Source organism: Gigantopelta aegis, chromosome 11, assembly GCF_016097555.1.
Source record: "Gigantopelta aegis isolate Gae_Host chromosome 11, Gae_host_genome, whole genome shotgun sequence".
Lineage (NCBI taxonomy): Eukaryota > Metazoa > Mollusca > Gastropoda > Neomphalida > Peltospiridae > Gigantopelta > Gigantopelta aegis.
In genome coordinates, this window is record NC_054709.1 from 31,330,644 (window position 1) to 31,402,732 (window position 72,089).

The following is a 72,089-nucleotide window of genomic DNA, read 5'->3' on the forward strand; positions in this document are numbered from 1 at the left end:
ATGTTTTATTTCTGTCTTGATTGGGGCAGGGTGGAAGAAAGGAATGTATGTTTTATTTCTGTCTTGATTGGGGCAGGGTGGAAGAAAGGAATGTATGTTTTAGTTCTGTCTTGATTGGGGCAGGGTGGAAGAAAGGAATGTATGTTTTAGTTCTGTCTTGATTGGGGCAGGGTGGAAGAAAGGAATGTATGTTTTATTTCTGTCTTGATTGGGGCAGGGTGGAAGAAAGGAATGTATGTTTTATTTCTGTCTTGATTGGGACAGGGTGGAAGAAAGGAATGTATGTTTTAGTTCTGTCTTGATTGGGGCAGGGTGGAAGAAAGGAATGTATGTTTTATTTCTGTCTTGATTGGGGCAGGGTGGAAGAAAGGAATGTATGTTTTATTTCTGTCTTGATTGGGGCAGGGTGGAAGAAAGGAATGTATGTTTTAGTTCTGTCTTGATTGGGGCAGGGTGGAAGAAAGGAATGTATGTTTTATTTCTGTCTTGATTGGGGCAGGGTGGAAGAAAGGAATGTATGTTTTAGTTCTGTCTTGATTGGGGCAGGGTGGAAGAAAGGAATGTATGTTTTAGTTCTGTCTTGATTGGGGCAGGGTGGAAGAAAGGAATGTATGTTTTATTTCTGTCTTGATTGGGGCAGGGTGGAAGAAAGGAATGTATGTTTTATTTCTGTCTTGATTGGGGCAGGGTGGAAGAAAGGAATGTATGTTTATTTAACAACTCATTCAACACAGAGTCTCGCGATGTAGCCCAGTGGTAAAACACTTGCCTGTTGTGATCCATTGGGCTTTTTCTCGTTCCAGCCAAGGCACCACGCCTGGTATACAGTGGTGTAGCGTGGGTTGCCAGCGCCCGGAGCAAGCAGGTATTGCGCCCCCTAACCAGTCGACCGTTAGCACTCCATGAGACCCTTCCACCAGTCCAGAATTTTGTGCCCAGGGAGAGTGCCCTGGTGGCCCTTCCCATGCTATGTCACTGCCGGTATATTAAAGGCCGTGGTATGTGCTGTGTTGTTTGTAGGATGGTGCATGTAAAAGATCCCTTGCTACCAATGGAAAAATGTAGCAGGTTTTCTCAAAGGCCATGGTTTGTGCTATTCTGTCTATCAGATGGTGCATATGTTTTTAATGACATGTAATCTCAGTGAAAATATTAAACCACATCATCCTCAGATTCATTTTGACGGGGGTCCAGGGTGACGGTCACATGCACATTTTTCAAAAACAAAAGTCGTCTTCCTGTTTTCTTTTTCAACAATGTTTTCCTCGGGTTGCCCTTTTTATGAATTGGTCCATGTGTCCATCTTCCCTTATTCCCCTCCCCCCACCACCCAATAATATCTGGATCCAGCCTTGATTAATGTTGTTTTCTATTTGTTTTCAGCGGGAGTAGGTTGTATCTCAAGTGGTAGTGTGTCAGCCTGTAAAGCGGTCGGTCATCAGATCGATCCTTCTCAGTAGACCCATTTGCAGTTTGGGGCTATTTTCCGTTCCAACCAGTGGTCCACAACTGGTTCATCAAAGGTCGTGGTATGTGCTGTCCTGTCTGGGAAAGTGCATATAAAAGACCCCTTGCTGCTTATTGAAAAGAGTAGCCTATGTGGCGGCAGCGGGTTTCCTCTGGAGAAATATGTCAGAATGTTTGACGTCCAGTAGCCGATGACAAGATACAAATCAATGTGCTCTAGTGGTGTTGTTAAATAAAACAAATTTTTTGTTTGTTTTGTTTTCAGGAATCTCCCTCAACATCAAGATTGAAAACAAACTTCTTACTATTTCGGTATCGGTTCCACTGCAATACAAGAACAAGACCACCGGTCTCCTTGGTAACTTCAATGGTGACCCCAATGATGACTTCAAAAACCGAGACGGAACTCAACTGTCCAGCACTGCCACCGAGAAGGAGCTGTACGCCATGGGAAAGACATGTATGTTAAACTTCATAATAGTTTAATTTTCATTTCAAGTTATTTTCATGCTTATATCCAATTAAGGTTCAAGCACGCTGCCCTGGGCACACACCTCAGCTATCTGGGCTGTTTGTCCAGGACAGTGGGTTAGTTGTTAGTTGGTTAGTGGTTAGTGAGAGAGAAGAGGGTGTAGTGGTCATACACCTACCCAATGAGTCGTTAAAACTTGCTTTTGGTGGAAGCCGGTACCGGGCTGTGAACCCTGTACGTACCAGCCTGTAGTCCGATGGGTTAACCACGACACCACAGAGGCCGGTACCGGGCTGCGAACCCAGTACCTACCAGCCTGTAGTCCGATGGGTTAACCACGACACCACCGAGGCCGGTCTGAAAGTACTGCTACAGCAATACATGTTCTCTACCAGGCCCAACGAACGTTCATATGTCTAAGGGCTATAACTCTTGTCAAAACTGAGTAAATCGTCATGAAAGTTAAACTTGACCTATATCAGTATATGATAAAGTTATACACAAAAATCTCAGCTCTATATATTGAGGCATTGCCAATTTTCTTTTTTTTCTTTGTATGTCCTAAGTTCAAGGGTTATAACTGTGTGAAAAATGGGTAAATTGCCATGAAAATAAATTAAACTTGATCTGTAAGAGTACATGATAAAGTTATACACAAAATTTCAGCTCAATATCCCAAAGCATTGTAAAAAAAAAAAAAAAAAAACTGTATGTGGGACAAACAAACAGAAGGACGGAAATCAAACTAAGAAGACGAAGTTGTACTTTTATACCGGCCTCAGTGGTGTCATGGTTAAGCCATTGGACATAAGGCTGGTAGGTACAGGGTTCGCAGCCCGGTACCGGCTCCCATCCATAGCGAGATTTAATGACTCAGTGGGTAGGTGTAAGATTCATTTGGTCAACGTGTAAGTGTAACTTTGGACTACATTTTTAGTTCGAACGTTGCAGCGTATTCAACCCTCCCAAGTTCGACCCAACGATATTCTACTGTATATATTAAATGCTTAAATATTTCTGTTAAAAGCACCAACTGGAGCTCGTTACGGAAATTGCCAATGTTTAACGAGTTGAATGATAACTGGTATATGACAGCACCTGTTTGCAGAACAACAACCTTAAATAATACTTAAAAACATTTCTTTCAGGGCAAATTGATATGAATGCAACGTTATCCAAGATGTGGTACTACCCAGGTTACTCACCGCAAAGTTTCGTCAACGAAGAATTTTAGTCCCATCTTCCTTGACGACGTTGATGCTACCAAGAGAAACGAAGCTGTCACACTTTGTGGAGGAGCTGCGCAAAAAGCGTGTATTTATGATTATGTGTCGACAGGCGAGACGGCGATTGCCTTGCAAACGAAAGTCTCTCTAGCGGAGAGCATTGCCAACAAAGAGATTATTGGTAAAAAAAATATATTTAAAATTAAAATAATTTTTATTTTTTTTTTTATCCCACTTCCCCATGTCCTATTTCTCTTTTAAATTCCATCTTATTTCTTCCCAATCTGGCAGCTGCTTCTATCTTTCAATATCTTTCACTATGCATCTCCACGTATTAAGCGGCGTTCTCATTATGCGATTGGGCAGGGTGTAGCCTAGTGGTAAAGCACTCACTTGATGCACGGTCAGTCTAGAATCGATCTCTGACGGTGGGCTCATTGGGCTATTTCTCGTTCCAGCCAGTGCACCACTTCTGATATATCAAAATCCGTGGTATGTGCTATCGTGTTAAAGAAAACCAACTTTTGTTAAGTGGCACTTATAACCACCTACTATACACCCCCATTACCGGTGGTCGTTAGTTAGTGCCATGGGTCAGACCAGTTGTAAATTTGTTTCTCTTCTAACATGCAGTTTCGCAAGTCCTTTCCTTGACCTGTTTTAAGGGATGACATTGCATTTAACCATAATGACGATGTCATCTTCTGAGATATATTGAAGGCTAATATTCAGTTTTTAATTGACGTCATCCAATCAGAATAGAGTAAATGAAATTTGTAACTATTAAAAGATGTTTGTTGTTTTCAGCGAATGCTGTTCCCGTGGTGACTGGGCCTTCCACTGTGAACGCTGTGGTTGGTCAGCCGGTCACTCTGAGGTACAACGTCACGGACGATCAGACCGCTGTCCCCAGCTACATCGTGGTCAGGCAGCCACCATCCAACTTCGCATTCGACAACAACACCGGCATCGCTGTGTGGACGCCAGCAAACACAGATCCAGTCGCAATAAGGTTCACATCTTTTATAATAAATAATTCAGGGGCAGATCCAGGGCTTTGGTGGGTGGGTGTATATCTCCCCTCCCCTCCCCTCCCCTCCCCATGCATGTTATACACCAAACTCTAGACCAAATGCTATATAACATTATGTTAGACTCCCAACAGTTTAATCACGTACTGAGTGTCATTGAACAAACTTTCCTTTCCTGTACTCCACTAGCTTGACTGCGGTGGACCAGAAGGGGTTAAAAGCGGCTCTCGTGGATACAACCATCGTGCTGTGCACGGGCTGTTCGGATCAGGGACAGTGCGACTTCACTACGCATCAAACAGTCACCACATCCACGCAGAATCAGATGTTTCACATAGCAACGTGCACATGCGTCACTGGATGGACAGGTGAGTGTAGTGTCCGAAATATTTGCTTCAATTTCTTCGGGTCTCGTGGTATTTTCTGCTATTTGGGTCATATTTTCTGCTATATTTCTGGTGTTATTTTCTACAGGTCAGGGCCAACAAAGTGATTTCATGTGCTAAGAAGACCTAAGTACATAAACAGGGGTGGGAATTCTCCTCGGATCAACTGTTTTCCTCTCATGGAACATTGCGTTTCCTTGCATTTTAATCATCCTTTCCTCCATAATGTGTTGGATGGCACAGATTTTAACCTAAGATTTCGAGAATTTCCAGGACCTCTCTAGATTTCTCTCTTTTTTCCACAGTTCACCAATTCCCACCCCTGATATAACAACCCTATGCACTAAGGGCGATCTTCCACATCGGTGGGATCATTGGGCTATTTCTCGTTCCAGACAGTGCACCACGACTGGTATATCAAGCTGTGGTATGTACTACCCTGTCTGTGGGATGGTGCATGTAAAAGATCCCTTGCTGCTAATCGAAAAGAGTAGCCCATGAAGTGGCGACAGCGGGCTTCCTCCCTCAATATCTGTGTGGTCATTAACTATATGTCTGACACCATATAACAGTAAATAAAATGTGTTGAGTTCGTTGTTAAATAAAACATTTTCTTCCTTCCTTTTAGGGCGATCTTAGCACTACGATTGCTTCAGGGAACGAGACCCTGGTGTTATTTTTTTTACAATTCTTGTGTGATTTTTATAATTCTGATCGTGTAATTTTGGTGTAACTTCTTACATTTTTCTGTTATTTGTGGAGCGATTTCTAAGATTTTGGAAGGGTGAAAATTAAATGGGGTTGCAATCCCCTTCCCAAAAAAGGAGAAAGAAAAAATCATATAAACATTTCAAATCTTAAGCTTAACCAGTTGGTTATGAAGTATTTAAAAACTTGAAGAAAAGTCAGCTAACACACACAAATATAAATGGCTTGATTGGCTAACAGAACCTTGTGACAAAAGGTACGTTTCCTGTGAAGTGAAGTGTACACCCAAAAAACAAAAAGAAAAAAAGAAAAACAAGAGGGGCACAGAAAAATAAAAGGATTAGGTGCATCAAAGCATGAAAAGTGGGTTGGAAAACATGAAAGAAGGGCACTGCGCCCCCCTAAAACAGACCAGTGAGAACACTGATAATAATGACGTTGTGCCTAAGTTGATTGTTTTTCATCTTTCTGCAGGAGAAAACTGCGAAGTTGACTTCGCTGGGTGTGACTCAAAGCCATGTCCTGTGGGTCAAGATTGCACCGACCTGACCCCAGCTGATGAATTGGCACGCGGAGTGGGCTACAACTGTTCGGCATGTAATGCTGGATATACATTTAACGGCCGCAAATGTGAAGGTTTGTCGTGTTATTATTATGATGTAAATAAAGATATTGTTACCCATATGGTTAAAAATATTTTGGTACATATCAAAGTGATACGTCCCACTAGAATGCCAAGTGGGACGTAACACTTCAACGTCACACGGTAACATCACATGGTAACGTCACACAGTGACGTCACCAATTTGGCGCACTACAGCTCGTTTAATTTCCTATAATTACTACTTATGTACTTAGTACTGGTTGATGCAGGGTTCTGTTAACAGAGCTCTGGTCTGAGTAGCACCTTAAATTCATATAATTTTTAATTTGTGAAACCCCTCCCTTTCAAAACATTCATTTCAACTTATTTTCGTGCTTATATCCAATTAAGGTTCAAGCACGCTGTCCTGGGCACACACTATCAGCTATCTGAGCTGTCTGTCCAAGACAGTGAGCTAGTTGTTAGTTGGTTAGTGAGAGAGAAGACGGTGTAATGGTCTTAAAGCTATCTATTAAGTAGTTAAAACTCTCTCTGGGTGGGAGCCCATACCGGGCTGCGAACCCTGTACCTACCATCCTTATGTCCGATGGCTTAACCATGATGCCTCAGAGACTAGTCTTTTTAAAACATTTATCACCAGGATTTATTACTCTCCTGCTGTTTTCAAATGGATTGGCTTGCTAATTATATAAAATACTGTAAATGAGAAAATGTTAGCGAGAATAAAATTTTAGCAAATTTATCGAGGCCACATACATGACGCTAATATTTCAAGACGCTAATATTTCGTGACGCTAATATTTCAAGACGCTAATATTTCAAGACGCTAATATTTCAAGACGTTAATATTTCATGATGCTAATATTTCATGACGTTAATATTTCAAGACGCTAATATTTCAAGACGCTAATATTTCAAGACGCTAATATTTCATGATGCTAATATTTCATCACGTTAATATTTCAAGACGCTAATATTTCATGATGCTAATATTTCAAAACACTAATATTTCATGACGCTAAATTTAAACAGACATAAAACTGACTGTTCTGAAAACGTTTGTGCCATTGTTTTTCTTAGTTATTAACTAAACAATGGTTACGTGCTATTGATTAAAATGTAATAGTCTTATTCAACTTACCGAATCGATAACGAGGATATACGGCCTATCCATGCATGGGTGTAGATCATACATCCGGCAAGGGGAGATAATTCTGCAGTGGAGGTTATAACTCGGGGTCGTATAGCATTGTTGTTGTGCTAGTACTAGGTCAGTATGAATAATAATGAAAATTAGAAACAAATTTTCTAAGTTTAATAAACGACAATAATTAAGTAGGATGTACATTACTACAGTTTTCTACTTAATTAAGTTGTCTACATGTTGCAAAATATCAAAATTGATAAAAACTATTATTTCAGCTGATATTCTACAACTTGTTAAGCTTACTGTGATATGACGACCTAGTTAAAGTTTTATGACACTAATATGTAATGGCGACAGTGGATTTCCTCTAAAAAAAACCAGTGTCAGAATGACCATATGTTTAACGTCCAATAGCCGATGATAAGATAAAAAATCAGTGTGCTCTAGTGGTGTCGTTAAATAAAAACAAACTTTACTTTACAAAGTCACTTCTTTGGATTTTGCTAAATTTTAAGATTGGTAATATTTTCTAATTTACAGTACCATACATCACTTGTTTTTTAAGATTCGTAATATTTTCTAATTTACAGTACCATACATCACTTGTTTTTTAAGATTCATAATATTTTCTTATGTACAGTACCGTACATCACTTGTTTTTTAAGATTCGTAATATTTCCTAATTTACAGTACCGTACATCACTTGTTTTTTAAGATTGGTAATATTTTCTAATTTACAGTACCATACATCACTTGTTTTTTAAGATTCGTAATATTTCCTAATTTACAGTACCGTACATCACTTGTTTTTTAAGATTGGTAATATTTTCTAATTTACAGTACCGTACATCACTTGTTTTTTAAGATTGGTAATATTTCCTAATTTACAGTACCGTACCTCACTTGTTTTTTAAGATTGGTAATATTTCCTAATTTACAGTACCGTACATCACTTGTTTTTTAAGATAGGTAATATTTCCTAATTTACAGTACCGTACATCACTTGTTTTTTTTCAGATGTTAACGAGTGTCAAACATCAACTAATTGCCCCACAAACTCGACATGTGAAAACACGATTGGCTCGTACAAATGTGTGTGCAATTCAGGATTTCGATACGACAGATCTGGAATATGCATTGGTTAGTATTTAGTTCATACAACAATCCTAGAACAAAGCCAATAATCATGGTCCAGCATTGTGACGTATAACGTTTAGCTTCCATGTAATATTGTTTGATTATATATATATAAGCAACCGGCTGGATGATACAATTTTTTTATCATCCATTAAAGACTTTTGTTGGAGATATTGCTGGAACTATAAATATCGCTTCTTTTGTTACGTCACTGTGTATGTTTGAGCACTAAATCTATCATTAGTGACGTCATGCCACTGTCGTTCTGCTAGTTAACAAGTCTACCACTGCCAAATATAATGACATTCAACACACATTACTGACATTGTTTACAATTGTCGCTAATGAAAAGAATGATAATGGATGATAAAAAAAAATACCCCCCTCGTGTCTTGTGATATCATAATTTATCAGCACTCATTGATAAAAGTATAAAAATCCTCAGCAAGCCTCGGTTTTCATACTTTTTTTTATCAACTTGTGCTGATAAATTATGACATCTCAAGACACTCAAGGAGTATCCTCTCTATATATTTATTCATGTAAATCACACCATATTTTACATGCACAGTCTAAGCTAGGACTGGAGAAAGCAACGTCGCTTCCCGAAAGTACATCATTACACTTGTTATTACACGTGTGCTTCATAGGTTTTTATTAATCCGGTTATGTTGAACCATGTGGATAATAACACTTGTTATTACACATGTGCTTCATATGGGTTTTATTAACCCGGTTATGTTGAACCCTGTGGATAATAACACTTGTTATTACACGTGTGCCTCATATGGTTTTTATTAACCCGGTTATGTTGAACCATGTGATAATAACACTTGTTATTACACGTGTGCTTCATAGGTTTTTATTAATCCGGTTATGTTGAACCATGTGGATAATAACACTTGGTATTACACGTGTGCCTCATATGGGTTTTATTAACCCGGTTATGTTGAACCATGTGGATAATAACACTTGTTATTACACATGTGCTTCATATGGGTTTTATTAACCCGGTTATGTTGAACCCTGTGGATAATAACACTTGTTATTACACGTGTGCCTCATATGGTTTTTATTAACCCGGTTATGTTGAACCATGTGATAATAACACTTGTTATTACACGTGTGCTTCATAGGTTTTTATTAATCCGGTTATGTTGAACCATGTGGATAATAACACTTGTTATTACACATGTGCTTCATATGGGTTTTATTAACCCGGTTATGTTGAACCCTGTGGATAATAACACTTGTTATTACACGTGTGCCTCATATGGTTTTTATTAACCCGGTTATGTTGAACCATGTGATAATAACACTTGTTATTACACGTGTGCTTCATAGGTTTTTATTAATCCGGTTATGTTGAACCATGTGGATAATAACACTTGGTATTACACGTGTGCCTCATATGGGTTTTATTAACCCGGTTATGTTGAACCATGTGGATAATAACACTTGTTATTACACATGTGCTTCATATGGGTTTTATTAACCCGGTTATGTTGAACCATGTGATAATAACACTTGGTATTACACGGGTGCCTCATATGGTTTTTATTAACCCAGTTATGTTGAACCATGTGGATAATAACACTTGGTATTACACGGGTGCCTCATATGGTTTTTATTAACCCGGTTATGTTGAACCATGTGGATAATAACACTTGTTATTACACATGTGCCTCATATGGGTTTTATTAACCCGGTTATGTTGAACCATGTGGATAATAACACTTGTTATTACACATGTGCTTCATATGGGTTTTATTAACCCGGTTATGTTGAACCATGTGATAATAACACTTGGTATTACACGGGTGCCTCATATGGTTTTTATTAACCCGGTTATGTTGAACCATGTGGATGATAACACTTGGTATTACACGGGTGCCTCATATGGTTTTTATTAACCCGGTTATGTTGAACCATGTGGATAATAACACTTGTTATTACACATGTGCTTCATATGGGTTTTATTAACCCGGTTATGTTGAACCATGTGGATAATAACACTTGGTATTACACGTGTGCCTCATATGGGTTTTATTAACCTGGTTATGTTGAACCATGTGGATAATAACACTTGGTATTACACGTGTGCCTCATATGGGTTTTATTAACCGGGTTATGTTGAACCATGTGGATAATAACACTTGTTATTACACATGTGCTTCATATGGGTTTTATTAACCCGGTTATGTTGAACCATGTGGATAATAACACTTGGTATTACACGATGGATGTATTTTCTGATTTCAGATATTGATGAGTGTATAGAACAGAGCTATGACTGCTCACAGCAGTGTCTCAATCATGTCGGAGGCTATTCCTGCCAGTGTTACGACGGCTACTCCCTTTTGACGGATGGTTCTAGCTGTAATGAAACTACAGGTAAGATTATTGAAAACCAGGCAAGAGTTCAAAAGATGGGTTTTTTTAATTGTAATGAAACAATAGGTAGGAATATTAAAATATAACTGTAAGGTAACAACAGATAGAAATGTTTAAATCCAGGAAGGATTTCCAAATATGGCTTTAACTGTAAGGTAACTACAAATAGAAATGTTTAAATCCAGGAAGGATTTCCAAATATGGCTTTAACTCTGTAGGGTAAGGTAACAAGTGATAGAAATGTTGAAACCATGGCCGGATTTCTGAATAATGTGTATGCAATTTGAAGAAGGTGGACGACTTTTAGAAATGAAAATTAATCTTTTGTAGATAATATATTCAATTGATATGTTATTCTTTCATTTGTTCATTTAATTTTTATTTCTATTTCAGAGTCTGCTTCATGCGCCAGTATGAACTGTACACAAGTTTGTAGCAATGCGTCGGGAACTCCTGAATGTTTCTGTCGAGCTGGCTTTAGTCTAAACACTGATAACAAGACTTGCACTAGTAAGTATCACTGTCAAAATTACTCACTTAACAGTTATTTACTTACAGCTGTAGTACCGGCCTCGGTGGCATCGTGGTTAGGCCATCGGTCTACAGGCTGGTAGGTAATGGATTCAGATCCCAGTCGAGGCATGGGATTTTTAATCCAGATACCGACTCCAAACCCTGAGTGAATGTTCTGCAAGGCTCAATGGGTAGGTGTAAACCACTTGAACCGACCAGTGATCCATAACTGGTTCAACAAAGGCCATGGTTTGTGCTATCCTGCCTGTGGAAAGTGCAAATAAAAGATCCCTTGCTGCTAATCGGAAAGAGTAGCCCATGTTGTGGCAACAGCGGGTTTCCTCTCAAAATCTGTGGTCCTTAACCATATGTCTGACGCCATATAACCGTAAATAAAATGTGTTAAGTGCATCGTTAAATAAAACATTTCTTTCTTTCTTTCTTTCTTTTACAGCTGTAATATATATATATATATATAAATATAGAACTTAACATACATTTTTTCCTCTTCCTATGTATTGCACAAATTTATTTTGCACAAGAATATATAGCACGAGACCACGTAGTGGTATATTCTTGTGCAAAATAAACAAGTGCAATAAATAGGAAGTGTATGCAACGTATGTGAAGTTCTGTATTTATTACGTACCTTCTTTTTTGTTTATAAAACTTTTTTTAATTTCTTAAATCTATTAATCAATCCTCCTTTCATGGATTTACTTAACGTTAAGAACCATACTCTGCGGCAATATTGTGTAATGTTTCTAATACGATGTGACATAATTTGTAAATCAAACATGATGTCAGTAATAAAAAGGTTGCTAATACAGTAAAAATAAAAATTGAATTCCCCATTTACAAGATCCGGTCCAGATCACATATACGGTATGTGTGATACAAAATAAATTTATCACAAATGTTTGAAAATGTCTTTATCATTATAGTAAGATTGAATTGGTATGTAATAATATAGATTACTGCACAAGCGGGAGTGCCATACAGAGTATATATATAGATAGTTTGGAATCATTCCATTCCCCTTGCAAGAGAAAGAGGTGTAAAATAATTCTCAGACAAGTTCCAATATTTCATGTGGCAGTTACGCAAGTGTGGTAATTATTATGCACACACACTGCAATATATTCCATGTGTGAAAATAACTCTGTTAGACAAGAAATAGTCGTAGTTTAAAATGTGCTGGGGTGTCATTAAACAGACATTCCTTTCCTTTCCAAACCAAGTGTGAAAATAACTGTCAGGCACCAAAATAGCTGTAATTTAAAATGTGCTGGGGTGTCATTAAACAGACATTCCTTTCCTTTCCAAACCAAGTGTGAAAATAACTGTTGGTGGATCCAGAAAATCCATTTAGGGGGATCCCCAGTGACATGAGGTGGAATACCAAGGGAACTTTGGGAGAGGTTTGGAGGAGGATCGTAAAAGAAAATTAATATATAATAAAATTATAACTGTTGCAAAATTTAGGGGGGCCCAGGCCCTTGGTCCCCCCCCCCCCCCACTCCTAGATCCGCCTCTGGCTGTAGTTTAAAATGTGCTGGGGTGTCAATAAACCAACATTCCTTTCATTTGTTTTATAGATATCAACGAGTGCCAGATGAATCTTTGTTCCCAGAAGTGCGAGGACACGGAAGGTAGCTACCGGTGTTCATGTTACGATGGCTTCAAACTGGCTTCAGACAAGCTCAACTGTGACCGTAAGTGTGTGGGCGTAAATACGTTAGATACGAGTTGTACCTCATTGATTCACAAAGTGTGTGGGCGTAAACACGTTAGATACGAGTTGTACCTCTTTGATTCACAAAATGTGTGGGCGTAAACACGTTGGATACGAGTTCTACCTCATTGATTCACAAAGTGTGGGCGTAAACACGTTAGATACGAGTTGTACCTCTTTAATTCACAAAATATGTGGGCGTAAAACACATTAGATACGAGTTGTACCTCATTGATTCACAAAATGTGTGGGCCTAAACATGTTAGATACAAGTTGTACCTCATTGATTCACAAAGTGTGGGCGTAAACACGTTAGATACAAGTTGTACCTCATTGATTCACAAAGTGTGGGCATAAACACGTTAGATACGAGTTGTACCTCTTTGATTCACAAAGTGTGTGGGCGTAAACACGTTAGATACAAGTTGTACCTCATTGATTCACAAAGTGTGTGGGCGTAAACACGTTAGATACAAGTTGTACCTCATTGATTCACAAAGTGTGTGGGCGTAAACACGTTAGATACAAGTTGTACCTCATTGATTCACAAAGTGTGGGCGTAAACACGTTAGATACGAGTTGTACCTCTTTGATTCACAAAGTGTGTGGGCGTAAACACGTTAGATACGAGTTGTACCTCATTGATTCATGTGTTAACTAGGCTGTCTGCTTCCAAACTGACTGGCCTCGGTGGCGTTGTAGTCAGGCCATTGGTCTACAGGCTGGTAGGTACTGGGTTCGGATCCCAGTCGAGGCATGGGATTTTTAATCCAGATACCAACTCCAAACCCCGAGTGAGTACTCCGCAAGTCTCAATGGGTAGGTGTAAACCACTTGAACCGACCAGTGATCCATAACTGGTTCAACAAAGGCCATGGTTTGTGCTATCCTGTCTGCGGGAAGTGCAAATAAAAGATCCCTTGCTGCCTGTTAAGAGTAGCCTATGTGGCGACAGTGGGTTTCCTCTAAAAAACAGTGTCAGAATGACGATATGTTTGACATCCAATAGCCGATGATAAGATAAAAAATCAATGTGCTCTAGTGGCATTGTTAAATAAAACAAACTTTACTTTTTACTTTATTTGCTTTTGACCAGATCAGACTGTCCATTTGTGAACTTCGACCGATCTACATATATAATATACAACTGTCATGGCCGCGTGCATATTATTTGTTATTATTGTTTGCCCAGGCTGTCTGTTTCCGAAGTATGGCGCGAGCTGCAGCAAGATGTGTAACTGCCACGGCCACGCGTCCACCTGCGACCCTGTGCACGGCTGTATGTGTGTGACCGGGTGGAGTGGAGAGAACTGTACGGTCGATGTCGACGAATGCTCCGATAACCCCGCCGTCTGTGGAGACGGATTCATCTGCACCAACACTCTCGGCTCCTACGAGTGTACCTGTCCATTTGGGTTTGAGAGCAATGGAACCGCCTGCATAGGTTCGTCGACTTAATTTCTCTTGTTTACCTACGTATTACCATCACCTGTCTGTTCATTTAAATACCTACCTATTACTTAATTAACTATTTCTCTTGTTTACCTACGTACTACCATCACCTGTCTGTTCACTTAAATACCTACCTATTACTTAATTAACCATTTCTCTTGTTTACCTACATACTACCATCACCTGTCTGTTAACTTAAATACCTACCTATTACTTACCTACGTACTACCATCACCTGTCTGTTTGCTTAAATACCTACCTATTACTTAATTAACCATTTCTCTTATTTACCTACATACTACCATCACCTGTCTGTTCACTTAAATACCTACCTATTACTTAATTAACCATTTCTCTTGTTTACCTACATACTACCATCACCTGTCTGTTCACTTAAATACCTACCTATTACTTACCTACGTACTACCATCACCTGTCTGTTCATTTAAATACCTACCTATTACTTACCTACACACTACCATCACCTGTCTGTTCACTTAAATACCTACCCATTACTTAATTAACCATTTCTCTTGTTTACCTACGTATTACCATCACCTGTCTGTTCACTTAAATACCTACCTATTACTTAATTAACCATTTCTCTTGTTTACCTACGTATTACCATCACCTGTCTGTTCACTTAAATACCTACCTATTACTTACCTACGTACTACCATCACCTGTCTGTTCATTTAAATACCTACCTATTACTTACCTACACACTACCATCACCTGTCTGTTCACTTAAATACCTACCCATTACTTAATTAACCATTTCTCTTGTTTACCTACGTATTACCATCACCTGTCTGTTCACTTAAATACCTACCTATTACTTAATTAACCATTTCTCTTGTTTACCTACGTATTACCATCACCTGTCTGTTCACTTAAATACCTACCTATTACTTAATTAACCATTTCTCTTGTTTACCTACGTACTACCATCACCTGTCTGTTCACTTAAATACCTACCTATTACTTAATTAACCATTTCTCTTGTTTACCTACATACTACCATCACCTGTCTGTTCACTTAAATACCTACCTATTACTTACCTACGTACTACCATCACCTGTCTGTTTGCTTAAATACCTACCTATTACTTACCTACGTACTACCATCACCTGTCTGTTCATTTAAATACCTACCTATTACTTACCTACACACTACCATCACCTGTCTGTTCACTTAAATACCTACCCATTACTTAATTAACCATTTCTCTTGTTTACCTACATACTACCATCACCTGTCTGTTCACTTAAATACCTACCCATTACTTAATTAACCATTTCTCTTGTTTACCTACGTATTACCATCACCTGTCTGTTCACTTAAATACCTACCTATTACTTAATTAACCATTTCTCTTGTTTACCTACGTATTACCATCACCTGTCTGTTCACTTAAATACCTACCTATTACTTAATTAACCATTTCTCTTGTTTACCTACGTACTACCATCACCTGTCTGTTCACTTAAATACCTACCTATTACTTAATTAACCATTTCTCTTGTTTACCTACATACTACCATCACCTGTCTGTTCACTTAAATACCTACCTATTACTTACCTACGTACTACCATGACCTGTCTGTTTGCTTAAATACCTACCTATTACTTACCTACGTACTACCATCACCTGTCTGTTCATTTAAATACCTACCTATTACTTACCTACACACTACCATCACCTGTCTGTTCACTTAAATACCTACCCATTACTTAATTAACCATTTCTCTTGTTTACCTACATACTACCATCACCTGTCTGTTCACTTAAATACCTACCTATTACTTAATTAACCATTTCTCTTGTTTACCTACATACTACCATCACCTGTCTGTTCACTTAAATACCTACCTATTACTTAATTAACCATTTCTCTTGTTTACCTACATACTACCATCACCTGTCTGTTCACTTAAATACCTACCTATTACTTAATTAACCATTTCTCTTGTTTACCTACATACTACCATCACCTGTCTGTTCACTTAAATACCTACCTATTGCTTCACTTAAAATACCTACCTATTGCTTCACTTAAAATACCTACCTATTGCTTCACTTAAATACCTACCTATTGCTTCACTTAAATACCTACCTATTGCTTCACTTAAATACCTACCTATTGCTTCACTTAAATATCTACCTATTGCTTCACTTAAATACCTACCTATTGCTTCACTTAAATACCTACCTATTGTTTCACTTAAATAACCTACTTATTTATCTCTCTAATTTACTTATACAAACCGGAATCCTGTCAAAACTGGCCAAGTTTCTTAGTCCCAAATTTAGTCTACTTATTTACGTTGACCTATTTACATACATGTTTCTACTTATTTACCTAGAACTATTTGCATATCTCCATCTATTTACCTAGTGGTCATATTTACATCTATCCACTTATTTACCTAGACCCATTTACATTATTATCTACTTATTTCCCAAGACCTGTGTACATATCTATTTATTTACCTACCTGCATATTACCAAATTACCTAGTACTTAATTATGTAACTACCTATCTACTTATTTATTTACCTACCTGTATATTACCAAATTACCTAGTACTTAATTATATAACTACTTATTTACTTATTTATTTACCTACCTGCATATTACCAAATTACCTAGTACTTAATTATGTAACTTATATATTTACCTCTCAACTTATTTATGTACTTTCTTATTTGTTTATATTTTGTTACATAAAGAACTTCAGTGTATTTATACTGATGGAAAGAAATAAGTGAACACATCAAATTGGAAACCAAATTTAATTCACAACTAGCGTAGTAATGTCTGTATTTCATACCAAGTTGTAATGTGGGACTGAATGTCTGTAGTGTTGAATGTGCTGCCTATATGTTCCCAGTCAACTGCGGACAATATGAATTGATTTTTGATGCAGTTATTATTTCTTGTTGCTATCTGTGTGATCCTTTATTTCTTTCCATCAGTATATCTTTGAACTTATTTGTATATCCACATGTTTACCTACCTATTTATTTACATATATCCATGTGTTTACCTACCTATTTATTTACATATGAACCTGTTTGATGTTTCCAGATATAGACGAGTGCGGAACAGGGATAGATAACTGCACCCAGGATTGTACGAACATCATCGGTTCGTTCCTGTGCTCCTGTCGTAGCGGCTACAACAAGAATGGCTTCAGTGACTGTGTTGGTAAGTGTGGCAGGTTCGGAGGGGTCAAGTGGAGAGGTGGGGGTGGGGGGTACTGAGGAGACAAGACCCAGTTAAAAAAAGAAGATAGATGTGTGTGTGTGAGTGTATTTATTTAAAATATACTCTTCAAAAAAGTAGGGGAACTCTAAGAAGAATTTACAATTGTAAGGTATATTAGCTGTGGAGAATGGTTATATGATAATAGTGAATTAATTGGGCAAACATTACAACTGGTAGTTCGGTATTACAGTAGGTTTTATGACCACCAAAGATCTCGAAGGATGATTGGGGTCAGAAGTGAAATTTGAAAGTTGATGGTTTTTTATCAGTAAATCGCAAATTCAAACAATAAAAATGATTAAAACAAAACAATAACAACTGTATGATCAACAGAATGAAAGAGATTGACAGAAATAATGTTCCACAGTGATTAATTGACCTTCCTGGAAATTGTCAAAATTGAGAATGACACCCCATGCACATGAACGGGGCAACTGCGTGATGCACATGCAAACTATGGAATGTGTTTCTGTATTGACAAACAGACCTGAACATTCTTTACTAGGATGTCTGTGGTCAAAATGTATGTTCGGTCTAATAGTTGATATTAACATTAATATTTCAGGTTCCCCTACTTTTTTTGAAGAGTATATATTCCCCTCTGTGTCATGTCATAGGGTTTTACGTGCACATTCAGAACAAGCTGTTGTAGCTCTGTGTATGTCTGTATTGTCTCTTAAAGGGACAGTCCTGAGGTTACAACCATTGACCAATAGAGCCTTTTCGATGACATACAAATTAAATACATTTTCTTATTTAAAGCCGCACACCCTAGTTCCATCCAGTGAAAATAAATTATAATTTGATTAATCTACAAACCTGTAACACACTTAGATCACGTTTTTATCAAATGGAGTAAAAAAGCAGGTTTTATATCGATAAATATCATGGGAATCCCCATGTCCCAATTGCTTGAAATAATTTTGAAAGTTAGTATTCTGATGTCACCGGTAGATGTCGCTCGAAGCACAACAATGACTACGTCACGATAAATTTCACAGAGTGCGCATAGACTTGGGGTGCGTTCCTTTCACCTCTCCTGGACATGTTCCAACTGTTCTGTCCTGGTTGTATCCCCTCTCCAGATATCGTAAGACTTAGCAAAATTATTGGTTTTAAGGGGTTTGTAACGTTTTGTATTGAGACACTTACTTGTTACTAAAAATGTTCACGAACTGTGAAGAAAAATCTCACAAATGAACAACAAGCAAACGACAACAAATCGGATGTTGATTGCGCGAACCGTGCACGAGAAAACAAACCGAACCAAAATGATAACGGTCACGTGGTATACCAACGTCTGTGACGTTTACACAGGAAGATTCCCTCTAAAAATAGATTGGACCTTGCTTGCTTAACGTTTTTTTCTCGAGTGCGCGCGGCTTTTTAAGAAATACAAAAAATGCATTTCGTGGTTTTACAAACATCAGGATTACCAGGATTACCAAAAAGCACTTAAGGTGAATGGAAATGTGTATTCTAAATAATAAAATGTAAGTAAAGTGCAATTTTATTTGTGAAAAAAATGGGTTTAATAACGAAAACACAACGCCGTAATGGTTAACAACTAGCCGTAACTAGGGTGTGTCCCTTTAAAATATCAGTGTCTGTATTTACAAGGTGTTTGTTGTTGTCCTAATGCTTGTAGTAGCCCAAACTGGATTTTACCTCCCAATAATTTCGTACGTACCAAAAAATATATATCATAAATTAAACTATTCGATTGCAAACACATTCGATATACAGACACTGGTATTATAAACAAGAAACTGTATTTAGTATGAAATAGTAGTCGCCAACAAGGCTCTCTTATTGCAAACATCTTACAATGGCTGCAAACTCAGGACCGTCCCTTTAATACAGGTAGCTGGTTAGTGAAGGTGTTTGTTGCAGAATATTTTACCACACGAATCTCTGTTTTCAGATATAAACGAGTGTGAATCAGGAGCGGCCATGTGTGAACAGATTTGCCAAAACGTCGAAGGCAGCTACAACTGTTTTTGCGATTTCGGGTTCGTCCTCACAGATGACCGAAAGAAATGCCAAAAAAGTTAGTATTCATTTACCTTGTTTTACTTTCTTGACATGTGGATCATAGTTTCGTTATTGCAGTAAAATTTAGAAAGCTGTAATTTTTTTGTAATTATTTCAGTTTCTTTTCAATAATTCTGCAGTTATATTGCTCTTTTAATATTTCTGCATTTGTTTATTGAAAAAAAAGTGCTTAAGATTTTATTGTTTACTAAGCAAAAGCAATCAGATTATATATATATTATTAACAAATTAATAATTTGACGAATTTGGACAGATATATATATATATATATATAAATGTGTAGCGGGTTTCGTATCTAAAACTATACGTCAAAAATGACCAAATGTTTTAACATCCAATAGCCGATGATTAATAAATCAATGTGCTCTAGTGGTGTTGTTAAACAAAACAAGCAAACGAACTTTACTTCCTTGCCAGGATTATAATGACTGTTATTATTTCTCCTCTGTGACCTTCGTATATGTTATGTGACCTTCGTATATGTTATGTGACCGTCGTATATGTTATGTGACAGTCGTATATGTTATGTGACCTTTGCATATGTTATGTGACCTTTGCATATGTTATGTGACCTTCGCATATGTTATGTGACAGTCGTATATGTTATGTGACCTTTGCATATGTTATGTGACCTTCGCATATGTTATGTGACCTTCGTATATGTTATGTGACCGTCGTATATGTTATGTGACCGTCGTATATGTTATGTGACCGTCGTATATGTTATGTGACCGTCGTATATGTTATGTAACCTTCGTATATGTTATCAGTTTCAGACCCTTGCCAGTTTTACGGCAGCTTACAGTGCAGCCATTACTGTCGCGTCGTCGATAATACAGCCAAATGTCAGTGTAACTATGGTTACAAACTGGGAACCGACTCGACTTCCTGTATTGGTGAGTACTGTATTTCTGAAGATGATAATATTATTCTGTTGGTCACTAATTATCGGTCTCTGTGTTGGTGAGCACTGTATTTCTGAAGATGATAATATTATTCTGTTGGTCACTAATTATCGGTCTCTGTGTTGGTGAGCACTGTATTTCTGAAGATGATAATATTATTCTGTTGGTCACTAATTATCGGTCTCTGTACTGGTGAGTACTGTATTTCTGAAGATGATAATATTATTCTGTTGGTCACTAATTATCGGTCTCTGTACTGGTGAGTACTGTATTTCTGAAGATGATAATATTATTCTGTTGGTCACTAATTATCGGTCTCTGTGTTGGTGAGTACTGTATTTCTGAAGATGATAATATTATTCTATTGGTCACTAATTATCGGTCTCTGTACTGGTGAGTACTGTATTTCTGAAGATGATAATATTATTCTGTTGGTCACTAATTATCGGTCTCTGTGTTGGTGAGTACTGTATTTCTGAAGATGATAATATTATTCTGTTGGTCACTAATTATCGGTCTCTGTACTCGTGAGTACTGTATTTCTGAAGATGATAATATTATTCTGTTGGTCACTAATTATCGGTCTCTGTACTGGTGAGTACTGTATTTCTGAAGATGATGATATTATTCTGTTGGTCACTAATTATCTGTACTTGGCTCGGGGGAGGGATGTAGCCCAGTGGTGATAGTCTTGATAGTCTATTTATAATGTACTTGTTGAATTTTTATAGTCCCTTTAAAATATATATTGTGTATTAATAAAGTCCCTTTGTAATGTACTTTCTCTATTGATAGTCCATTTTAAAATGTACTTTTTGTATTAATAGAGTCCCTTTAAAATGTACTTGGTATTGATAGTATCTTTAAAATGTACTTTGTGTATTGATAGAGTCCCTTTAACACATAATTTGTGTATTGGTTATATCTTTAAAATGTACTTTGTGTATTGATAAGTCCCTTTAAAATGTACTTTGTGTATATATAGAGTCCCTTTAAAATGTACTTTGTGTATTGATAAGAGTCCCTTTAAAACACACTTTGTTTTCAGATATTGACGAGTGTGCCTTGACAGACCCGAATATTGTCAAGTGCAGTCACACGTGCACCAACACACCTGGCAGCTACACCTGCTCCTGTCCTGTCGGCATGCGTCTCGACAACGACCTGCGTACCTGTGTAGGTAAGTAGGGTAGGACGTAGCTCAGTGGTAAAACACTGTCTTGATGTGCGGTCAGTCTGGGATCGATTCCCATCGGAGGGCCCATTGGGCTATTTCTCATTGCAGCTACAGCACCACGACTGGTATATCAAAGGCTGTGGGAAGGTGCATATAAAAGATCCCTTGCAATTAACCGGAGAATGTAGCAGGTTTCTGCCAGTGGTAAAGCACTCGTTTGATGCAGAAGAAATATATAATGCTCAATATAATATAATAATACAGTTGATCATTTCCACTACAGCCCAGACCAAACATTCACTAGCCTTCACTGAAGAAATATATAATGCCCTATATAACATAATAATACAGTTGATCATTTCCACTATAGCCCAGACCAAACATTCACTAGCCTTCACTGAAGAAATATATAATGCCCTATATAACATAATAATACAGTTGATCATTTCCACTATAGCCCAGACCACTAGCCGGGTTCAAGGGCTGGTGGATTTTTCGAACCCTGCCATTTGTCTGATTGATTCTATCATTTTTAATATTTCTTTTTAGAATGTGATCCCGATAAATGGGGTGAAAATTGCACCAACACGTGCAACTGTGATCCGATTGGTTCAACTGGCTGTGACAGGGTCACGGGCTGCCAGTGCAAGTCCGGTTGGATTGGGACTCTGTGTGAAAGTGATGTCGATGAGTGCAGTATTTCGACGATATCATGTCCCACCTCCAGCGACTGCCAAAACCTTCCCGGATCGTACCGGTGTGAGTGTAGAACCGGATACGTCAAGTCATCAACTGGTGACTGTGTTGGTGAGTATATAGGCCTGTTAACTGAGGCCTAAAAAAAAAAAAACATTTGTCTTTCCGGTTTTCCAACCTACTATAATTTTATGTAGCGACACTGAAATGTTTTGAAGCCAAAAAAGATGAAAATAATAATAACACTTTGCTATGAACCAATATATTTGTAACCATTTGGCTAATAACTGAGATTGTTTGCTTGCAGATGTTGATGAGTGTGCAACAAGTAACCTGTGCGATCACAACTGTAATAACACGGTCGGCAGTTACATCTGCAGCTGTCGCGATGGGTTCACAATAGAGGGAAAAGGAACATGCATAGGTAGGTACATGTTAGGGCCTCCACGAGTCCAAAATATTGGACTGGAGTACTCAAGGGTCAAACTCGACCCGGACCTGAGTAGCCAACACTTAGACTAGATAATAATGAGACTAAGTAATAGAGCATTATGCTTCTTAATTCTAGCACTGAACATGGATGCCCAATAATGCCATTGTATTGTACTCCACAGATTCGACTTGTGTTTTCCATTCATGTCTCATAGCTCTATAATGTAACCATCTTCATAAATCAAGGCTAATATTCGTTCCTCGTATTCAGCCTTGATACATGTCGTCAAGAAATCGTGCCACAAAATGCTTAAATTTCATTGGATGCGATGAGATCTGATTGCAACGAATCGCAACGCTCCTTATAGATTCCCTTGTTATTGTAAACAAAGATGGCAGCGTCAGCGTCCGTGGAAACGTGTCGTGTTTGTCACGATATGTTAAAAAAAAGGTTTCGGCGGTTAATTTTTGACATTGCTTTCAAGATTGTCACATGTTACCGATGCTGTGATTGGTCAGCGATGTCATCGTGTAAGGGACATAATCGGTGTTACAAATTTTCTTCCAATAGAGGGCGCTAGTAGTAGATATCAGTAATCTTGACTACATGTATCAAGGCTGAATACAAGGAACGAATATTAGCTTTTTAGCTTTAGCTTTATGAAGATGTAATGTAACCGGCGGCAAGCATATGACAAAGTGATTGACGTAAAACATATAATTCAATGAGAGTGCATGGGTACTGGAGTCTTGTGAACGGACTCCAGTCTCGCACGGGTACTGGAGTCTTGTGAACGGACTCCAGTCTCGCACGGGTACTGGAGTCTTGTGAACGGACTCCAGTCTCGCACGGGTACTGGAGTCTTGTGAACGGACTCCAGTCTCGCACGGGTACTGGAGTCTTGTGAACGGACTCCAGTCTCGCACGGGTACTGGAGTCTTGTGAACGGACTCCAGTCTTGCTGGACTTGTCCTGTACTCGAGTACTCGAGTACTCGTGGAGGCCCTACTGGCCACATACACCTCAGCTATCTGGACTGTCTGTCCATGACAGTGGGTTAGTTATTAGTAGTTAATACACTGGTCCATGTGTAGCAGGCTGTGAAGTTAGCACAATTCCATGATGTCAGGAAATCCCATATTTTGAGTCGAAAACATAAGATTACAATATGGAAGCTCCAAAATCTGTTACTTAATTTTCAAGATTCTGGCATCATCCCAAAAACAAATCCCCCCAAATTTAATGCCTGTGTACATACACCAACATAATTATACAGACACTTGTGCAAAAACTGTATAGGGGGGGCGGGGTTGTCTAGACAGGGACAAGTGAAGGTTTTAGGGAAGAGGGGGTTGCTGGGTTATGCTCTTCCGGAAAAGTAAGAAATGGTTTATTTAACGACGCATCTCAACACATTTATTTACGGTTATATGGTGTGAGACATATGGTTAAGGACCACACAGATATTGAGAGAGGAAACCCTCTGTCGCCACTTCATGGGCTATTCTTTTTTTTAATGAGCAGCAAGGGATCTTTTATATGCACCATCACACAGACAGGGTAGTACATACTATGGCCGTTGATATACCAGTCGTGGTGCATTGGCTGCAACGAGAAATAGCCCAATGGGCGCACCGACGGGGATCGATCCCAGACTGACGTGCATCGAGCGAGCGCTTTACCACTGGGCTACGTCCTGCAATGCTATGGAAAATATATTTGAACAAAGAGAATTTTTTTTTGCAGCAGAATGGCACCTGATCCACATGTATGTACGTAAACAGAACACAAATTTAACATGCAGCAAATTGCTTAATGCCCTATTGTATGCCTCAATACCCTCAAAATTAAACATAGTTGCCCGGGCCATGTTCACATAAAAATTAATGTCTCCCCATCCCCCTTGATTCCTCTGTACTTCCAATTATTATGAATTAGTTGCGACAGAAAGCCAGTATATGGAAGGCTGCATATTTAATTTTTGTGGAATTGCATTCCTAACTGTATTTAATTTTTTATTTACTCGCAGATATTGATGAATGTGCACTGAGTCAGGACAACTGTCAGCAAATGTGTCGTAACACGCAGGGAGACTTCACATGCGAGTGTTACGAAGGGTTTTCTCTGAACCGAGACACTCGCAACACATGTACTGGTACGTGGAACCAACGTTTACAGGTTAACTTTATGACAAAGTACAGGGATGTGAGAGCTATGCGGAAACGCGTAAATGCACATTTCCATTTTGTCTAAAAAAAACCCCCCAAAACATGATGTCCAATACTGTTGACCACACATGGTTCATTTGCATGTTTTTACGGTTTCAAGTTTATGATGTGTGCCTTATGTTATAAGTTATAACCAGTTTAGATTTGTTAGCATTGAATGCAATTTTTGTCAGTTCCAGGGGTTGCAAACAACAATTTTCCTTCAGGGGCCCTTAAGTGGCCCCTAGACCCCGGCCACAGTAAGCTTTTTTGTTCCAGCCCCTCTCATATCCCTGAAAGTAAAGTTAAAATTCACTCCAAAATACTTTCTATCTCAACCTTTCTTTTGCAGTTGAAATATATGCTATGATTTTTTTGTTTCTTTTGAGAAAAACCCTCAATATTTTGTCAATAATACATGTCATGCTTTTAGTTGTATTGTTATTGTTGACATCAACTTTTGTGTTTGGGACAATTTCTCATAATCGTTAAGTCCTACATCAGTGAAACTTGGTTTAAGTCCTACCTCAATGAAACTTGGTTTATAGTGAAATCTATGAATGTTCATCTTAATGCACGTTTAAAAACTAAAACAATTATTAATTATTTTAAAACAATTTAGTTAAAACTTTTAATTAATTTGTTTTTATTATGCACAACATTAATGTTGAAAGTTGCACCACAAGTTATAACTTTATTTAGAGAATAAGTTTATGTTAGGTAAGACGTTTAGTTCTGTTGACTTATTGTTATTTAACTGTACAGCAGGGCTTGAAATTATCTGACATTCCTGCCAGATATTCGGTCTGGCTAGCTACAAATTCTGCCGGCCCGAATTGGAAACCGTCCTGATACATGGTTGACTCAAACTGATGTGTCACTATAAATGTTTAAAATAATTGCCTGGAAAAAATGTTGACCGAATAAAACTTGTTGGGACGGTATTATTTCGAGCCCTGTTGTATGAGTATCTGTTTATTTATTGAGTTGCTTTGTTTGTTTCAGCGGTGACCATGTGTTCATCATCCAATAATTCCACATGTTCATTTGGCTGTCGGGTTAATGGGACGGAGGAGGTGTGTTTCTGTGACAAGGGATATACCTTGGCCTCGGATGGTGCTAACTGCACAGGTAAGTTATTCCTCATTACGAGGAAGGAGAACGATGTCTGTTTAAATAAAGACATCACTGACGTCCTTTGAGTGAATAGTACACAGAACATCAAGGCTCAAAATAGTGTCTTGCAGAAAAGACCCCCCCCCCCCCAAAAAAAACCTTGTTTTGTTTAATGACACCACTAGAGCACATTGATTTGTTAATCATCGGTTATTGGATGTCAGATATTTAGTAATTTTGACATTTTCATCTTAGAGAGGAAACCCGCTACATTTTTTCCATTAGTAGTAAGGGATATTTTATATGCACTATCCCACAGACAGGATAGCACATATCACGACCTTTGATATACCTGTCATGGTGCATGACCAAAAACACTTCAAATGTATGGAAATGGATAATCTAACCAATAAAATTTAAGTAAAATATGATTTCGGCTCCAATAGTAAAAAATATTCCTTTAGTGTTTAAAAACTAGGGTATGTCCCTTTAATCTGCCTTTTTTTTCTGTTATTTGATGACTTAAGAATATTAAAATTTTCAGATATTAACGAATGCAACCAGAACATCTGTAAAATGAACTGTAATAACACTGACGGTGGTTTCCAGTGTGGATGTGCGGATGGTTACAAACTAGACATGGATGGTGTTACATGCAGAGGTAATTAGCTTAACTACTTACTCATCCCTTGGTGAGAACATTATGTGTTATTTTTAATAACACATACTTGTTAACACATATGTGTGATAACATTTTACAGACATACAACTGGCTGATGTGACGGACAAGTTAACCTGAAATTGACTTGTCTGTGATGCATAAGTTAGCTTCAAGGGCTAAGGTTTTAGTTGAAAAAGGCTTTTAAATTTATTTTAAAACTGTTTTCTGAAGATATGTAACAAATAGAATCCTACATTTTGTGTCTGTTAGATACTGTTTATCTTACAACTCGTTTAAAAATGTATTTCAACTTGCTTTCGTTCCCTCGTTGTAAGATAAACAGTATCTAACGGCCGCTCATGTAGTATTCTCTATATGTAGTATACCCTATATAAACAACTCGTTGCAAGATAAACGGTATGTAACAGCCGCTCATGTAGTATACCCTATATAAACAACTCATTGCAAGATAAACGGTATCTAACGGCCGCTCGTGTAGTATTCTCTATATAAACAACTCGTTGCAAGATAAACGGTATCTAACGGCCGCTCGTGTAGTATTCTCTATATAAACAACTCGTTGCAAGATAAACGGTATCTAACGGCCGCTCGTGTAGTATTCTCTATATAAACAACTCGTTGCAAGATAAACGGTATCTAACGGCCGCTCTTGTAGTATTCTCTATATAAACAACTTGTTGCAAGATAAACGGTATCTAACGGCCGCTCATGTAGTATTCTCTATATCGTTTATATTCTTTGTCTAAAGATTAGATATACATGTAGCTGCTGGGGCAGATCTAGCATTTTGAGAAGGGTGGGGTGGGGGTGGGGGTGAGTGGCATAGTATCTGTGCGTGTTTGCAGATCCACATATGTAACTGGTTGGTGTGTTTTTTTATTTGTGTATGTTTATTTGTGTGTGTTTCAGTTTGTCTGTCTGTGTGTGTTTTGTGTGTGTGTGTGTTTGTGTGTGTGTGTGTGTGTGTGTCTTTGTGTGTGTGTGTGTGTTTGTGTGTGTGTATGTGTGTGTGTGTGTATGTCTGTATGTGTGTGTGTGTGTGTGTGTGTTGTTTTTGTGTGTGTGTGTATGTATGTATGTGTGTTTGTGTGTGTATGTGTCTGTGTGTGTGTGTATGTCTGTGTGTGTATGTCTGTGTGTGTCTGTTTCTGTGTATGGGTGTAGGGTGGGGGTAGGTGTGTGTATGTTTGAGTCTGTGTATGTGTGTATGTATGTGTGCTTAGGGTGGGGTAAGTGTGTGTGTGTGTGTGTGTCTCTGTCTCTGTCTCTCTCTCTCTCTCTCTCTCTCTCTCTCTCTCTCTCTCTCTCTCATATATATACATATATATATATATATATATATATATATATATATATATATATATATATATATATATATATATATATATGTCTGTTTTTTCTCTCTCATGTGTGTGCTTCTGGTGGGCAAACAATTTATGTACTCAGTGCCTTCCTATAACCACCCCCTATTTCCGACACCTATGCTGTATTTCACTGTGTTACTTTTTAGTGTGTGACAGTGGTTCTTATGGTCCCAATTGTGAAAATACCTGTACCTGCAACATCACAAACACTGAATCCTGCAATGCCACTGACGGGACATGCACGTGCAGACCAGGCTGGACCGGGTCCACTTGTAGTGACGACATCAACGAGTGTTCTGGTAGCCAGCCCATCAACTGCGGGACTAACGGACAGTGTGTCAACCAACCCGGCTACTACAGATGTGAATGTCAGGTTGGGTTCGTACGAACAGGAAGCCTATGTACCGGTGAGTAACTCGACACGTTGATGATTATCAGGGTTATGATGATGATTTATGATGGTGATGATTACTATGATGATGGTGATGATGATTATGATGATGATGATGATTATTATGATGATTAAGATGATGGTGATGATTATGAAGTTGATGATTACGATGGTGATGATTATGATGATGATAATTATAATGATGATTACGATGGTGGTAATGATTATGATGATGATTACGATGGTGGTGATTATGATGATGATAATTATAATGATGATTACGATGGTGGTAATGATTATGATGATGATTACGATGGTGGTGATGCTTATGATGATGATTACGATGGTGGTAATGATTATGATGATGATTACGATGGTGGTGATGCTTATGATGATTATTACGATGGTGGTGATGATGATGTTTATGATGATGGTGATGATGATGATTATTATCATAATGAAGATTATGATGATGATTACGATGGTGGTGATGATTATAATGATGATTACGATGGTGGTGATGATTATGATGATGATTACGATGGTGATGATGATTATGATGATGATTACGATGATGGTGATGATGATTATGATGATGATTACGATGATGGTGATGATGATTACGATGGTGGTGGTGATGATTATAATGATGATTACGATGATGGTGGTGATGATTATGATGATGATTACGATGGTGGTGATGATGATTATGATGATGATTACGATGGTGGTGATGATGATTATGATGATGATTATGATGATGGTGATGATGATTATGATGATGATTACGATGATGGTGATGATGATTATGATGATGATTACGATGGTGATGATGATTATGATGATGATTACGATGATGGTGATGATGATTATGATGATGATTACAATGATGGTGATGATGATTATGATGATGATTACGATGGTGGTGATGATTATAATGATGATTACGATGGTGGTGATGATTATAATGATGATTACGATGGTGGTGATGATTATAATGATGATTACGATGGTGGTGATGATTATAATGATGATTACGATGGTGATGATGATTATGATGATGATTACGATGGTGATGATGATTATGATGATGATTACGATGATGGTGATGATGATTATGATGATGATTACGATGATGGTGATGATGATTATAATGATGATTACGATGATGATGATGATTATGATGATGATTACGATGATGGTGATGATGATTATGATGATGATTACGATGATGGTGGTGATGATTATGATGATGATTACGATGATGGTGGTGATGATTATGATGATGATTATGATGGTGGTGATGATTATAATGATGATGATTATGATGGTGATGATGATTATAATGATGATTACGATGATGGTGGTGATGATTATGATGATGATTACGATGATGGTGATGATGATTATAATGATGATTACGATGATGATGATGATTATGATGATGATTACGATGATGGTGATGATGATTATGATGATGATTACGATGATGGTGGTGATGATTATGATGATGATTACGATGATGGTGGTGATGATTATGATGATGATTATGATGGTGGTGATGATTATAATGATGATGATTATGATGGTGGTGATGATTATAATGATGATTACGATGGTGGTGATGATTATGATGATGATTACGATGATGGTGGTGATGATTATGATGATGATTACGATGATGGTGATGATGATTATAATGATGATTACGATGATGGTGGTGATGATTATGATGATGATTACGATGATGGTGATGATGATTATGATGATGATTATGATGGTGGTGATGATTATGATGATGATTACGATGGTGGTGATGATTATGATGATGATTACGATGGTGGTGATGATTATGATGATGATTACGATGGTGGTGATGATTATGATGATGATTACGATGATGGTGGTGATGATGATTATTATTATGATGGTGATGGTGATGATAATGTAGAGAATAATACAATGAACGGTTGCCAAATGTATCTAACAAGTGAAAGTGAATACCATGTGATGAACAGGTTCTACAATACCACTTCATGACGTAATAAATGAATTCTCCACATTTCAGCGTGCGATGGTAAAACTAAGTATGGCGCTAACTGCAACGAGACTTGTATGTGCGTGGCTGCCAACACGGACCAGTGCAACACTAAGAATGGCACATGTTCCTGCAAGCAAGGCTGGGAGGGTGCTCGGTGTGACGTGAACATCAACGAATGCCTTCGTCCGAAAGTGTGCCCCATCGTGCATGACCACTGTGTGGATAACAACGGGTCATTCAGCTGTGTCTGTGATAGCGGATATTCATTGGTCGGTCAGACGTGTGTTGGTGAGTGGTCCGTATTTGTAGTCTATACTCGTCCAATATATGCGTTTTGTCCCTGTCTGTCTGTCTTTCTGTCTGTCTGTCTGTCTGTCCATCTGTCCATAGGTCTTATTTGTCTGTCTGTCTGCCTGTCAGTGTGTCTATTCCACATATACACAGGTTTTTCAATTTGTTTTTCCATCTGTCTGTCTGTTGCCTGTATGTCTCTGTCTTTCGACTGTTTTTTTGTCTGTCTGTTGCCTGTATGTCTGTCCATCTGTTTGTCTATCTCTCCACCTGTCTATCCACCTATCTGTCTGCCTGTCTGTTCATCTATCTGTCTGTTTGTCTGTCCCACATATATACAATTCTTTTACAGTTTGTTTTTTCATCTGTCTGCCGACTGTCTGCCTGTGCCTGTCGACTGTCTGTCTGCCTGTCTGTCTGTCTGCCTGCCTGTCTGCCTGCCTGTCTGCCTGCCTGTCTGTCTGCCTGCCTGTCTGTCTGCCTGTCTGTCTGCCTGTCTGCCTATCTGCATGATGTGTTTGTTAAAGACTATAACAGTTGTGTATGTTTTGTTTCAGATGTCAACGAATGTTTGGATGCCGCCCTGAACAACTGCCAGTTTGCCTGTAACAACACTGAGGCTAGCTACACCTGTTACTGTCCGGCCGGCTACACCGGGACTGGCAATAACTGTATAGGTAAAACGGTTATCACTGGCCATTTCCACATCCCAGTCCTTGACTACATCTTAGTCCTTGTCTCAGTTCATGTCTTTTATCTACATCCCAGTCCTTGACTCTTGTCCTCATCCCAGTTCTTGTCTGTTGTCCACATCCCAGTTCTTGTCTCTTGTCAACATCCCAGTTCTTGTCTCTTGTCAACATCCCAGTTCTTGTCTCTTGTCCTCATCCCAGTTCTTGTCTCTTGTCCACATCCCAGTCCTTGTCTCTTGTCCTCATCCCAGTTCTTGTCTCTTGTCCTCATCCCAGTCCTTGTCTCTTGTCCACATCCCAGTTCTTATCTCTTGTCCACAGCCCAGTTCTTGTCTCTTGTCCACATCCCAGTTCTTGTCTCTTGTCCTCATCCCAGTCCTTGTCTCTTGTCCACATCCCAGTTCTTGTCTCTTGTCCACAGCCCAGTTCTTGTCTCTTGTCCACATCCCAGTTCTTGTCTCTTGTCCACAGCCCAGTTCTTGTCTCTTGTCCACATCCCAGTCCTTGTCTCTTGTCCACATCCCAGTCCTTGTCTCTTGTCCACATCCCAGTTCTTGTATCTTGTCCACATCCCAGTCCTTGTCTCTTGTCCACATCCCACTCCTGTCTTTTATTCACATCCCCAGTTTTCACAGTATAAAACTTAATGTTATGTTTATTTTAAAGGGACATTCCTGAGTTTGCTGCAATTTTAAAGATGTTATCGACCAACAGAGACTTTTTGACGACTGTAATTACATATCAAATATATTTTTCTGCATAAAATATTAGTGAATGTATATTAAACGTGTTTCTGATCATTCTAATATTTGTACTGGGTTAAATTTCATTTATTTCCTAAAAAAGGTTGTTGTTTTTTCGTCCGTACGAAATTATTTGAAGACAAAATCCAGTTTGGGCTTCTTACAAATATTAAGACGACCAGAAACACATTGAATATACAGACACTGATATTCTAAACAAGAAAATATATTTAATATGTAAGTTTAATCATAGAAATATTTTATTAGTCGGAAACGTGTTACAATGTAGCAAACACGGGAATGTCCCTTTAATATTTCAGCTACTGACGTATCTATTCTGCTTGTTTAACTTCAGATGTAGATGAGTGTGTGTTGAACACAGATAACTGCCAGATGGGATGTACAAACACGAACGGATCCTTTGTTTGTACGTGTAACAACGGCTACACAGTCAGTACGACTGATCCCTCACGGTGTGATGGTAAGTGAGATTAAAGGGTATTGAAAAAAAATTGACTGCAAATTTATTTTTTGGTTCATGCAAATAAGAACCAAGGAAACCCAATGTATGACTCCGCATAGAGAAACATACAAAAGTGTGAACATCGGGGGTTTTTTTCAGTTCATATGAGCCAAAAAATAATTGCGGTCAAATTTTAAAAATAAAATTTATATTCAGAATTTAACAGTAAATGTCTCAATTTGTTTTGTTTAGTTTTAAATATATGCCTATGGTATTGTTTGTGTAAACTTCATTGATACTTATTAGCCTATGTCACGTAAGAATGCAAATGTTCATTCACTATTGTTTGAATTAGGTGATTGCCAAATGACGTACTTTTTATAAGCGACGCCACACACTTTACACTGTGTTTTATTTGACACTTGAATTTTTATATTGATGTTGATCATCATTTTATTTCTTTTTCCATTACCACAGTTTGACACCCAATAGCCGATGTATTTTTCATGCTGGGGTGTCGTTAAACATTCATTCATTCATTCATTATAAGCGACGCCATTTCCACTAGTCTTTTCAATAACTGTTATGAAATTGAAATAACGTTTAATAAAAACATGCAATGTCATCTTCTGGTATTGGGACTACAACTTTGGTCTTTTTGTTTTTAGACGTGAATGAATGTTTGAGTTCGACTCTGAACACCTGTATGTCTGTCTGTCTGTCTGTCTTTTGACAGTCTGTCCCTCTGTCTGTCAACTGTATGTCTGTATGTCTGTCCATCTGTTTATCTGTCTATATCTCCATCTATCTATATGTCTGTCTGTCCATCTATCTGTCTGCCTGCCTGTCTGTCCACCTATCTGTCTGTCCACCTATCTGTCTGCCTGTCTGTTTGTCTGTCCCACATATATACAATTCTTTTAATTAGTTTTTTCATCTGTCTGCTGACTGTTCGTCTGTGCCTGTCGACTGTCTGTCTGTCTGATGTGTTTGTTAAAGGATATAACAGTTGTGTATGTTTTGTTTCAGATGTCAACGAATGTTTGGATGCCGCCCTGAACAACTGCCAGTTTGCCTGTAACAACACTGAGGCTAGCTACACCTGTTACTGTCCGGCCGGCTACACCGGGACTAGCAATAACTGTATAGGTAAAACTGGTTATCACTGGCCATTTCCACATCCCCGTCCTTGACTACATCTTAGTCCTTGTCTCTTGTCCACATCCCAGTTCTTGTCTCTTATCCACATCCCAGTTCTTGTCTCTTGTCCACATCCCAGTTCTTGTCTCTTGTCCACATCCCATTTCTTGTCTCTTGTCCTCATCCCAGTTCTTGTCTCTTGTCCTCATCCTATTCCTTGTCTCTTGTCCACATCCCACCGGCCTCGGTGGCTTCGTGGCAGGCCATCGGTCTACAGGCTGGTAGGTACTGGGTTCGGATCCCAGTCGAGGCATGGGATTTTTAATCCAGATACCGACTCCAAACCCTGAGTGAGTTCTCCGCAAGGCTCATTGGGTAGGTGTAAACCACTTGCACCTACCAGTGATCCATAACTGGTTCAACAAAGGCCATGGTTTGTGCTATCCTGCCTGTGGGAAGCGCAAATAAAAGATCCCTTGCTGCTAATCGGAAGAGTAGCCCATGTAGTGGCGACAGCGGGTTTCCTCTCAAAATCTGTGTGGTCCTTAACCATATGTCTGACGCCATATAACCGTAAATAAAATGTGTTGAGTGCGTCGTTAAATAAAACATTTCTTTCTTTTTTCTTTCTTGTCCACATCCCAGTCCTTGTCTCTTGTCCACAGTCCTTGTCTCTTGTCGACATCCCAGTCCTTGCCTCTTTGTCGACATCCCAGTCCTCGTCTCTTGTCCACATCCCAGTCCTCGTCTCTTGTCCACATTCCAGTCCTCGTCTCTTGTCCACATTCCAGTCCTCGTCTCTTGTCCACATCCCAGTCCTCGTCTCTTGTCCACATCCCAGTCCTCGTCTCTTGTCCACATCCCAGTCCACAGCCCAGTCCTTGTCTCTTGTCCACATCCCATTCCTTGTCTCTTGTCCACATCCCACTCCTGTCTTTTATTAACATCCCCAGTTTTCACAGTATAAAACTTAATGTTCTGCTTGTTTTAAAGGGACATTCGTGAGTTTGCTGCAATTTGAAAGATGTTATCAACTAACAAAGACTTTTTGACGACTGTAATTACATATCATATATATTTTTCTGCATAAAGTATTAGTGGCTGTATATTAAACGTGTTTCTGATCGTTCGAATATTTGTACTAGGTTAAATTTCATTTTATTTCCTAAAAATGATTTTTTCTTTTGTACGTACGAAATTATTTGAAGACAAAATCCAGTTTGGGCGTCTTACAAATATTAAGACGACCAGAAACACATGGAATATACAGAGACTGATATTCTAAACAAGAAAATATATTTAATATGTAAGCTTAATCGTAGAAATATTTTATTAGTCAGAAACGTCTTACAATGTAGCAGACACGGGAATGTCCCTTTAATATTTCAGCTACTGACGTATCTATTCTGCTTGTTTAACTTCAGATGTAGACGAGTGCACGTCGAACACAGATAACTGCCAGATGGGATGTACAAACACGAACGGATCCTTTGTTTGTACGTGTAACACCGGCTACACGGTCAGTACGACTAATCCAGCACAGTGTGATGGTAAGTGAGATTAAAGGGTATTGAAAAAAATTGACTGCAAATTTATTTGTTGGTTCCTGCAAGTATGGACCGAGAAAACCTGATGTATGACTCAGTGTAGAGGGTTATACAAAGGTGTGAACATCGTTTTTTTTTTTTTCAGTTCATACTTGCATGAGCCCAAAAATAATTGCGGTCAAATTTTTAAAATTAAATTTATATTCATAATTTAACAGTAAATGTCTCAATTTGTTTTGTTTAGTTTTAAATATATGCCTGTGGTATTGTTTGTGTAAACTTCATTCATACTTATTAGCCTATGTCACGTAAGAATGCAAATGTTCATTCACTATTGTTTGAATTAGGTGATTGCCAAATGACGTACTTTTTATAAGCGACGCCACACACTTTACACTGTGTTTTATTTGACACTTGAATTTTTATATTGATGTTGATCATCACTTACTGTTTTTCCATTACCACAGTTTGACACCCAATAGCCGATGTATTTTTCGTGCTGGGGTGTCGTTAAACATTCATTCATTCATTCATTCATTCATTATAAGCGACACCCTTTCCACTAGTCTTTTCAATAACTGTTATGAAATTGAAATAACGTTTAATAAAAACATGCAATGTCATCTTCTGGTATTGGGACTACAACTTTGGTCTTTTTGTTTTCAGACGTGAACGAATGTTTGAGTTCGACTCTGAACACCTGCCAGTCGCCGAGTGAAACGTGCGTGAACACGAAAGGAAGTTTCCGCTGTGACTGTGCGGCTGGGTACACCACAAGCAACAGCGTGTGCATATGTAAGTGACACTCATTACATACATGTTTATGTACAAAATCGGTGTTCAAGACAAATTACAATTTCTGGCAGGGGGTGGGTCATAAGCCCAGCGGTAAACCATTCACTCGATGTGATTGGTCTAGAATCGATCCCAGACGGTTGGTCCATTGGGCTGTTTCTTATTCCAGCCAGCGCACCAACGACTGCTATATCAAAGGCCATTATATAAATTAAGACAAATTACAATTCCTGGCAGGGTTTGAGTCATAGCCCAGTGGTAAAGCGTTCACTCGATGCTGTCGGTCTAGGATTCATCCCCGCCGGTTGGTCCATTGGGCTATTTCTCATTCCAGCCAGTGCACCACGACTGGTATATCAAAAGCTGTGGTATGTGCTACCCTGTCTGTGGGATGGTGCATATATAAAAGATCCTTTGCTACTAATGGAATGAGGTAACGGGTTTCCTCTTGAGGATATGAGTAAACAATTACCAAATGTTTGACAACCAATAGCCGATGATGAAACAAATCAAAGTGCTCTAGTGGTGACATTATATTATACAAACTAAACTTTTTAACTCGTGCAAAAAAAATTTGCAGGTTACTTCCCCACTTCACAAAATTATTTCCCAGTCTAGATTAACCCACTAAACATACCAGCCAACTAGCTGAAGTGTGTGTCCAGGACAGCATGCTTGAACCTTAATTAAATAAAGTAGCAATGGAATGTGTTGTTTGTCAGCTGCAAGACTGGCATATCAAAGGCTGTGGTATGTACTACCCTGTCTGTTGTATGTTCATATAAAAGATCCCTTGCTGCTAATCGAAAAGAAGCTCATGATGTAGTGATAGTGGGTTTCCTCTCTCAATATCTGTGTGGTCCTTAACCATATGTCTGATGCCATATAACCATCAATAAAATGTGTTGAGTGGGTCGTTAAATAAAACATTTCCTTCCTTCCTTTCTTCAGCTGCGAAGACGTCCAATCTGATAACTCTGAGACTCGATATCACGGACAAAGATGTGGCGGTCCGTGCGGGAATTGCCGATCCCAGATACATCGCACTGGCCCGGTTCATTGCCGAAGGGGTGCGTACATCAGAGATTCTTTACATGCATTGCATGTCACTCGGAATGTTTCAAATGTTTCGCCATCACTGGTGTATTTGTAAAAAGCTGTGGTATGTGCTGTCCTTCCTATGGGAAAGTGCATACAATAGATTTCTAGGTGGGACGTAGCCCAGTAGGAAAGGGCTCGCTTGATGCGCTGTCCTCTCTCAAAATCTGTGTGGTCCTTAACCATATGTCTGACGCCATATAACTGTAAATAAAATGTGTTGAGTGCGTTGTTAAATAAAACAGTTCCTTCCTTCCTCTCAATATATGTGTGGTCCTTAACCATATGTCTGACGCCATATAACCGTAAATAAAATGTGTTGAGTGCGTCGTCAAATAAAACTGTCGCTTTCTTCCTTAACACTAGGGGTTGAGCATTGTTAAATATTTCTTTATTAATAGGTGTGGATTAGAAATGTTCTGGGACGTCACGAAATGTATTCCTTTCTTTTCTATGATGACTTGATGTGAATTAAATCTTCTATTTCAGATATATCGGTTACTGCTGCCTCTTATTGGTAATAGCTTCCTGCCTGTCAAAATTGAAAGCCTTGGGTAAGTTGCCAGTATTTTTTAACTTAAAATGAAATACCCTAGTTTTTAAACACTACGCCATATCTTTTTACTATTAAAGCCATTTTTGATAACTTAAATTTATTTAGAAGTGTTTTCATTTTATTATTTAGAATATTCATTTTCATACATTTGAACTGGTTCTTGTCTTGTAGGTTTTTGTAATGCCCCAAAATGCATTTTTCATCATTCACACAAAGCACGTTCATCTGATAATAAGTAATGATTATCGGGTCAATCTCTAGATATTTTGAGACAGTATTTCCCTGTTTAAACATCACAGGTGTTAGTGTCTGTGTTATAACCATATCCAAATATGTTGCAAGTAGTTTGTGAATTAACTGAACTTAGTGTTCGTTTTCACGGACTGAAACTAAGGGTTACTACAGCTATTTCTCCTTTTTTTTTTCTTTTTTTTTTTCTATTGTTTATTGTCACCAGATACATAAGCAAAGTCAAGGTTAAGGGGCCTTGAATCATTGCTGTACATGGTATTATTGTATATACATAAACAATGTGTGTGTGTGTGTGAGAGAAAGGGAATGAGAGAGAGAGAGAGAGAGAGAGAGAGAGAGAGAGAGAGAGAGAGAGAGAGAGAGAGAGAGAGAGAGAGAGAGAGAGAGAGAGAGAGAGAGATATCTATTAGCGAGAGAGAGAGACAGAGAGTGAGAGAGAGACAGAGACGCACATAGAGAGAGAGACAGAGAGAGAGACACACATAGAGAGAGACAGAGACAGAGAGAGAGAGAGACACATATAGAGAGAGAGATATGAATGTACTATTCTGTCTGTGGAATCATGCACATAAAAGATCCCTTTCTGCTCATCAAACAGAGTAGCCCAGCAACAGGTTTGCTCTCATATTATCTGTGTAGTTCTCAACCACTGTATCTGATGCCGTATATATAACGGAAAATAAAAATGAAATGAGTTGAGTGTGTCGTAAAAATAAAAAATTCCATTTTTGTTTTTGTTGCAGTATTGGAAGTGTTATCGCACGCGTTACCCTCGAGATCGACAATTCGAAGACGAACCATTCGGCTTCGAAACTGGCCAAGGGTATCGATCACATGCTCAATGTGGGCAAGATTCCCATAAACGGGGCGAACACCACCATTTTGGAGGCCAAGTACGGAACAGTGCCTTGTACGTATTCAAATTTATGTCTTTTTCTTTTATTTCATATTTAATGTGCTGGGGTGTTGTTTGCATTCCTTTCTCTGTTTTTCGTATTTAATGTGCTGGGGTGCTAGAATTCCTTCCTATGTTTAATAATTAATGTGCTGGGGTGTTAGAATTCCTTTCTCTGTTTCATAATTAATGTGCTGGGGTGTTAGAATTCCTTTCTCTGTTTCATAATTAATGTGCTGGGGTGTTAGAATTCCTTTCTCTGTTTCATAATTAATGTGCTGGGGTGTTAGAATTCCTTCCTATGTTTCAGGTTTAATGTGCTGGGGTGTTAGAATTCCTTCCTATGTTTCATAATTAATGTGCTGGGTTGTTAGAATTCCTTTCTCTGTTTCATAATTAATGTGCTGGGGTGTTAGAATTCCTTCCTATGTTTCAGGTTTAATGTGCTGGGTTGTTAGAATTCCTTTCTCTGTTTCATAATTAATGTGCTGGGGTGTTAGAATTCCTTTCTCTGTTTCATAATTAATGTGCTGGGGTGTTAGAATTCCTTCGTATGTTTCATATTTAATGTGCTGGGGTGTTAGAATTCCTTCCTATGTTTCATATTTAATGTGCTGGGGTGTTGTTAGCATTCCTTTCTCTGTTTCGTTTTTAATGTGCTGAGGTGTCCTTATCTCTCCAACCGTGACAGGTGCTTGTCTCTTGTGGATACCCACCATTTCCCCATCAGCTTTTTGCTGTGGGCTTAGTCTGATCACTTCGGGAAGTGTTCCGTAGTTACTTCTGGCATTGTTAAGAGGCACTTGTAACCACTGTAGGCAGAAGGTTAATAAATTATATAAATTTATATACCTGACAGTTGTATATTAATAAATGCTGTTTAAATAACCGGCAGTGACTGACGAGTATGTGTGATGTTCTGTCACTTGTATATTAACAAGGGGACGGGATGTAGTCCAGTAGTAAAGCGCTCGCTTGATGCACGGTCGGTTTGGGATCGAACCCTGTTGGTGGGCCCATTGGGCTATTTCTCGTTCCAGCCAGTGCACCATGACTGGTATATCAAAGGCTGTGGTATGTGCTATCCTGTCTGTGGGTTTCCTCTGTCTGATTGTGTCAAAATGACTATATGTTTGACATCCAGTAGCCGATGATTAATAAATCAATGTGCTCTAGTGGTATCATTAAACAAAATAAACTTCAACTTGTATATTAACAAATGCTGTTTAAATAACCTACAGTGACTGAACAGATGAGTGCGTGTGATGTTCTGTCGGTGCTGGAATCGTGCCAGACCGGTGACGAATGCCGCCTGGTGGATGACGAACCGCAGTGCCTGCCGATCATACACACGACCAACCAGCTGCCTCTGATCATCGGGCTCGGAGTCGGTATCCCAGCATTCATCCTGCTTCTCATCATCATCATCTTCCTGTGCTGCATGTGGGGAAAACGCCGGAGGAAGTTATCGCAGCACGACTCGTCGGAGGACAGGTATGAATCTGTACTGAGCTCAATAGGGTGGTGTGGTAGGGCAGTCATCAGGCATTTTGGTGCTTCTCTGACTGTGATTAAGAACTGACAGTTTTTCATTTTGGATTCATCATTTTTGCTTCATCTGTGCGTGTGTGTGTGTGTGTGTGTGTGTGTATGTGAGAGAGAGAGAGAGAGAGAGAGAGAGAGAGAGAGAGAGAGAGAGAGAGAGAGAGAGAGAGGAGAGAGGGAGGAAGAGAGAGAGAGAGAGAGAGAGGAGAGAGAAGGAGAGAGAGGGGGGAGAGAGGGAGGGAGGAGAAAGAGGGAGGGAGGAGAAAGAGGGGGTTGGAGGGAGGGAGGAGAAAGAGGGACAGGGAGGGAGGGATAAGAGAGGGTGGAGGGGAGAGAGAGAGAGGGGAGAAAGAGAGAGAGTGTGTGGAGAGTTAGAGAGAGAGTGTGGAGAGTTAGAGAGAGAGTGAGAAATGAAATGAATTGGTTGCAGATTGAGCGGGCAGCCAAAACCATGATGCGCAGTCGGTCTATGATCGAGGCCTGGATTCATATTAAACCTTTTTGTTTGTTCAGTTTTCTTCAGAAATAATGCTTTCCGAAGTGTGTTTGCCGGGCAGCTGCCGACGAAAGGAAGCTGGGGGGCAGCCCGTTACCAGATGTACTCCCCCGACACGTTGTCCGACGCAGCGTCGAGTCGCAGCGGGGAGAGTCACGGTCGACTGCTCCGCTCCAAAATCGCTGGTAGAGGTCGGTCGGACTTCCAGGACACACCGTGGTATGACAATTCAAGTGTTCCCTGAGCCACTTTCTACCAGGGGTAAGTATTCTGTTGGAAAAAATACAATAACTGGTTACTGCCTTAAAGGCATACTGTCATGGATTTAAGGACCTTATTTCTGTATAAATGGATAATAACTAAAAATCACATTAATTATTGGAAACCAAATCTAGCTATCGCATCACCTTAACTGAACCATGATGGAGTGAAATCCATGTGAACCCTCTCGGCAACTTTAGTTTAGTAGCCACGCTCTATTTAGCCACAAATTATTAGGGAAACCCCTCTTTGTTGTCCAGTGTAAGACTTTTTTTAAATTAGTATTCTAGAGTTAAATATGGAAAGATTATGCGTGGGATTGATTAGTTTTTAGTTATTTGTTACAAATAAATGTGAAAATAACAAAATATTGTACTTTCAACTTCGATATAGGACCTTCAAAATTTAAGTTTATTCTTCTACCCGAGGTTAGTCCTCACGAAAACAAAATATGCAGAATATACTGGTTAATGTTTTAAGATGTAGATTTTATTCTTCTTTCTTATTGGGGGTGGGGAAGAAGAGAATAATTGGTTACTGCCTTATGATACAAAGTTTATCAATCCCCATCAGTGGGCTCATTGGGCTATTTCTCATTCCAGTCAGTGCTCCAAAACTGGTGTAACAAAGGCCTTGGTATGTACTATCCTGTTTGTTGGATGGTGCACATACATTTATATACATGTATATATATACATATATATATATAAAGATCAAATTTCTATTTATTTCCTAATACACTCGATAACACAAAGCACATTGACTGTCTACTACCAGTGGTGATCGGTGTTCAGATTTTCACCAATCAACTGGTAAAATCACGCACTACGGTTAACTTCAAGCACTTTTGGTGGTATTATAGAGGGGATTATAATGACTAACTGGAGTTTGGTTCAAAAAGGACTGGCAGATGGCGAGGGTGGCAGTAAATTGAAGGAATTAAATAGAGATGAAAAGAAATTGGCAGTAGGCAGGGTTGGCGTTAAATCAGGGGGCAATAAATCAAGGGTACACTATATATATTTTTCAAATAGGCAAAATTATTGAAAGGTACAGGTAAAATCCTGTTTGGGCTACTACAGTCATTAAGATGAGGTGCATGTTCCATGAAACAGTCTTAGTGATAAGATCACCTGAAGTAAACACTCGTTACAGCCAGTGCACCACCACTGGCATATCAAAGGCTGTGGTGTGTGCTATTGTGTAATATCATATATATCACATATATATATGTGGATGTGGTGTGGATGTGGATGTGGATGTGGATGTGGATGTGTATATATATATATATATATATATATATATATAATATGTTGTAATTTTTGTTACCAGGGCAACTACCGACACCCAGAGATGGGGAAGAAGCACCGACGTCGAACTTCTCCTGGGAATACATGTTCCGAGTTCTTGAGCCGCATAGAAATGTGAGTTTATTTATTATTGTATAATATCGCAAATTCACATACAATGATACTCCTCTAAACTGGATACCCTCAGGACGAAGTAAAACGTCCGGTATTAAGAGGTATTCAGTTTAGCCAGATTTCCTTCTATACTGATATTTAAAAAGGGGCTGTGAAAAATGTCTGGTTTATAGAGGGAACTCCTGTTTATAGAGGGAACTCCGGTTTATAGAGGGTCTGGTTTTGAGAGGTTTCACTGTAGTTGTCTACCTTGTTCATAGTTATGGGCAGGATGTAGATCAATGGTAGATTGCTCGTCTGATGTGTGGTCGGTCTGAGATCGATCCCTGTCGGTGGTCCCATTGGGCTATTTCTCGCTGCAGCTAGTGTATCATGACTGGTTTATCAAAGGCTGTGGTATGTGTTATCCCGTCTATGAGATGATGCATATAAAAGATCCCTTGCTACTGTCCTGGACGGAGGAACCGGCCGAGCCCGGTACTTGTGCCCAGGACAGGTGTGCGCTACAACAGCTTGCTCTGAATGTGCACGCTGAACAATTTGCAATTGGAATTGAATTGGAATTGAAAAATGTAGCGAGTTTTCTCTCTAAGACTTATGTGGAAATTACCAAATGTTTGACATCTAACAGCTGATGATTATTAAATCAATGTGCTCTAGTGATGTCATTAAACAAAACAAACTTTTTTAAACTTTTGTTAAATAGTTGTCTCCCTTTTTCGATCTCAATTTTTAAATGTAGTATACAATGTATGGTTATTCCCCCTGTTAAATTTAGTTGTTCTTTAATAGATAGTTATCCCCCCTGTTATGTGTAAATGCTCTCCCCTGTATCTGTCTGTAACTGGCGTACCTATGTACATACAATGTATGGGTTGCCCCCCCCCCCCCCCCCCCCCCACCCCCCCCCCCCCCCCCCCCCCCCCCCAATGTAAAATATCTTACATACATTTATCTATATTGTATCTGTATATTTGTATCTACAGTAAAATCCTTCTCAACTGAACCTGACTTTAAGGAATATCCGACTTAAAGACGTTTTGTTTTGTAATAATATTTAAAAAGGGACCATGAACAATGTCCGGTATTTAGGGAATTCCAGTTTACAGAGGGTCCGGTATTGAGGGAATTCCAGTTTACAGAGGGTCCGGTATTGAGGGAATTCCGGTTTACAGAGGAAAAAGAAAACGTTTAGTGTTAAATGCATACAATGACTATATAACTGAGTTATAAAAGTAATGAATTTTGTTTTAGCTATTTTTCAAATGATGCCTTTGTGTGAAGTGATGTTTTGCAATGTTTTTTAATGTTTTATTTCAGTTTGAAATCCAAAGACCAGCAGTTACTCCAGCACCAAATCGAGTGTATAAAGTAAGTCTCTGTCCTCTTTGTAGTAGTGTAATATAAACGTTATAACACACAACAGAAACACAAATATTTCAATTTATTACATACCTATTCAATCTTACTACCCGGTATATTGATAATGACATTTTAAAAATGTGTAATAAATTTACTTTGTATCAAACATACATTTATGTGCGATCTGGACCGGAACTTTTAAATGGGGAATTCCCTTTTTACTTTTACTGCAGTTAGCGCCTTTTATTTACTGACATCATATATGATTTACAAATGATGTCACTTCATACTTGAAACATTACACAAGGCTGCCGCAGAGTAAGATTCTCAAGGTTAAGTAAATCCATGAAAGGAGTTTAGATCATAGATTTAACAAAGTGTTATCATGTTAAATTAAAAATTATTCTTGTAAAACATAAAACAAGGTATGTAATAAATACAGAACTTCACATGTTGTTTGCATATCCTATTTATTGCACTTGTTTAATTTGTGAAAGAACATACAGTTTTGGAGCAAATGCTCAAATTTGTGCAAAAACAAAAGCAATATTCAGGCAAAAAGAGCTGACCTGAAACATTTTCACTATGTATTTCCACCATTCTACCCACAATATTAGTTATAATCCATGTAAAAAAAAGCATAGTGATTCGTTTTCAACCCTAGATAGCTGTTTGGCAATAATGCTAGTACATGTCCATATAAATATAAATGTTGCTATTCAGATTAGGGCATTTTTGTTTTATTCGGACAAAAAGATCAATCTGCCCTCTGTACACGTATAATTATTTGAATATTAAACTGACTGAAATAATGTATTCTTGTTTAATTTATGTATTAAATATAATAGATCAAAGAATAATAACATTCAGGTTTGTTTTGTGTAAATATGAAATAATAATTTAATTTTTTTTCTATTTTCAGGATGGGAAAACGAGACCTGATTCATTGGCGTAACAGTGTCATTAACACCAGACGTTATTCAAATTATATACATTATTGTCTAAGCCTATTTTCATGCCATCCAGTGGTGTATGGAAATAACATTTTTATGGACTTTTAAGCTATATACACTGCTTGTTTGGAGGGGTTTTGTTTACATAGTTAACCATCCAGGCTTTCCCTTGGTCTCAGGAAAAGCTGGAAGTCTGTTGTGAAAAGTCCTGGGACAGAAAAGTATGGATTTCTGAAGAAAACAAAAACAACCCATCAAAATGCATGAAATGAAATTCTTAAAAAGAAATCCAGGAAAATGTTGTTAGATTTAAATGTCTTATGACCGATTGCTTTTTAAGTTTACTAAGATGACGATTAACTGTCATTCTGTCTTACATTATTATATTAAATTGAATATTCTGTACAATGTTTATTTGAAAAAAAAGATACTATCTGGTTAATATCCAAATTGTAATTTTTTTGTGCTGAAAGTTTCATGTAATTTTTAATAATTAACAAGAAAACAGAGCAATAAGCCAAATGTTGAGGAATTATATTGTGATATGAAAATAGCAGCCATTTTAACAAATGTGTCAGCTCGGTTCAGGAGATATAAAAACTGTTGAACAGCAGACCTTGTTTTTGTATACAAATCTGTAAAAAGATCTCCAATTTACTTTTACAATATCTATCACGAGCCATTTCAGATTTGTAAATTTAGAATACCGGGTAATAAAATATACACAACAATTTATTTTACATGTTTTATTAATTGGAAGTTTAAAATCGTCGAAGATTGCAGTTCTATGTGTTTTCAAATGTTTCATATACAGATCGGTAAAGGATCCCCAATTTACTTTACAATATTTTTCTTGAGCCATTTTTAACTTTAAATTTAGAATAATAAAACATACATGACAATTTGTTGTACGTGTTTTATTATTGTAAGTTTAAAATCATCAAAGATTGGTATTCTGTATGTGTTTTTAAGTTGTTTTAAATTTAAAGATTTTAAAATCATCAAAGATTGATATTCTGTGTGTTTTCAAATTGTTTTAAATTTAAAGATTTTTTATCATTTAATCTTCAATGAAAGAAGAAAAAAGGTAGATTCGAATGACTTGTAAGAATGTTCTAAACCTTACAGAAATAGCATAATTTGTTGTATATAGAGCATTGGCACAATCATGCATACGTTTGCATACTACCATTACGGGAAAAGTTGTAATATGTTCATCATAGTGCAAATACAACTTTTCACCTCATTATTTGTAAATATTGGTTTTACTACATATGAATATTTATTTGTTCACCCTGATGTATATAATAAATTTGAATATATAGCTATGGATGAAAAAACTATTTTTGTATCAATATTATTTTTACGACAAAGGGTATATTGATTTGTTTATTAAACATGTTTTACAACTTGTAGTGGATTATTGGTTAATGTGTGTGTATATGTTTTATAAAAGTTCCTTGTAAAGAGATTGTCCTTCATTTACCACCATTGTAAGACGAAGCAGACTAACAGATGTTTCAATCACACAAGATACGTAGTAAATACATTTTCTGGTTCAAAATATCGGTGTGTGTGTGTATACAATGTGTTTCTGTTTGTCCTAATATTTGTAACAGATCAAATGTTCTTCCTAATATAATTATTTTTAAATAGGTTCAAAATTATTTGGAATGAATGAATGAATGAATGAATGAATGTTTAATGATACCCCAGCACAAAACTACATAACGGCTATTGGGTACTAAAAAAAGATAAGTTTATGAATAGGAGTAAATTAAACTTTTATAATTATGTAAAAAAAAAATCTGTATAAATATGTGGGAAAAAGTAAAATACAATACGAATATCAAAGTATAAATATTTTAAAACTGGGTAAAAGAAAATTACAATACGATTATCAAAATATATATATTTAAACCTTTGGGTTAAAACACTACAATGCAGTTATCAAAGTAGGTGTATTATTGTCGGATAAAATCCAATTTGAACCATTTCAAACATTAAGATGGAGAGAAAAACATTGAATATTAAAACATTGATATTCTAAACTAGAAAATGTATTAATATGTTGAGACATCGAAAAGGCTCTGTTAGTCGACAACACGTTACAATTACAGTGAACTGGGGGACAACCTCTTTTCAGGGAGGTAAGTTTGTTTTAAGACAAATGTCTACTCTTTACCTGTGAAATAGTCGGGAGTCATAAGCAGTTACATAAACATGGACTGTGGGATATAGTGCAACATATAATAAGCAATTACATAAACATGGTCTGGGATATAGTGCAAGTTATGTTAATCTGCCTTACTCACTGTCAAAACTGTCTATAAAGACCACCTGAAAAGATATCCGACATGTAAGAGTAGGGTTTTTTTTTAACCGAGAGGTAAATAACACATGCTTTCATGTACATTTGAGGACTATCAACTGGTGGCGGTGGGGTGGGTATGTGCTGTATATATAAGTCAGTTTTCGTTCCTCAACTTTTACACTTCTTCACAACTTCCTTAGCTGTGACATTGATATTCGAAATCATCTTTCAGTTTGGTGAATATTTTGACCAGGGAGCCTTATTTTGTTGTCGTTTGTTTGGGTATAAAAAACTGATATGGTTACACATGTCTATAAAACCAAATTTGGCCAAATTGCAAAAATAGTGGTGTTACACAAGGTACCACTTTTACCACACAAACATTTAAAGAAACTATTAACCAAGTTTTATTTGGTGCAGATGTATAAAGTAGACAGAAGACCATATCGATTTATTTTAACAATATCAATACCATACCTTAAACAAATGCCTGTGCCACCCCCTCCCCCCCCAAACCCCCCCCCCCCAAAAAAAAAAAAAACGAAAAGAAAAAAGTTCATATCACAAAATTAAAAAGAACATGTCTATCTCATTATAATTACAATTAAAAGTATATCATGTAAATCATAAGTGGGTCCATTTAAAAACATGTTACTTTTTGGTGGGTGGGTGGGGGTGGAGATGCAATAATGTAAAAAGGTGTAAGACTTTTAAATAAACTTTCCTCTCTTTCACATTGAAGAATTCTTTGAAGTCCCAACAGGTGATCTCTATACACAGGTGATCTCTATACACAGGTGATCTCTATAGACATCATGCACTCTAATAATTATATATTTCAGATTTTATTATTTGTATATTTTCGTAGCATTGTATAGTATACACCTGGAAATTAACTTAGCACATCCTAGTTTTTAACGTATGGCTTATACTTTGCAATTAATTGTGAACTTTTCGTGTGTACAAAACACTGAAATTATAGTTTTGTGTGTACAGAGGATATTGAAAAAAGATTAAAAGCAAGTGACATTGTCGTTACATCAATATTTAATGTATTCTAGAGAAAAAGACAGAAATATATATATATAATATATATATATATATATATATATATATATATAAGCATGACACTGTTTGATAATTAAGTATGGAGCTGGAATCATACTGATGTGCTTCTCATAACTAATTTATTCACGCCATCTCGATTAATACACAGTAGATACAGGATACGTAAAAAGTCAATATCAGTTTAAATTCCGTTGGCATGGATATCTACTCCTAGGCGCCGTTTTGTCTGCAATACAATTCAAATAATGCTTAATTAATTCCCAGGTGTATAAATATATTTTGGTTAGTGCAAATATAAGAAATTAAAACACTGCAAACATTTTTTTGGTGTGAAATGTTCATGCATGGACATCTTCACAAATTGAGGGTGACGGTTATGTAACACCATTGTTTTTTTAAAGAATTGTTTTTAAAAACATTGTTGACAGTCATGTTAAAAAGAATTTAATTTTAATAGGGTTTCAAGAAAATATACCGTGTTTGTAATCAGTGAAAGTAAAATGTAAATGGTGGATTAATGTAGTTGCATTAATACATAATTTGTAAAAATGGGTAAAGATATTTTGAAGCATAAAGTGTTATATCATTAACTTTTTTCAACATTCTTCTATGACCAAGTTATTTCAAATTTTGGGACACAAAACAGTAGCGGATCCAGTGAAAACCGACCATAACCTTTAAGGGGAAACGTGATTATATTAACTGTTGTATGTAAAAGGAGAGAAGTCATCACATTTGGATCCCCCCCACTTTCAGAAATCTTGCATCAGCGCCTGCAAAATAACATTAGCTCTTGTCATACTATCGTTGACTTCTAAGATAGAATTGATAGTGAGATAGGATTAGGGAAAAGACTTTATTTCTAGTCAGTCGAATAAATGCATCAGTGGTTTTACACTGGACATACACGTGTTCATCACGCCTTAAATGGCCAGTAGAGCACTGGCCGTGATACCCCCCCCCCCCCCCCCCCCCCCCTCCCATTCATAAAAACAACAACCTGTTTTTAATGTTTTAACGTCCATCTGTGAAAATCTCTCCCATGAAGAGCTTTAAAAGGCAAAATAGTATCTACTTGGGGACATTCTTATAAAACATTAAAGTCAATTTGTTTTAGCCAAGTCATCAAACGTTAACTGCATTAAACGTATTTATGTGAGGGATACTTTACCAAGCCTCGAATCTGGGTACATAAGGAGTTATAAACATGAAGCCAAATATCGTGTACACCGTTTGTTACAGAGTCATTGACTTCTAGTATATCGTATAATTTAGTCACAGTGACCTACTTGTTAACACACTTTCACAAAACTGAATATTGTCTAAAACAAATGGATTGTATGCCACAATCGTGTCTCCCTCGTTTTATTCACAAACACATTTTAGAATTATGTCAAAAGTGTTGGTAAATGTCTCTATATATGCATATAACAACTGTTGCCACTTATAATGAATTCATAGGCCAAAATATAAAAAAGTGTGTTTTTGGTAACATGAATTTATTTTAGAATCAGCGGACAAAATGTGAATCATTCAGGTTACCAAAAAGACTATTTTGTTTCTAGATGTTATTTTAGTTTATCCCCCACCCTCCTACTTTCAAATTCTCTCCGACATGCCTGCCATCAGTGACCATTATGCAATTTTATACCAATATTTTATATAGTTGTGGAAACTAACTGAAGAGTCGTTTTACAAAACTTGTTCATATAAAACTGGAATAACCTCAAACATATGATTATTTGATAGACTGTACGCGGTCAATTGTACAGTATATATTCCGAAATGGATTAAATACCCATATATGTTCGATATAAATTGTGGTATATAAAAGAATACACAGATATAATTGAAACAAACAAACAACAACAAAAAAACAAACAACTAACATTAATTCAATAATGTTTCTCAGTTTCACATCTTGTTTTGTGAAAGCACTCTTCAAATCTCCACATATTGTTGGGTTCAAAGGTGACTGGTGTAATAATGTGGTTATGTAACCTTTGTGGGATATAAACATATTCTCTGGGTACAAACGATTTTTGTTTTGATTCTTAGTTGGCCAGTCTCAAAGCCTCGGCCTCAGATATAACTTTAATATTTAATAAGTTTTTGTTTTTCTTTCTTTTTTGCATGAAGCGTGATTCATCTCTGACCTAGTTACTGATGCTTAATGGTAAAAGAGCTGTGCTCGTTGATGACGGAAAGACACGAGCATTAAAGTTGTGATTTCGTTCTACATCGTAAAATACTCGTTAAACGATTAGGGAGATGAAATCGTGGCTTTAAGACCGTTTGTGTTTTACATTTGTAAAATAACCGTTAAACGATTGGGGAGATGAAATCGTGGCTTTAAGACTGTTTGTCTTTTACATTTGTAAAATATGTTAAATGAAGGGAATTTTATCATAAATTTGTGTTTTAAACACATTTTAGAGTCAAAATATTACAGGTGCGTACAGGTCGGAGGGAAATTATTTAAAGTACGGAAGGAGAGCATACGTTGGGGGATGGGTTGTTGCCAAATTTTAAAAGAGTCATTTGCCAAAGTTTTCTTCAGTTTTTTGTTCTTTTTCAGTTTTTTTCCCCCGTTTAGTTTTTGGGTGATGATTGTACACGTGTGTACCGTAATAAAATGTTCTGTATTCTGAACCAGATAGGGATAGTCTGCAATATTTGTGAACTACATAAACATACACAGGGTGTTTGTGTATATTGTGATATATAAATATATTATACATATATACTTGTATAAATTAGTAATAATAAACAAATCTTATTTATTTTAAACATTTTCCGATTTTGTTTTTACTATACAAAGTTAAAGTTTGTTTTGTTTAACGACACTACAAGAGAACATTGATTAAGTAATCATCGGCTATTGGATGTCAAACATTTGGTAATTCTAATGCAGCAAGGGATCTTTTATATTCACTTTTCCACAGACAGGAAAGCACATATCACGGCCTTTGACCAGTTGTGGTCCACTGGTTGGAACGAGAAAATCCCAGTCAGTTAAATGGATCCACTGAGGTGATTCAAATCTGCGACGCAAGTAAAAAAAACGCGATCGACCTAGGATTGATCCCCGTCGGTGGACACACTAAGCAATTACTCATACCAGCCAGTGCTTCAAAATAGTGAGTTGAAGTTAAATTTTTTGTTTTGTTTAATGACACCACTCGGGGGCGTAGCGTGATCTGGTCCGGGGTGTGGGGTGTGGGGTGGGGGTGTGTGGGGTGGTCGAATATGAACCAAGTGGACCCTTTTTCTATTTTTGCACCACTAGAAACTCAATATGTATAAACCTGTATGTTTTAGTTCTGAAAGCGGACCATTTGGTTCAGCGCGGGGGGGGGGGGGGGGGGGGGGGTTAGTCCGAAGCTCCCGAACCCCCTCAGCCTACGCCCCTGCCACTAGATCACATTTATTTGTTAATCATCGGCTATTGGATGTCAAATAGGAAACACACTATATTTTTCCATTAGTAGCAAGGGAACTTTTATATACATTTACCCACAGACAGGATAGTACATACCACGGCCTTTGATATACCAGGGCGGGATGTAGCCCAGTGGTAAAGCGCTCGCTTGATGCGTGATCAATCCTCGTCGGTAGGCCCATTGGGCTATTTCTCGTTCCAGCCAGTGCTCCACAAATGGTGTAACAAAGGCCGTGGTATGTACTGTCCTGTCTGTGGGATGGTGCATATAAAAGATCCCTTGCTGCTAATCGAAAAGAGTAGCACATGGAGTGGCGACAGCGGGTTTCCTCTCTCAGTATCTGTGCGGTCCTTAACCATATGTCCGACGCCATATAACCGCGGGGCGGGACATAGCCCAGTGGTAAAGCGTTCGCTTGATGCGCGGTCGGTCTGATATTGATCTTCATCGGTGGGCCCATTGAGCTATTTCTCACTCCGACCAATGCACCACGACTGGTATATCAAAGGCCGTGGCATGTGTTATCCTGTCTGTGGGATGGTGCATATAAAAGATCCCTTGCTGCTAATCGAAAAGAGTAGCCTATGAAGTGGCGACAGCGCAAATAAAATGTGTTGAGTGCGTCGTTAAATAAAACATTTCCTTCCTTCCTTCCTTCCCATTTGTGTTCCATTACACAGTTCTTTAAGACCCTAACCACATCTGAATGTTTTTTTTTGCCACAAACACTTAGAGTAGAGAAGTAAACACGGCTTCAACATACACGTATCGGCTCTTTTTACAATAAAACAAAACCCCGCACGTCTTGTCGACAATTCTCGAAGCGTCAAAGAAAAAACAAATGGGCTGAAATTCCAAATTAAGGGGAGGCAACTAAAGTTAATACCCGCGTGTGTCGTCTAGATTAGGTTATTGTCAGTGCGACACCTCCTAAATAAATGTAAAAAAGATGGCGATGCTTGAAGGTAACTTGTCCACACAATAGTGGCTTTGTTTGGAAGCATCCGTCGCGACTTTTTCGTGTTTACACTTAGCACATGCTCGTAAATCTCAGCACAAATTGATTAACTGGAAGGAATTTGAGAAAATGTCAAGAATACGAATAGCAGTGTTAGGCGAGTTTGATGGCTGGTCCCTGTGTACCGTGATCCAGTAAGCACTGCAATTATTCCCAGAGGCGTACAGACTCCCATTTTTGTAGTGGGGCAGGCAGGTTTTTACCTTAAACAAAAATGACCAAATCTGAGCCCAATTTCACAAAACACCGTAAACCTAGTTTTGCACGTAAGCGTAAATCTACGACTAAACCACAATTCTTATTGCTATTATTATAGTTCAACAAATACAGTTAGAAGAACACAGATTTCATTTTCTTTTGTCTTTAAAATACTCCAGCTTCCATAATGATGTTTTTGGGTGGGTTTTTTTTGCGTGAATTAGACGCCAAACACCAGGGCCGTAGCTAGGGTGGTGGTGGCGGGGGGGGGGGGGGGGGGGGGGGGGGCAAGGGGGCCAGTTGCCTACCCCTCCCGAAAAATATCCATTATAGAAACTTAAAGAAAATTCTCTTATTAACTGTACGGCCCTGAACACGTGTAAACACACGGCCGGTATAACTGCCAGTAGCAGACGTAAACTTACGATGTTTAGTGAAATGGGCCCCAGGATAACAACACTTATTCACACTAGCTTTACTGACAAACAGTGGATTGATCTCAGACCAACCGCGCATCGGGCGAGTTCTCTACCACTAGGCTACACCCGCCCCTAGTCCAAATAGGAACAATTAAAGGACATATAACTATATTAAAGGAACATTCCTGAGTTTGCTGCAATGTTTAAGATGTTATCGACTAACAGAGACTTTTTGACGATTGTAATTACATATCAAATATATTTTTCTGCATTAAATATTAGTGGCTGTATATTAAATGTTTTTCTGATCGTCCTAATATTTGTAGTAGGTTAAATTTCATTTTATTTTTTAGTGGAAAACATCTTACAATGCAGCAAACTCGGGAATGTCCCTTTAAACTATACTGAAACTCGTGCAGAAAATTATTAAGTTTTAAACCCATACCAGTTCTCATAAAAAAAATGTTTTTACCAAGAATATCTATGTAGATAAAAAAAAAGTTTCAAATTATATAGATTACTATTCTTGTCAGTTTTATATGAATATAACTCACATCAGACACATACAAATAAGTAGGCCTTCAAACTTTTATATTAACAAAATAATGTTCTAGTTAAGATGTGAAGGAATGACGCTAGCTCTGGGCAAGCAAATCATTTCTCCAAATTATAAACATAAACAAAAATAGAGAAACCAAGTTATTTCCCTCACAAAATATTAACTACCGGTATATCATTATTTTGCCAATTTAAAATAACATTATTTTTATTCGTTATAGTTATATGCCAATTCATCGGTTCCCTTTTGGCGCAAACGGACTGTAGGCCAAACGAATGAACTAGTAGTTGAGACTGGAAAGTGTGTTGTGGGGGGTGGGGGGGGGGGGGATGGGGGGGGGGGTGGTTGTATTGCCCTGAATTGTAATACCTGCCTTGAATTGTAATACAAACTGCCCTGAATTGTAACACTGACTTGAATTGTAATAAAACTGCCCTAACGTTTAATAAACTAGCTGACTTGAATTGTAATAAAACTATTACAATTCAGGGCAGTTTTATTACAATTCAAGGCAGGTATTACAATTCAGGGCACTACAACACCCCCCCCCCCCCCCCCCCCCCCCCCCCCCCCCCCCCACACACACACATACACTTTCCAATTTCAACAGAAATCAATAAGAGTAACTGGACACGCAGAAATTGACGGAAGTAAACAGGACTGAGCGAAATGATATTTGTTAACGTGCCAGCGAGGTAGATAAAGTCTTTGAACAACACCTGGGGCAGGTGAGTTGAAACAAACAACACAGCACTGGATACCTGATGTTGGCGGAATATGAAGATTATCCTTCTCCAACACACCGGGGATTAACGACATAGCCTACTCATCGGACTACTTCCTAGAATGGGATGTATTGATACGCGGTAAGGAAACAAGGCTATGTAAACAAAGCCCCGATACATACGTTTATGTTCTACACAGTCGTTATACATATTGTCAAAATACATTATATTTATTATATAGTTCATAATATGATAACAAGAATGTTATCTAATAATACAAAAAAACCCCAACAACATCCCTGCCCCCACCCCCCCCAGCAACAACACCCCCCCCCTAAAAAAAACAAAAAAACAAACCCATCCACACACACAAAAAAAAACCCCCAACAACAAACCACTCTAGGGATAGGTGATGGATCTGACCTCCCCTCCCTCCCAGCCCCCGCCTGGTTACACCCAGGTTCGGGATATGATTGGCACTTTTCGATTAACAACCTGAATAAACCTTTCCTGTGGTTCCTAGGGTAACCTTTCCGCCTGACCTCCTTGGGTCTAAATTTAACTAAATCAGCTATTAATATAATTTATAAATAATTTAATATAGATTAGCCCATCAAAATTTTGCGCCATTTATATCAAAATTGTTAGATAGCATAGCTATTAATTGTAAAATTTATTTATAGGCGCAGTAAAAAATTTAAACTCCTCTCCCCTATTTATGTTTTGGACTTCATGAAAATTTATAAATTATCTATTTAAGTAATTCTTGTCCCCGAGTCAAACCACCGATCATATCGGAGGTCGGACTCGGGATCGGCGTGTTCGAAACCCTAGTGGTATATGAGCACGTAAAACCAGTTACCTACCTACAAATCACCCACCTCCCGCAAAAAGCCCCCCCCCCCCCCCCCCCCCCACAACTAAGAATAATCTCTCGACAACAGACAATGTTAACCCCAAGATAGCTGGCTTGTATTGGTTTTTCCCAGGGCTGCAAGTGGTCGGGACGTATCCCAGTGGTAAAGAGCTCGCTCGATGCTCTGTCGGTCCCTGTCGATATACAGATTGGTAAATGTTTGTGTTTCCGACAGTGAACCACGATTGGTATTTCAAAGACCGCGGTATGTGCTATCTCGTCTGTGGGATAGTGCATATAAAAATCCCTTGCTACTAACGGAAAAATGTAGCGGGTTTCCTCTCTCAGAGATTAATAAATCAGTGTGCTCTAGTGGTACTCTTCAGAGAAAACCAGTTGCATTTTTCAATTAGCAGCATATACACTTTTCCCACAGACAGAACAGCACGTACCACAACCTTTCATATACAAATCGTGGAGGATGGTTGGAACAGGAAGAAATTATATTTTTATATACTAGTAAATAAAATTTACAAACCAAAATCGATATGTTTTTAATATTTATTTCAGCATAATACAAAATTTTAGCAAATTTACAAAGCCATTATAACAGTACGAATCAAAATATAAAAATACTTAATATAAAATGTATAAAATTGAATGTACAATATCATTTCTATTTACAGCTTCATGATTACACTGCATTTACAAAAGTAACAAAATATAACAAACAATATAGTATGACTCGACCAAACCCTCAACACAATATGTGGCAGGAAACAGTTTCTCTGACATACGCAAGAACAGTAGTGTTCGTGTAGAGCTCCACTTCCGGTTTTCGTTAAGTCCTAAACGTCTACGTATGGGTTGGGTTTTTTGGTTGGTTGTTCGTATTTAAGACTGAACTTTTAATAGATCTTAAATTCTGCGCCTGTAACATCCATCCAATAAAAACACATACATAACCTACACTAAATGCCAATTATACATCTTTCTAAACAAATGCTTTTCATTCAAGAATATAAAATGAATTTTACAAAGTAAACACAAATCCATTGATAAATAATTCATATGCATGTTAAAAAATACAAATCGAGGTTACAAAAATATAAAAATAAATATCTGTTGTCGTTTGTGGACAAATACTGACATTCTAGAGAAATTGGAAAATAATAGAAAAGGATATAACAAATATTGACATTCTAGAGAAATTATAAAATAATAGAAAAGGATATAACAAATACTGACATTCTAGAGAAATTGGAATATAATAGAAAAGGATATAACAAATACTGACATTCTAGAGAAATTGGAAAATAATAGAAAAGGATATGACAAATACTGACATTCTAGAGAAATTGGAAAATAATTTTAAAAAAAGATATAACAAATATTGACATTCTAGAGAAATTAGAAAATAATAAAAAGGATATGACAAATACTGACATTCTAGAGAAATTGGAAAATAATAAAAAAGATATGACAAATACTGACATTCTAGAGAAATTGGAAAATAATTAAAAAAAAAGATATAACAAATATTGACATTCTAGAGAAATTAGAAAATAATAGAAAAGATATGACAAATACTGACATTCTAGAGAAATTGGAAAATAATAAAAAAGATATGACAAATACTGACATTCTAGAGAAATGGAAAAAAAAGAAGAAAAAAGATATGACAAATACCGACATTCTAGAGAAATTGGAAAATAATAAAAAAAGATATGACAAATACTGACATTCTAGAGAAATTGGAAAGTAATAAAAAAAAGATATGTCAAATACTGACATTCTAGAGAAATTAGAAAATAATATAAAAAAAGATAATATTTCTGGATGTATTGAAAAAAATGAACGTCCACCAGCTGGACTGAGATCCGTTTCCTGTTGACAAAAGTAAGGCACTCTTTCATACAGAATATGATAACATAAAATAACTGTTTCGTACCTTAGGCATAATCATGAAAAGGAATTATTTTCTTTTTTAAAATAAGATTATTGAAAAGAACTAAGCCGTATACAGAACAATAAATAGTTAATACAAGAACTTTGTCAAAACAGAAATGAAATTATTCTGTTTCATAACAATATTAAATGAACTGAACACATTCGTACTGGAACATATTAATATGAACTACCTAGTACCTGAATTGCATTAATGAAGGGAACTATTTTGTTACAGGATTTCGACTATATTAATAAACACATAATAACAATGAACCGTGATTCATTCGAATTAGGAATACATTACAATTAAATAATGTTTTTAATAACTGGAATTCATATATTAATAAAATTATGGTAGTCCGCACATCGATTGTTTTAATAAAAAGAACCTGTTAAATTTTGGGACTATAATGCTATAATATTAGTAGCAATTAATTCTTTCCTACACAGATACTTTTTTGTACATAAAAAAAACAACTTCACAGTAGAGCTATCATAATTGTACATCATAGTGGTTTTAAAAAAATAATAAAGGAAATTTAATTATAACCACATACACGTGCATAAAGAAACCTAGAACTAAACTAAGTTATAAATATATTATTTTATCTAGCTGTACAACATAATACACACATCAAATACAGCACATCGGAATACCGCAAATCACATATTTACTGCGCTATGGCATTCCAATATAATGACATCAAACAAAATGCTGTATCTTAAATATCGTAATCATAAAAAATAAAACACATCAGTAATACAATAATACACCAAAACGCGTGAACTGTTCTGATGCGAAAATAACCTTATATTAGTAGGTCAAATCATATGCGAGCATGTCTTTAATTTGTTTCTCGCATATAATTCAACGATTTATAGTCGAGCTTTTTAATTTTTATGGAGCTTTACCGAACCGTCTGGTGGAAAGGTTTAGTTGTTTTTTGTGTACTCCCTTTCCCTAATTTCATTTTACACCAGCGACGCCCAGCGTTTCCTTCATAGTTTCCTGGGGAAGATAATTATTGGGCTAGTTTAGAATTTCACGAGTTTTTTTCGTTATGTGATGAATAAAAAATAACTCACTTCTTAATCCAATACTACTTTAGCTAAATGCTGGTATCCATGCAGTTGACTGATATTTCCTTTTCCAAATTCACCCAGGACCGTAACTAGAGGAGGTCACCCCTCCCTTTTTTCGACAAAATACGAAAAAAAAGTACCCTTTTAGTTTTAAAAGAGCCCTTTTGTTGTAGTTGGATAATATATTTGAGAGGCGGATCCAGAAAATCCATTTTGGGATTGGGGGGGGGGGGGGGGGCAATGACACGTGGCGGAATGCCAATGGAAATTTGGGGAAGGTTTGGAGGGGATCGTAAACAAATGAAAATTAATATATAACAAAAATGATAACTGTCTAGATCCACCTCTGTATTTTAAAATTATTTTGCCCTGCATAATTTGTTTTACTGCCCCCCCCCCCCCCCCCCACCCGTATTTACGTGCAGGTCCGGTCCTGCCGCTATTGAGAATAGCAAAACATGCTCCATACATTCTTATTTCAGCACATTTTGTTTTGTTGTCTGTTTGTCTTTTCGTTAGTGCGATGAACAACTCGAGTTGTTGAGATTTGCTTTCTAAATGTACAGCTGACATTATTGTTGTCTTAGCAAGAGTATCAGTAACACGTAGCTGAATGTCGGCGAGTGTTTTGTGTTTTACTTTCTGGTGCAGTCGACGTTCAGCGCCCAGTCGCAGACGCCCTCGCTAGGGTTCCAGAGGGTCCCGTGGGGACAGAAGAACCTGTAGGGAATGCCCCAGCTGCAGATGAAGAACGCCCGACAGTCAGACAGATCGGCGTAATACCCGAACAGACCGGAACAGGCGTTAGCTGCAATGAAAGAACATAGAGAATAGAATAGCAAGGTTCGTATTGTGAAAAGCAAATCAGGGCTAGTGCTTATAAATTGAGGATATTTCATGTTTTTTGTCAAATATGATTTATATCTCATCGAATGAAGTTTGCAATCATATGACACGAGTCGCACTTATGCGACGAGTATGACATGATTGCAAACTTCACGAGATGAGATATAAATCATATTTGACAAAAAACATTAAATTTTCAATTTATTATATAACTTTTGGCAATTTACCTTTATTTTTAAAATGCCAGCAGCAAAATAGTTCCGGCTTTCTTACAGTGAAGATAACACTTTCTACAATGACGATAAAACCTTTTAGAGTGAAATAGTGAAATGTTCACTCTAAAATGTGTTATCGTCACTTAGTGACTGAAAACACTTTTATTTCACTGATATTTTAAGATATTTCACTAAATGTTATATAATAAACCTGTTTAATGTCTAGACTCCCACCATTAATGAACTCACATAATAGAATACATTTTATATGGCGTTGTCATAACGTTGAAATCTGACTCTATTAGTCTCGAGTCTAGACTTCCTCCTTTAATGACCTCACATACATATGATCTTTGATGTGCTAGTCGTGTTGCACTGACTGGAGCGAGAAATAGCGCAATGGGCCCACCGACGAGGATCGATCCCACCCTCTTGTTTATATTAAGAATGAAAATTAGGTAAAACAAAGGTGTAAGGAGCTGTGAGGAAAGTACAATACAATACAAAAATCAAAGTAAAACTTGGTATACAAATTAAAATGTTTTAAAAACTTTATAATTAATTTAAAAAGATTCCAAAATATATCGTTTCTAGTGGACTTGTGACGATTATACTCCACCAAAATGTGACGCAGTCGGTGTACACCGATAGTGTTTATGCTGAGGAACAGGATCCTTTAAAATAAATGAATACGTCAGATGTGTGTATCGGACGCGAGCGCGGTACAAGACGACTTCATCATTCATGCACCACTTGTAGGAGGACTGCCACTCCCTAGGACTGACATGACATGAAGCTTGTTCGCGATGACACCGTTCCAACCATCTTGCAAAGTCGAAAATATATATTGGTTAATCTGTTATATAAAATCACTGTAGGGTATACGAATACTGCAACGAGCCAAATTCAAAGCATATTTGGCAGCAAAATCTGACTTTATATTGCCCCCGAGGCCAACAATGTAATATATTTGGATCACACGAATCTTTGATCTCTTCCAGGGCTTTCATGATTGATTGCCCGAATCCAGCAATATGATGGAAATTATTGTGTCTTATGGAAAAACGATAACAGAAGCAAGGTAATTCACATCCCATGATACGGCTGTATAAACAGGAATGTAATCACGGTACCCATCTTGAATTTGGTGCAAAACAAAATGTTGGTTAAATCAACGTTGGAAACTAATAAAACCAGCTTAATGTAAAGGAAAAACATGTTTTATTTAACGACGTACTCAACACATTTTATTTATGGTTATATGACATCAGACCACACAGCTACTGAGAGAGGAAACCCGCTTTCACCACTACATGGGTTACTCTTTTCGATTAGCAGCAAGGGATCTTTTATATGCACCATCCCACAGACAGGATAGTACATAACACGGCCTTTGTTACACCAGTTGTGGAGCAATGGCTGGAACGACGCTTAATGTGAAGACCAAATGTTCGGATGGCAGTCAGTCGTGCATCAAACAACGTTATATATTTGTTATCAAACACCGCGTTATTATCAGGATAATTTGGTAATGATTTAATCTAAGAAGCATACTGCAGAGAAAGAGTGAGTGCTCCGCAAGGTTTAATGGGTAGGTGTAAACCACTTGCACCGACCAGTGATCCATAACTGGTTCAACAAAGGCCTGCCTGTGGGAAGCGCAAATAAAAGATCCCTTGCTGCCTGTCGAAAAAAGAGTAGCATATGTGGCGACAGCGGGTTTCCTCTTAAAAACAGTGTCAAAATGACCATGTGTTTGACGTCCAATAGCTGATGATAAGATAAAAAAAATCAATGTGCTCTAGTGGCGTCGTTAAATAAAACAAACTTTACATACTGCAGAGAAAGGTTTGCACATCTAGCACCCAAACTACATCAACGTACAAGCTCTCCCCAGGAGATGTTCTGAAAGCACCAAGACCCAAGTCCCTGGTTGTATATAGGATCTAGCATCAACAAGTAAGACGTCCGTGCTGATTCATACACAATGTCATAGGCATGTTTTGATAAATCTAGATATCCATACAGGTCTGGGGCCTAATTCACAAAGGTATCTTAGGCTCTGCTGGACAACAAAGCATCCTCTTTGCAAGTCTTTTTGCATTTCACTGCTAAATCACAAAGTTGCGAGAGTTTAGTGAATTAGGCCCTTGCTTCGTAAGGTCTCCACGAGTACCCCAGTACTCGGGCACGGGCCGATCCTATAAAGACTGAGCCCGTTCACAGCACTTGGTACCCGTACAAGGAAAAGCACTCTCATTTTATTATTATTTTTATTTTTTTACGTCATTTTGCCATAATATAACATATTATGCTTGTAGCCGGTTACGTTATAGGGCTATGGGAATGTGTGGCATGCAATACAATGGCATGAGTTCATCGATTTGACAGCCATGTTCAGCGCTGGAATTAAGATGCATAATGCTATTTTATTTTATTCCTTAGTCTCATTATCATCTAGGGTAAGTGTCGGGTACTCTGGTCTGGGTCGAGTTTGACCCTCGAGTACTCGAGTCCAATACTGTGGACTCGTGGAGGCACTACAAGTTCTTCCCATTCAGTTATCGCAATAACGTTTAAAACATTGAGGGCCTTCAAGCCGTCTTTTTAACATATTTTAAATGGGGCACAAAAGCTAGCCTCCTATCAAATATAACCCCCAGAAATTTGGTCTCGTCGACAACTGCAATCGGATTTTTGTCCTGATCTAAATAGTGACCTCTTTTTCTGGCAGATTGTATTTGACTTTGGGAATCGAAATCCACTGTCAGTTGCCCATAGTTAACGACACAGCACGAAAACACACATCGGCTCAGGAATGTCCCATTAATATAATACAATGTTTAAATATAAGGAAAGGGGGCTCTAAACTAATGTAGCAGTGTGTATTAATATACAATAATGTTTAAATACAAGGAAAGGGAGCTCCAAACTAATGTAGCAGTTTGTATTAATATACAATAATGTTTAAATACAAGGAAAGGGAGCTCCAAACTAATGTAGCAGTGTGTATTAATATACAGTAATGTTTAAATATAAGGAAAGGGGGCTCTAAACTAATGTAGCAGTGTGTATTAATATACAGTAAAGTTTAAATACAAGGAAAGGCGGCTCTAAACTAATGTAGCAGTTTGTATTAATATACAGTAATGTTTAAATACAAGGAAAGAGGGCTCTAAACTAATGTAGCAGTGTGTATTAATATACAGTAATGTTTAACTACAAGGAAAGAGGGCTCCAAACTAATGTAGCAGTTTGTATTAATATACAGTAATGTTTAAATACAAGGAAAGGGGGCTCCACACTAATGTAGCAGTTTGTATTAATATACAGCAATGTTTAGATACATGGAAAGGGAGCTCCAAACTAATGTAGCAGTTTGTATTACTATACAGCAATGTTTAGATACAAGGAAAGGGAGCTCCAAACTAATGTAGCAGTTTGTATTACTATACAGCAATGTTTAGATACAAGGAAAGGGAGCTCCACACTAATGTAGCAGTTTGTATTACTATACAGCAATGTTTAGATACAAGGAAAGGGAGCTCCACACTAATGTAGCAGTTTGTATTACTATACAGCAATGTTTAGATACAAGGAAAGGGAGCTCCACACTAATGTAGCAGTGTGTATTAATATACAGCAATGTTTAAATACAAGGAAAGGGGGCTCCACACTAATGTAGCAGTGTGTATTAATATACAGTAATGTTTAAATACAAGGAAAGAGGGCTCCAAACTAATGTAGCAGTTTATATTAAAAGTATAGCAATGTTTAAATACAAGGAAAGGGGGCTCCACACTAATGTAGCAGTTTGTATTAATATACAGCAATGTTTAAATACAAGGAAAGGGGGCTCCAAACTAATGTAGCAGTTTGTATTAATAGTACAGCAATGTTTAAATACAAGGAAAGGGGGCTCCAACACTAATGTAGCAGTTTGTATTAATAGTATAGCAATGTTTAAATACAAGGAAAGGGGGCTCCAAACTAATGTTTAGATACAAGGAAAGGTGGCTCCACACTAATGTAGCAGTTTGTATTAATATACAGCTATGTTTAGATACAAGGAAAGGGGGCTCCACACTAATGTAGCAGTTTGTATTAATATATAGCAATGTTTAAATACAAGGAAAGGGGGCTCCACATTAATGTAGCAGTGTGTATTAATATACAGTAATGTTTAAATACAAGGAAAGAGGGCTCCAAACTAATGTAGCAGTTTGTATTAATAGTATAGCAATGTTTAAATACAAGGAAAGGGGGCTCCACACTAATGTAGCAGTTTGTATTAATAGTATAGCAATGTTTAGATACAAGGAAAGGGGGCTCCACACTAATGTAGCAGTGTGTATTAATATACAGCAATGTTTAGATACAAGGAAAGGGAGCTCCAAACTAATGTAGCAGTGTGTATTAATATACAGTAATGTTTAAATACAAGGAAAGGGGGCTCTAAACTAATGTAGCAGTTTGTATTAATAGTATAGCAATGTTTAAATACAAGGAAAGGGGGCTCCACACTAATGTAGCAGTTTGTATTAATATACAGCTATGTTTAGATACAAGGAAAGGGGGCTCCAAACTAATGTAGCAGTTTGTATTAATATACAGCAATGTTTAACTACAAGGAAAGAGGGCTCCAAACCAATGTAGCAGTTTGTATTAATATACAACAATGTTTAACTACAAGGAAAGAGGGCTCCAAACTAATGTAGCAGTTTGTATTAATATACAGCAATGTTTAAATACAAGGAAAGGGAGCTCCAAACTAATGTAGCAGTGTGTATTAATATACAGCAATGTTTAAATACAAGGAAAGGGAGCTCCAAACTAATGTAGCAGTTTGTATTAATATACAGCAATGTTTAGATACAAGGAAAGGGAGCTCCAAACTAATGTAGCAGTTTGTATTACTATACAGCAATGTTTAGATACAAGGAAAGGGAGTTCCAAAATAATGTAGCAGTTTGTATTACTATACAGCAATGTTTAGATACAAGGAAAGGGAGCTCCACACTAATGTAGCAGTGTATTAATATACAGCAATGTTTAGATACAAGGAAAGGGAGCTCCACACTAATGTAGCAGTGTGTATTAATATACAGCAATGTTTAAATACAAGGAAAGGGAGCTCCACACTAATGTAGCAGTGTGTATTAATGTACAGTAATGTTTAAATACAAGGAAAGAGGGCTCCACACTAATGTAGCAGTGTGTATTAATATACAGCAATGTTTAAATACAAGGAAAGGGAGCTCCACACTAATGTAGCAGTGTGTATTAATGTACAGTAATGTTTAAATACAAGGAAAGAGGGCTCCACACTAATGTAGCAGTGTGTATTAATGTACAGGAATGTTTAAATACAAGGAAAGGGAGCTCCACACTAATGTAGCAGTGTGTATTAATATACAGCAATGTTTAAATACAAGGAAAGGGAGCTCCACACTAATGTAGCAGTGTGTATTAATATACAGCAATGTTTAAATACAAGGAAAGGGAGCTCCACACTAATGTTTAGATACAAGGAAAGGGGGCTCCACACTAATGTAGCAGTGTGTATTAATATACAGTAATGTTTAAATACAAGGAAAGAGGGCTCCAAACTAATGTAGCAGTTTGTATTAATAGTATAGCAATGTTTAAATACAAGGAAAGGGGGCTCCACACTAATGTAGCAGTTTGTATTAATAGTATAGCAATGTTTAAATACAAGGAAAGGGGGCTCCACACTAATGTAGCAGTTTGTATTAATATACAGCAATGTTTAACTACAAGGAAAGGGGGCTCCAAACTAATGTAGCAGTTTGTATTAATATACAGCAATGTTTAACTACAAGGAAAGAGGGCTCCAAACCAATGTAGCAGTTTGTATTAATATACAGCAATGTTTAGATACAAGGAAAGGGAGCTCCAAACTAATGTAGCAGTTTGTATTAATATACAGTAATGTTTAGATACAAGGAAAGGGAGCTCCAAACTAATGTAGCAGTGTGTATTAATATACAGCAATGTTTAGATACAAGGAAAGGGAGCTCCAAACTAATGTAGCAGTTTGTATTAATATACAGCAATGTTTAGAATACAAGGAAAGGGAAACGCAAAAGGGTACAAATGGGTTATAACTCCGATTTTATGTTTCCTACCGGTTCATGCTTTGTGAATATAAGGTCATTGCATGTCCCAAACACATTCCCACGGTTATATTCGATAAAACGCAGCTACTGTACAATAAAGTTCCAAAATGTGAATATTCGTAAAAACGCAGCAACGTGCAAACCAGGTCACCACTGCACGTGCCTTGTCTGCACGTGTATTAATATACAGCAATGACAGTATACAAGGAAGGGTGGGCTGCCAAACTAATGTAGCAGACAGTATTACAATACAGCACATGCCACGTCTCAGTGAACCGCAGAGAAACAATGCCATCGGCCGACTAGACGCAGGCGAATCCAGAACGGCCGTTGCCAGGGCATTCCATGTGTCCCCAAGCACCATCTCCAGACTGTGGGACCGTTACCAGCAACATGGATCAACACGTGACCTCCCTAGATCCGGTCGACCACGGGTCACTACCCCCGGGCAGGACCGCTACATCCGGGTACGCCACCTTCGGGAACGATTGACTACTGCCACCTCCACAGCCGCAGCAATACCAGGTTTGCGCAGGATATCCGACCAGACCGTACGGAACCGCCTACGTGAGGTAGGAATTCGTGCCAGATATGTTTAGATACAAGGAAAGGGGGCTCCACACTAATGTAGCAGTTTGTATTAATAGTATAGCAATGTTTAAATACAAGGAAAGGGGGCTCCACACTAATGTAGCAGTTTGTATTAATAGTATAGCAATGTTTAAATACAAGGAAAGGGGGCTCCACACTAATGTAGCAGTTTGTATTAATAGTATAGCAATGTTTAGATACAAGGAAAGGGGGCTCCAAACTAATGTAGCAGTTTGTATTAATAGTATAGCAATGTTTAGATACAAGGAAAGGGGGCTCCACACTAATGTAGCAGTTTGTATTAATAGTATAGCAATGTTTAGATACAAGGAAAGGGGGCTCCACACTAATGTAGCAGTGTATTAATGTACAGCAATGTTTAAATACAAGGAAAGGGAGCTCCACACTAATGTAGCAGTGTGTATAGCAATGTTTAAATACAAGGAAAGGGAGCTCCACACTAATGTAGCAGTGTGTATTAATGTATGTTTAAATACAAGGAAAGGGAGCTCCACACTAATGTTTAGATACAAGGAAAGGGGGCTCCACACTAATGTAGCAGTGTGTATTAATATACAGTAATGTTTAAATACAAGGAAAGAGGGCTCCAAACTAATGTAGCAGTTTGTATTAATAGTATAGCAATGTTTAAATACAAGGAAAGGGGGCTCCACACTAATGTAGCAGTTTGTATTAATAGTATAGCAATGTTTAAATACAAGGAAAGGGGGCTCCACACTAATGTAGCAGTTTGTATTAATATACAGCAATGTTTAACTACAAGGAAAGAGGGCTCCAAACCAATGTAGCAGTTTGTATTAATATACAACAATGTTTAACTACAAGGAAAGAGGGCTCCAAACCAATGTAGCAGTTTGTATTAATATACAGCAATGTTTAGATACAAGGAAAGGGAGCTCCAAACTAATGTAGCAGTTTGTATTAATATACAGTAATGTTTAGATACAAGGAAAGGGAGCTCCAAACTAATGTAGCAGTGTGTATTAATATACAGCAATGTTTAGATACAAGGAAAGGGAGCTCCAAACTAATGTAGCAGTTTGTATTACTATACAGCAATGTTTAGATATACTCTTCAAAAAAAGAAACGCAAAAGGGTACAAATGGGTTATAACTCCGATTTTATGTTTCCTACCGGTTCATGCTTTGTGAATATAAGGTCATTGCATGTCCCAAACACATTCCCACGGTTATATTCGATAAAACGCAGCTACTGTACAATAAAGTTCCAAAATGTGAATATTCGTAAAAACGCAGCCACGTGCAAACCATGTCACCACTGCACGTGCCTTGTCTGCACGTGCAACATGAACACCGACAGTATAAAAGTGCAGGGTGTTCGCTTGCCTGGCCTCTGTATCTGGCCGACAGTTGACAATCCAGGACATGCCACGTCTCAGTGAACCGCAGAGAAACAATGCCATCGGCCGACTAGACGCAGGCGAATCCAGAACGGCCGTTGCCAGGGCATTCCATGTGTCCCCAAGCACCATCTCCAGACTGTGGGACCGTTACCAGCAACATGGATCAACACGTGACCTCCCTAGATCCGGTCGACCACGGGTCACTACCCCCGGGCAGGACCGCTACATCCGGGTACGCCACCTTCGGGAACGATTGACTACTGCCATCCACAGCCGCAGCAATACCAGGTTTGCGCAGGATATCCGACCAGACCGTACCGCCTACGTGAGGTAGGAAGGAAAGGGAGCTCCACACTAATGGAGACAGTAGCAGTGTTTATCCGACGTCAATGGAAGATGTCGCGTGTATAGCGTCGTGGTGAACGTTATGCGGCAAATGTTTAGATACAAGGAAAGGGAAGCTCCACGTGCCAAACTATCGTTCCAGTGTTTAAATACAAGGAAAGGGAGCTCCACACTAATGTAGCAGTGTGTATTAATATTTATAGCAATGTTTTAGATAGCGACAACCACAGCCCCAAACTAATGCCACCATCCCCCGGGACGTCATCCGTACTCTGGTTGCTTTTGCCAGGCAGATACAAGGAACCCGGTATGGACTCCAGGGGACCTTGGTGGTGTGTCCACACAATAGTGAATGTGAACAAGCAGTTTGTATTAATATACAGTAATGTTTAGATACAAGGAAAGGGAGCTCCACACTAATGTAGCAGTGTGTATTAATATATAGCAATGTTTAAATACAAGGAAAGGGAGCTCCACACTAATGTAGCAGTGTGTATTAATATATAGCAATGTTTAAATACAAGGAAAGGGAGCTCCACACTAATGTAGCAGTGTGTATTAATATACAGCAATGTTTAAATACAAGGAAAGGGGGCTCCACACTAATGTAGCAGTGTGTATTAATATATAGCAATGTTTAAATACAAGGAAAGGGGCTCCACACTAATGTAGCAGTTTGTATTAATATATAGCAATGTTTAAATACAAGGAAAGGGGGCTCCACACTAATGTAGCAGTGTGTATTAATATACAGCAATGTTTAAATACAAGGAAAGGGGGCTCCACACTAATGTAGCAGTGTGTATTAATATATAGCAATGTTTAAATACAAGGAAAGGGAGCTCCACACTAATGTAGCAGTGTGTATTAATGTATTAATGTTTAAATACAGCTAATAATGTTTAACTACAAGGAAAGGGAGCTCCACACTAATGTAGCAGTGTGTATTAATGTACAGTAATGTTTAAATACAAGGAAAGAGGGCTCCAAACTAATGTAGCAGTTTGTATTAATATACAGTAATATTTAGATACAAGGAAAGGGAGCTCCACACTTATGTAGCAGTTTGTATTAATATACAGTAATGTTTAGATACAAGGAAAGGGAGCTCCACACTAATGTAGCAGTGTGTATTAATATACAGTAATGTTTAAATAAAAGGAAAGAGGGCTCCAAACTAATGTAGCAGTTTGTATTAATATACAGTAATGTTTAGATACAAGGAAAGGGAGCTCCAAACTAATGTAGCAGTGTGTATTAATATACAGTAATGTTTAGATACAAGGAAAGGGAGCTCCAAACTAATGTAGCAGTGTGTATTAATATACAGTAATGTTTAGATACAAGGAAAGGGAGCTCCAAACTAATGTAGCAGTTTGTATTAATATACAGTAATGTTTAGATACAAGGAAAGGGAGCTCCAAACTAATGTAGCAGTGTGTATTAATATAAAGCAATTTTTAAATTCCAAAGGATGTAACGATGCTCCCTATTAAAAATTCACTCCCACCCAACCTACGCCCACTCCCGAGATGGCGGTTTAAGACAGAGAAGACTTCCACTCACCTTCGTTCTTGTAGATGCTATGCGCGAGATGGTTGTTCAAGACAGACTTCCACTCACCTTCGTTCTTGTAGATGCTATGCGCGAGATGGTTGTTCAAGACAGAGACTTCCACTCACCGTCGTTCTTGTAGATTCTATATGCGAGATGATTGTTTAATACAGAGGAGGGTCCACTCACCTTCGTTCTTGTTGATGCTATGTGCGAGATGGTTGTTCAAGACAGACTTCCACTCACCGTCGTTCTTGTAGATTCTATATGCGAGATGATTGTTTAATACAGAGGAGGGTCCACTCACCTTCGTTCTTGTTGATGCTATGTGCGAGATGGTTGTTCAAGACAGACTTCACTCACCGTCGTTCTTGTAGATTCTATATGCGAGATGATTGTTTAATACAGAGGAGGGTCCACTCACCTTCGTTCTTGTTGATGCTATGTGCGAGATGGTTGTTCAAGACAGACTTCCACTCACCGTCGTTCTTGTAGATTCTATATGCGAGATGATTGTTTAATACAGAGGAGGGTCCACTCACCTTCGTTCTTGTTGATGCTATATGTGAGATGGTTGTTCAAGACAGAGGAGGGTCCTCTCACCTTCGTTCTTGTTGATGCTATGTGCGAGATGGTTGTTCAAGACAGACTTCCACTCACCGTCGTTCTTGTAGATTCTATATGCGAGATGATTGTTTAATACAGAGGAGGGTCCACTCACCTTCGTTCTTGTTGATGCTATATGTGAGATGGTTGTTCAAGACAGAGGAGGATCCACTCACCTTCGTTCTTGTTGATGCTATATGTGAGATGGTTGTTTAATACAGAGGAGGGTCCACTCACCTTCGTTCTTGTAGGTGCTATGTACGAGATGATTGTTTAAGACAGAGGAGGATCCACTCACCTTCGTTCTTGTAGATGCTATGTGCGGGAGGTTTTTCCGCGACTACCGTCTGCTGCTTGATTCCTAGAGATGCCAGATTGTTGAGATGCGACGTCTGGTCAAACCTGTTCCTACTGACGCCGCTGTCCATTCCGTACCAGTTATGACCGGATTTCACCCAGTTGGAACCAGATTTCACCGCGTTGATCCTGCCGTATCCCGGGTTGTAGAACTGGTTCTGTGGAACACTGCCTCTGTTGTAAGGACCTTCCTGAGGAATTCTCCACATGGACGGTTCTGGGTAAGAGATGAAAGGGTTTCTGAACTGAGGAGGTCTCGGGGTTTCTTTACGGACTGGTCGAGGTGTGTTCGGCTTGATCATAAACAGAGAATCGGCCGGCTTCTGGTATTTCTGGAAGTCGGAAATATCGTATGGTTTTTCAGGGTTCGGTTTAAACAGCCTCTCGAGAACCGGATCTTCGGCTGTAGACGTCGGCGTGGATGTTGATGTGGTTGTGGATGTTAATGTAGTTGTGGGTGTTGACGTGGTTGTGGATGGTGACATGGTTGACGACGTGGCGAACTGCTTGTCGAAGAGTTCGTGACTCCGCTCGTTGTATGCCTTATCAAGCACTTCCCTCGTCTTCTTATACAGCTTGTTGTAGTGGTCGATACTTGAGATCACGTTCGAACTCGCATCGAGCTCCGAATCATCTTTATTATGTTCCTTAAACTCTCCTGTCTTGAAGTCGCGCTTTTCTCCATGAGCCCCATCACTCTTCGTCATGTCTCTCTGTTCTTCTCCAAGTCCCTCTGATTTGACGTCGCGTTGTTCCCCAATGTGGAAATAGTTGTCCTTCTGAACGTGGTAGTAAGGGATTTTGTTTATCGTGCCATCTGTGTTGATGCTGTTCAACGAATCGTCCTTATTGACGGTATTCAAGCCTTCGTCCGTATTGACCGCATTCAAGCTTTCGTCCGGGTTAACGAACTGACTGCTCGCCGCGAAGTCTTTCTCAGTCTGGGAGATTAGGTCGGACAGCGACTTTGTTGCATACTGCACGGCGTTCATGTCGTAGGGGGCGTCCTGCGTGTCGTAGTAAGGGTAGGTCAGATTCGTCCTCTCCGCCAGGTCAAAAGTATCATTGATCAGCTTCAGGAACTGTTCTATCGGCGACAAAGTCGTCTGGATTGCGTCTACTAAATCCGTTAATGTTTCTGTTGTGGGCAGGGTGAACAGATCTCCAGGTTGTACAGAAGGTAGTGGCGTAGTTCCTGCCCCTTCAGTCGTTGAATCGTCACTGAAATTGTTTCTATGAATATTCAACAGGTGGCCTAGCAAGTTGTATTCGGTTGTGTCGTCCATCAAGGTT

General features: G+C 38.0%; 2 protein-coding genes across 3 annotated transcripts in view; one reads left to right on the forward strand and one right to left on the reverse strand.

The window, feature by feature from the left end:
* Nucleotides 1-1,789: 1,789 nt before the first annotated feature.
* LOC121385256 (fibrillin-2-like) lies at nucleotides 1,790-51,296 on the forward strand. 2 transcript variants are annotated; one of them, XM_041515860.1, is made up of 34 exons: nucleotides 1,790-1,927; nucleotides 3,088-3,346; nucleotides 3,973-4,177; nucleotides 4,386-4,564; nucleotides 5,765-5,926; nucleotides 8,059-8,181; nucleotides 10,441-10,572; nucleotides 10,966-11,082; nucleotides 12,684-12,800; nucleotides 14,013-14,264; nucleotides 17,365-17,484; nucleotides 19,469-19,594; nucleotides 20,370-20,495; nucleotides 21,553-21,684; nucleotides 22,231-22,488; nucleotides 22,685-22,801; nucleotides 24,840-24,965; nucleotides 26,023-26,148; nucleotides 26,678-26,794; nucleotides 28,326-28,586; nucleotides 30,639-30,899; nucleotides 31,460-31,579; nucleotides 32,693-32,818; nucleotides 33,830-33,949; nucleotides 35,365-35,490; nucleotides 36,154-36,282; nucleotides 37,234-37,352; nucleotides 37,870-37,934; nucleotides 38,932-39,098; nucleotides 40,325-40,577; nucleotides 41,152-41,385; nucleotides 42,718-42,809; nucleotides 44,130-44,180; nucleotides 45,094-51,296. In XM_041515860.1, the coding sequence occupies exons 2-31, from the start codon at nucleotides 3,103-3,105 to the stop codon at nucleotides 41,366-41,368; spliced, it is 4,743 nt and encodes a 1,580-aa protein (XP_041371794.1). In that variant the 5' UTR covers nucleotides 1,790-1,927; nucleotides 3,088-3,102; the 3' UTR covers nucleotides 41,369-41,385; nucleotides 42,718-42,809; nucleotides 44,130-44,180; nucleotides 45,094-51,296. The 2 variants fall into 2 exon arrangements, with proteins under 2 accessions (XP_041371794.1, XP_041371795.1); XM_041515861.1 differs by lacking the exons at nucleotides 33,830-33,949; nucleotides 35,365-35,490.
* A 7,839-nt stretch (nucleotides 51,297-59,135) lies between these two features.
* Nucleotides 59,136-72,089, reverse strand: part of LOC121384953 (serine-rich adhesin for platelets-like) — a 16,177-nt gene continuing 3,223 nt past the window's right edge. The window contains exons 2-3 of the mRNA XM_041515446.1: nucleotides 70,738-72,089; nucleotides 59,136-59,565 (exon numbers count right to left, since the gene is read on the reverse strand). The exon at nucleotides 70,738-72,089 is cut by the window's right edge and continues 1,013 nt beyond it. Coding sequence (XP_041371380.1) covers nucleotides 59,393-59,565; nucleotides 70,738-72,089 — 1,525 coding nt within the window. The 3' untranslated portion in view covers nucleotides 59,136-59,392. The remainder of the gene's footprint in view (nucleotides 59,566-70,737) is intronic.

Excerpts from the sequence above, each read along its gene's own strand:
- LOC121385256 (XM_041515860.1), top strand. The coding sequence starts at position 3,103 with ATGCAACGTTATCCAAGATGTGGTACTACCCAGGTTACTCACCGCAAA. Across the intron at positions 20,496-21,552 it reads CGACTCGACTTCCTGTATTG|ATATTGACGAGTGTGCCTTG; the intron begins GTGAGTACTGTA and ends CTTTGTTTTCAG. Across the intron at positions 28,587-30,638 it reads AACAGGAAGCCTATGTACCG|CGTGCGATGGTAAAACTAAG; the intron begins GTGAGTAACTCG and ends TCCACATTTCAG.